Genomic DNA, 59,402 nt, shown 5'->3' with positions numbered 1-59,402 from the left:
TTATTCATCCATCAAGAGATTTTGAAATAACTAATGGCTCAAATGACAACTATAATAACAATAAGAGCTGGCGGTAGGACAGCAATGCTCGACTATACTTAGTGCTTGATAGTGAAAGAGCCTTGATAATGTAAAATTTTCTGAGTTAAAAAAGGGCAAATTTTTTCTTCTGGGTATTCATTTACCCATTTTTGAGTAAATGTCGGTATTACTTGAAAAAGTTTTTCAAATACCCCCAATTACTCATTTTTGGGTAATTGAACTTCATTTACTGAGTAAATGTCGGTTATAGGTCTTGAAGAGAGTCCTATTATGCTCTCAAAGAAGAGTATAAAATTTCACCTTGTTTCATATCCAGATGTCAATAGTATATGAAAACATCTGAGGTGGTATGCAAACCTTAATGTAAATTCTAAGTTAAAAAGGGGCATTATTCTGTCAAAATGCTTCATAGAGTTACCTCCTCCTGTCTACAGGTTAGGGTCATGTTGTGGAAAAAGTGTGCAAAGTTTCAAAGCCATATGTCCATGGACTTTGAAAATATTTGAGGTATTACAAAACTTTAACAAAAATTTTAAATCGAAAAAGGGGCATAATTCTGTAAAAATGCTTGATACAGTTACTTCCTCCTGTCTACATGTTGGGTTTATGATGGTGAACAAGTATTACAAAAACTTTAACATAAATTCTATGTCGAAAAAGGGGCATAATTCTGTCAAAATGCTTGATACAGTTACCTCCTCCTGTCTACAGGTTGAGGTCATGTTGTGGAAAAAGTGTGCAAAGTTTCAAAGCCATAATTATGTCCATGGACTTTGAAAATATTTGAGTCATTACAAAAACTTAAATACGTAAATTCTAAGTCGAAAAAGGGACATAGTTCTGTCAAAATGCTTGATGCAGTTACCTCCTTCTGTCTACAGGTTGGGGTCATGATGGTGAACAAGTTTGCAAAGTTTCAAAGCCATATGTCAATGGAGTTTGAAAATATTTGAGGTATTACAAAAACTTTAACATAAGTGGTTACGCTGACACTGAAGCTCGGGCGACTACAATAGCTCTACTTATTCTTATCGAATATTCAAGCTAAAAAGATGGCTAATGCCCAGCACACATGCCAGTGCCTCCAAGGTCAAGGTTACATTTACAGGCCAAAGTTTAACATGGTCAGTTGAAAGTCCTCACAGTTTGTGTCCGGTTCACAACTTACAATTCAACAAAGAATTTTGAAATAAGTTTGTTCAGATATTCACCTTATTAAGACAAATGTGTCATGTCACATGCTACCACTAAGATCAAGGTCAGACTTGAGAGGTGAAAGCTTAACATGGTCTGTTATTATATTTTTCTAGTTTAGAAAATTACTACAATTGATGAAAGTATTGGAGAGATTCTGTTGAAAGGGGGTGCAATGCAAAAGAACCATAATTCTGACTTAAATAATTTTTAAATCATCTTTCTTAATGTAATTATTTTCAGTGATAAAAATTACTCTGTGTTTTTATTAATATAATTATGTACACACAGTTACCATATTTGATGAATCTATTGCTGCAAATATATCACAGGATATTTTTGCAGATTTCATAACTTTTATTTAAAGGGTCACATCACCCTTGATCATTGTCAAAGTAGTTTCAGATAGAAATTGTGGAAGATTGGACTATGCAAGTTAACAAGTAACCCTGTGATCAGCTGAACTGAAAAGTTAGTAAAACTTCACAGTTAACAAGAATCACATGCAGAGAAAACCCAAATGCATAGACATATACCAAACAAAGAAAAACAATAGCTGTAAGTTGGACAAAAAGTTGCACTTAAAATTTTAGCCTAAAGGTTACCCAGACACCTGAGTGAGTAGGATAGCCCCAATATTCTTCTAAATAGTCAAGCTTATAATAGTTACCAATAGAAACAGGCTTCTAAAATTTCAGAATATAATTGTATTGGTTAAAGAGACAGAATATTTAACTGAACATTTCTAATGAGCTTTCCAATAAGCAACTGATAAATTTTCAATTACTGGTGTAATTTATAGAGACACACTTTAAATGAAGGTTAATGCAGGGTGATGTGCATGTTTTTGCGTAAATCTAGTATATTTCTCAGTTATCTGATGTATAACTATGTAATTTTCTCGACAGGTTTTTCAATCTTGATATATAACTACAATTACTATTGCAAAAATTTTGTCTACGACACATTTCCATGTAAACTTTTACATTATACAAGAGCTGCCAGTAGGACAGTATGCTCAACTTTTCTCAGTGCTTGATTATACAAGAGCTGTCCGTAAGACAGCGCGCTCGACTTTTTTATTGCTTGCCAATAAAAAAAGTTTTTGCAGTAAAAGGCAATACAAGAATCTCTGTATTTTTAAAGTGAACAATGGCCATGAGCATTAAGATATTTAGTGAAGAATTATTTTACTGAATTGTGTGATACCCTTGAACACTGCAGCAAAGTTTGAAATGTTTAAGTCAAAAGAGGGCTGGTAAGAAAGAAAAAAAAACTGAGTTGAGCCTTAAATAAATTTAATAGTATTAAACCCACTTTGAGAGAATAAGGTATTTTTACGTCACTCAGAACACCTTGGTAAATGACATAATAACATAATTTTTCAAGAAATCTATGCCAAGGAAGCAGTATATTTTTGTACTTGTATTTTTGATACCCTTGAATATTACAGCAATGTTTATATGACATAATTTATGGTAAAGTGAACAAGTGGATAGGAATGAATTTTTTTAGATTTTTTAAGTTTTTTAGTGCTTGCCTATAATACAAAACATTGACAGTTAAGGGCCATAATTCAAATAAAATCTTTGACAGAATTACCTTCTCCTGGACATGTTTGGGAATCATGATTGTAAACAAGTATTCCAACTTTCAAATTAATATCTCAAACAGTTCAGTCAAAAAGTGGACTGGTACTAAAAACTTAACCAAGATTCTAAGTCGATAAAAGGCCTTAATTTTTAAAAACAAATCCTTGACAGAGTTACCTTCTCTTGCGTACAGATGGGGTAATGATGTGAAATAGCATTAAAAGTTTCAAAGCAATATCTCAAAGGGTTAAGGCAATAAGTGGATTTTACCCATATTCAATGTATTTTCTAAGTCAAAAAGGGGCATAATTCTGTCAAAAACCTTGACAGAGTTATGTCCTCTTGTCTGTTGATGAAGGTCGTGATGGTAAACAAGTATGGTCAGTTTCAAAGCAATACCTCCAATGGTTTTGAAATAAAGTGAGGTGGTACAAAAAACTTAACCAAGCTCAATACACTTTCTAAGTCAAAAAAGGGCCATAATTCTGTCAAAAACCTTGACAGAGTTATGTACTCTTGTCTGTAGATGGAGGTTATGATGGTGAACAAGTATGGTAAGTTTCAAAGCCATACTTGTAATACTTCTGAAATAAAGTGGGGTGGTACGAAAAACTTAACCAAGGTGTGACGCCAACGCCGACGCCGACGCCGGGGCGAGTAGGATAGCTCCCCTTTTCATAGAAAAGTCGAGCTAAAAACCAGAGTTTGGATAATGTAGAACTTTTCAAAATTCTAAAAAGGCCATAATTCTGTCAAAATCAATGTTAGAGTTATGAGCCTTCAACAGTGACAAGTAAGTGTGTGAAGTTTAAACTACCTCTAGTAGTTGGAGATACCAACTTGCAAGCAAAAACTTCCCCAAAGTGTGATGACCACACCAGAGTGAGTCTATTCTTCAACAAGAGGGCCATGATGGCCCTGAGGTCGCTCACCTGTATATACCCCCCCCCCCCCGGGCCCAATTTTTACCCAAGGGCTTTTATTTGTTTATTTGAACAGACTTGGTAGACACCCATAAGAAGATGTTTCATGCAAAACATCTAAGTTCTAGCTCATTAGGTTTTTTAAAAGGAGATTTTTTAAGTTTTTACTATACACATATAGTTAAAAACAATGACACCCCTCGGGCAGGGCCAGTTTTGACCCCTGGGCTTTTATTTGAACAAACTTTGTAGATATTTACTTAAAGATGTTTCATGCTTAATATCTAAACTCTAGCTATTTGGGTTTTTTCAAAGAAGATTTTTAAGTTTTTGCTATACACATATAAGGAAAATCAATGACCCCCGGGGCGGGGCCAGTTTTGACCCCAGGGCTTTTATTTGAACATACTTGGTAGACACCCATTAGAACATGTCTCATGGTAAATATCTTAGCTCTAGCTCTTTGGGTTCTTTAAAAGAAATTTTTTAAGTTTTTACTATATGCATATAGGGAAAATCAATGACCCCCTGGGGCGGGGCCAATTTTGACCCCAGGGCTTTTATTTGAACAAACTTAGTAGACATTCACTAGAAGATGTTTCATGCCAAATATCTAAGCTCTAGCTCTTACGGTTCTTTAAAAGAAGATTTTTTAAGTTTTTACTATATGCATATAGGGCAAATCAATGACCCCCCGGGGCCGGGCCAATTTAGACCCCAGGGCTTTTATTTGAACAAACTTGGTAGACACTCACTAGAAGATGTTTCATGCCAAATATCTTAGCTCTAGCGCTTTCGGTTCTTTAAAAGAAGATTTTTTAAGTTTTTACTATATACATATAGGGAAAATAAATGACCCCCTGGGGCGGGGCCAATTTGGACCCCAGGGCTTTTATTTGAACAAACTTGGTAGACATTCACTAGAAGATGTTTCATGCCAAATATCTAAGCTCTAGCTCTTACAGTTCTTTAAAAGAAGATTTTTTAAGTTTTTACTATATGCATATAGGAAAAATCAATGACCCCCTGGGGCGGGGCCAATTTTGACCCCAGGGCTTTTATTTGAACAAACTTGGTAGACATTCACTAGAAGATGTTTTATGCCAAATATCTAAGCTCTAGCTGTGACGGTTCTTTAAAAGAATTTTTTTAAGTTTTTACTATATGCATATAGGGAAAATCAATGACCCCCCCAGGGCGGGGCCAATTTTGACCCCAGGGCTTTTATTTGAACAAACTTGGTAGACATTCACTAGAAGATGTTTTATGCCAAATATCTTAGCTGTAGCTCTTTGGGATCTTTAAAAGAAGATTTTTTAAGTTTTTACTATATGCATATAGGGAAAATCAATGACCCCCTGGGGCGGGGCCAATTTTGACCCCTGGGCTTTTATTTGAACAAACTTGGTAGACATTCACTAGAAGATGTTTCATGCCAAATATCTAAGCTCTAGCTCTTACAGTTCATTAAAAGAAGTTTTATAAGTTTTTACTATATGCATATAGGGAAAATCAATGACCCCCTGGGGCGGGGCCAATTTTGACCCCAGGGCTTTTATTTGAACAAACTTGGTAGACACTCACTAGAAGATGTTCCATGCCAAATATCTTAGCTCTAGCTCTTACGGTTCTTTAAAAGAAGATTTTTTAAGTTTTTACTATATGCATATAGGGAAAATCAATGACCCCCTGGGGCGGGGCCAATTTTGACCCCAGGGCTTTTATTTGAACAAACTTGGTAGACACTCATTAGAAGATGTTTCATGCCAAATATCTAAGCTCTAGCTCTTAGGGTTGTTTAAAAGAAGATATTTAAAGATTTTTCTTTCGGTTGCCATGGCAACCAGAGTTCTGCATGGAATTAAATTCTTTGAACAATTTTTAAAGGTGACCACCAAAGGAACATTCCTGTAAAGTTTGGATGAAATTGGCTCAGTGGTTTATGAGGAGATGTCATTTAAAGCAAAAGTTTATGGACGGACGGACGGACACCGGACGAAAAGCGATCACAAAAGCTCACCCTGTCACTTTGTGACAGGTGAGCTAAAAAGAGGAGCTTAAATTGTAAAGTAACAAAGGTTGTCCATTATAATTTTTGGAGATGGTCAACTGAAGTTGGTCAACTGTAAAAAACCTGTAGGCTGACCTTCCTGTAGACTGGTGGCATAGTTATAAAGGTCAAACAAAACAATGAAAGAACTCATAAAGGGATAAAGAGAAGTAATTAAATTATTGAAAAAAAAGACAGTTTCTAATTCAGCAGTGATTTATTTCCGTACACATAACAAAATATACAATGATAAAACATTGTGACAAAAAACAAACATTTATATTGATATCAGATCCTCCTTTATAAAAACAAACTACTGTCATTATTATTAAAAGCAGCCTTTAGTAAAATTAGAATATAAAATTAATAGAAGTTTGAAAATAAGCTTGAAAATGTGACATCTCGTAGGGAAAAAAATGTTTTAAAGAAAGAATGATGTGTAGTTTAAGATTTTTGTGACTAAAAAAAAAGCACATATAATAATTGTGAACTTGAAATGAAAAGACTTATATGAACTTAAATAAAAATTAAATTTTGTAAAGCAAACATTTTCAATTTATAAGATCTTTTTTCTTTTCCGCACATTTAAAACAAAAACACATACATAATGAATACATATAATATATACATAATGTAAATATATGACAAAATAACAGAAAAAACTCATGTTGGAATATGAATAGCTTTAGCAAAAATAAAATTTTATATGATTTCTTGGGTGCAATTACAATATAACATGTTAAAATAACAGGTTTGTATAACAGATAAATGTGGGGACAAAAGTCCCACTCTACCTGTAAAACTTATTTTCAAACAACCTTTAAAACTTAATTAAAACAACCATGTAATGAATTCAATATCATTTAATTTCCTTATTTCCATGTCCATTTATATATTCCTCCTAAAAAAATGAAAAAGTTTGAAACCACTTTTATTGAAAATCTCATATTGGTCTATTATTATAAACTTTAAACGTTTTTTATTAAACATAATATTATATAAATGTGATTACATGTATGTGATATTTTATTCTTTATATAAAAAGAAGAAATTAATGAAAGGTAGACAGAGACTCTATATGTCTTGAGAACCTGTATTTTATTCATCTTTTCACCTGCTGAATTTGTATAATAGACTTGTATTTTAACCAGTCCATTCAAAGATTTAGAGATAATAATATTAAACTACTAAAAAGAGCGAGATGGGCAGACTGCATGAATGTGCAAACAGGCCTGGCCTAACTCTACATGTATATGAAAGCCGACCTAGTGTGACCATCTATATAGTCTATCCATATGACTGGCTACTCAAATTTCAAATCCCCAATAGTAACGGGAAACGGTATCAAACATGTCGGGTCAAATCTTTTTTTAAAATTCAGCCAGAAAAATGTCATTTTAACAACATGCAAGTTCTCAAAACACATAAATGGAGATATTCTTCTATAATAATATGTTTATACCAAGAAGAAACAAACTTCTTTTTATATGGAATGTTAAATATAAAATAAAATGCAGAGTCCTCTTTCACTAAAAATATATCTACTTCATAAAAATAATAATTTAAGTATAAGTATAGTAAAAATAATCTTGGAATGTACATGTACTCAATTTTTTTTTATACAAAACTCAGTTTTTATCTTTCCTAAATTTAGGATAGAAAAATTCACATTGTTTATCCATGTATATTGACATTCAAAAACCTTCCTTTTACTGAAAATATACAAACTACATAAAAAATAAATAAAACCTTAAAATATCTTTGTTTCCCCTCCTTTGCCTCCTGTAACCCGTGCCAATTAGGGCTGGGTAGGGAGGTATTATTTTTATATAAATTGTACATTTATATATGAATTATATCGGAATTTGAAAACAGGAAATAGTGAATGTGCTTGCCATCAGTATTATCAACAATGCAAAAACATGGAACAGATATAAGAAATTTGATTCTTATTGACTGAATCTACTTCCCATTACATTTTAATAAAAATTCTTTTTTTTTCTATTTTAGGACGGAGAAGAAACAAATAATATTTTATTTTAAGACGGAGAAGAAACAATAATATTTATGTTAAGACGGAGAAGAAACAATAATATTTTATTTTAAGACGGAGAAAAAACAATAATATTTTATTTAAGATGGAGAAGAAACAATAATATTTTATTTTAAGACGGAGAAGAAACAATAATATTTTATTTTAAGACAGAGAAGAAACAAAAATATTTTATTTTAAGACGGAGAAGAAACTATAATATTTTATTTTAGGATGGAGAAGAAACAAACAATATTAAATAATTTCAGTATAGGCCTGAAGTTCTTTTTAAATTTTGAAAACAATTGGATGAAAAATACAATACTGGAATATTATATATATATATAGTTCTATTTTACAAAATTCATTTTTTGTAAACTTTCCAAAAAATAAAAACATACACTAAATATAATACTTGTGAAAAATGTTACTTTGTACAGCAGCACATACCAATTATCGAGATTCACACAAATTTTTCACAAACATTTCAAAAATACTTCTAATAAATTTTGTAATCATATTGTCAAGTGTACATAATCTAGCTAATGCACTTACTCTCCAGAAATTACCCATACATGCAATATGTAAGTAAAAATAATGCAGAAATAGACATTTTTCATTATAACTAGGGTGGAAATATGGTGATTGAAATAGAAATCTTGTCACATTTTTGCACAACACATGAATATCTGTTTATTTCTTAGGCTAGTTATATATTTTACAAAAGATTTTTGGGGAATTGAAAATTTGGTGACTCATCTGAAAGCATGCTGCTTTGAAGAACAAACACCATTTATTATTGTTCAAAATATTTTCCATCAATTCTCCAGAAAAGTCAAGGTTTAAAATAAGATGTTTTTCAGGTTTCATAGACAAAGGTTGTGTCCGTTCAAGCCTACTCTTTTTAGCTCAAGGAGGCCAACTTCAAAGTGACTAATAAAAGTTGCATGCATTTGTTAAACAATCAAGTTTATACAAAAAAAAAACATGAATGCATCAGTCTGGCATATTCTGACACTTGTTAGACAAAATAAACTTCAACATAAAATTTGCCCCTTAATAATTATCATCTGTTCAATATTATGCTTTGGCAGACACAACAATAAACAACCATAATTTTATACATACAAAAATAGAAGGAATATTTTCAAACATCAAGAAATAGAATAAAAGGAAGTATGCTTTCTACAATAGGGTAAAAACAGATGGTGGGAATTTCAAAAAAAAAAAAAATAAATAAATTTTATGGTGCAAATTTCACACCATTATACAATAATGGATGGAATATATAGAAATAATATAATATGTATTAAACAGGGACGGACGGACTATCTTGATAAATACATGACAAAGGACGGTATTTGAATATATAATTATGTAAAAAAATAATTAACACATATCATATATACATAATTTAAACACACCTGTTCACTACATTATTTTGATTTTCACTTTGAGCACTTAATGTTTAGCAAATTTAACAAAGTTTTTACTATCATTTATAAATATTCATGACATTTTTTATCTAATCATCCATTAAAATACTGATAAGCATCTAGATGACTCAGAGTATTTTTTTACATATCATGGTGTAACAGGTGCTTATTACATTTTATCAACAGATGTTTAACAGTGTTGACAAAAAGCTTTCTATGATCAATATCCCATTTTAAAAAACTGCCAAATTTGTTATTGGAATATAATTCAGGGGTTTTTGTGTTGGTTTTTTTTTTTGTTTTTTTTTCTTTTCTTCATTAAAATTTTGAACTACTATTTGATCCATTCACAGGATCTGTGTTTTTATTAACACAACTCCAGAGCAAAAAAAACCAACAAAATATATAAAATATTAACTTATCATTTAAATAAGTAACAAACAAAAAATATCATTAAAATATTAACTTATCATTTAAGGTAGTACAACCCTAATGGGCACTATAAGGAATTGTAAATTTGACAACATAGGACAGTTATATGCCTTAAATGTCACCTGTATGCAAAATTTAAACAAAATTTACCGTGTGGTTTATGAGTTATGGACATTTTTATGAACTAAAACTTTGCCATTAGAAGGGATTTTTTTCAGAAATGAGGAAACTCTAAATAATCTATAATATCATCATTATGAAAAATGTTTTCCTTTTGCTCATTGTTAAGAAATAAATAATGACATTTAGGTAACAAATTAAACAAGCAAAATGATTGTTTTTAAACGAAATGTTTTTAATATGTATAAAAATGTAACCCTACCCCACCCACTTTTAACACTAATTTGACCATTTCCCTATGTAAAAAGCCTTATTTAAAATATCCCTAAAATTTTTCCAAAATGAGGGGCTATGTTCAAAGTTTGCCTAAATTTTCTTTAATGTATATTGGTTGGTCTTGAAAAATATAAAATACTTTTACCGTTTAGTTTTTATTTTATTAAACTTTGAAAATATCTGGTATCATATTTGCTATTAAATTTGGCATTATTTAGTAAATAAATACCTACAATAATTATATAATTAAAATAAAACACTTTTTTCTTCCATAGGGGGTCTGAGAGATTAATAATAAAAAATGTTAAAAAGAAAAAAAAGAAAGAAAAAAAATTGCCCCCTCTGGGGTTTGAACCCACGCCCCCTCAGTTTCAATACACTTTACAGTGATTTTAGCCTATTTGAATACTCTTCAAAGTGGAGACAGTGCATTAGGGGTGTACTACCTTAAGTAAGTATAAAAAAATTAATAATTAAAAATAACATGGACAAATGTTTCATTAGATGCAAACACATGTTTATAAAGCAATCATAAACATCTAAAAATTAAAACCTAGCAAACTATAACAAAAACTTTAAATTAAAGCCTGCAAGCCGTCTATAAAGGAAAGCAAAATCCTAAGTTTCTAGAAACACTAAATTAAGTGAATCTTACAACTGAAAATAAATATGTATCTTAAAACTATTAACATACATGTAACAGTAAATTGTTCTTTATCATTAACATACACAATGAAGTCATTAAAAATTGATTGTTTTCTAAAATACTTAGTGCCATTGTGATTTCAATTTCAACTTCAAAAACAATTTAAACTACAATGCTGAAATGTCATGTGCACTTTGTGGGGGAGGGGGGGTTGTTGGGGTAAAACATGTATAAAGTTAACTCTTTTCGCCTTTTATGAGGCATAATGTAAAACACTTTCAAAATCAATGATAACCTTTGATTTTCCCATGATGCCCGAAGATGCCAAATTAATAAATCATACTATCAACCAGTGTCGAAGTTAAAATAAAAGAAATTTAAATATCAATTATTAGCCTTTGATATTTTGTTTTAATGATACTTCAGAATATTTTAAGATTCCAAGATTAATATGGCAATTCTTTGGTATTTCCGTGATAATTTTTCAACTTTTGAAATTTCATTTTCATTATATTTTCATAACATCAAAACAGGTAGTTTAATAAATATAATAACCAACCTAGTGTTTTTGATGTCTTGTTCCCCCCCCCCCCCCATAAAACTTTTAAATTTGTATTACTTTCATAACAGAGGGAGATTTATGATAATATTTCCCCGGTCTGTGGCAAACCCAGAAAATGGTGTATTCCTTTTATAAATAAAACAACCTTGAGCGTGCAGCTTATATGAAGCTGATATGACTAACCAAGTCAGACTGTTTTGTGACCATTTTCTTTAGTGTAAAGTGAGACTTTTCCAGACATTTCAATATTGTTTAGCACTTAATTCCATGACATTATGAATGTTACCAGTTTACAGAAAACGGCCGCTCTATTAGAAAAATTGATTCTTTTTCACTGACTAGGCACTGGAAATAATTCTGCCCGGGTGCTTTATGCTGCTATTGTTTCATTATAAGAACAGTAAATTTATAAGATAAAGAGGGGATTGTTTATCGGCTTGACTTGAAAATAATTGGTCTAGACAGATCAATTGTAGACTTGGCAATATTGAAAGTTACTATCAAATGAATGAAATCATTTCTTAAATTTTATGACACTCGTAGAGCTTTAGTTATTACAAAAAATAAATGTTTAATTGTAATTTTGTCTGAGAATGTTATATAACATATATATATATATATATCACAATACAGTCAAACCTTTCAGTAAACACCTTACATACTTTGGCCGCAAGTAGAGTTTTTATACATTTTAAATACATTTTTCAAATAGGAAAAATAAAAAAAAACTGGTTTAATTAGATAGCTTTCTATGTCTGTAAGTTTTATGGGGATTTCTCTTTAGTTTATAAACAGATATTTTGTCAGAACATTCATTGAATTAAAGATATACATCAAACTTAGTATAAATTCAAGATATACACAATGAAATATTTGGGTTTCACCTTTAAATAGCAATATACAATACTCTGTCTTTCTATAAATGAAATTCTTTATATTTTCTATCATAAAAGCTATATTAAAGTCTTGGCTAGACAACATTCTTTATATAGTTCCTTAACAAAGAAAACAACAGTAAGTTCACTTTTTGTCTGTAATGTCATATTGACTGGTTTTCAAGTTTTTTGCATATTTTGTAGATCACAATAAATATATATATAACTCTGTTCTTTGGATGTCCATTGGATCTGTTACTCTGATATACTTGGTCAGGCTCAGATCTTTTACTCTGAGATACTTGGTCGGGCTCGGAACATGTCCTGATAAGACGGTGGTGGAGCCGAGGCGATCGGGAACTGCAAAAAAACAAACAAAAACATGAATATAAATTGATACATAAGTTGGTTCTTATTATAATCCTATTTTCATAAAAATTGTCTTATATAATAAACTGTGGTCAGAGGAAATGCCCTATAAAGTGATCAACTTTTAATATTTTACAATTTTTATAACACTATACTTTAATTATAGAATGATGTTAATAAGAAACTGAAGCAATTTTTTCATCTTAAAAAAAAAGCAAGATCAGAATTCATATCCTCCAACAAATTATTTTTCTTTTCCTGAAATGATCATACATTATTAAAAAAAATAATTGTCGCATATTATGAATACCGGTATATAAGTTTATACATTAATCCCATAATTGCAAAAAATGAGAAAAATTAAATTTTTTCTATAACATCTGACAATCTTAATGGCTTTTAGAGACAAAATTAATACTGTATTTTTTTTTCTTCAATATCAAAACATTCTACTACACTAAGTATATTATATCTAAGAGTCACTACTTCATTTTTTTTATCATTTTTCTTCATTGTATGAATAAAAAGAATTTTATGTTTTCTACCATTACAAAAGAGAAATATTTATCAATAACAAAGAAATGGTAAAAAAGTAATATTACATGAGTAAGTCACCACATGAACATATAGATGTCCAAACTAACGTGTGTAGACAAGTAATCTGTTCATAGATATGGCGACCATATCAAGTGAGCTTTCAAAAAAAAACAAAAAACAATTGACAAGTTCTTTCTAGGAAATGTAATCCCTCAACTAATAAAAAAAGCTAAATCTTAGTCCAGACAAGAGATTGACCTTAGACATGGTCATACTTTTTTCTTGTTAAGTAAGCAAAAAATAGTTTCCTATTTCACATGTACCATCATAATAAATAACTCGCATCTGATGCCCAAGAATGACGCCATTATTTTCCCTGACATTTCTGATAAAGCAATGTCCAGGGGACAATTTTTTTCTTTCCAAACTCAGACATAATGATCTCCTTGGGAATGGAATTGGTCAGTCCAGACGCGTAAATTATATTCTACGGGAAATTGTCATTATTATTGACATCAGCAGACAGTAAAATTACCACTATCAAGTTAGTATGTTAGTATATCTACGAAAACTGGTTATAAACAACACTCCTTGTAGACGCGATAATGACCGTTAACTTAACTTAACAAACAGCAGTTTTTCACCCATTAATGTCTCTATTTAAGTGTGTGAGACATAACTATTTTGATTTACGCATTTGCAAATTATATATATATATATATTATATATATATATATAATATATATATAATATATATATATATATAATATATATATATAATCTAGCAATTTAAGGTATTCAGTCCAAGAAAAGCTTCTGTAATGTCAGTCAATTTTATCACTTTTTGTAATGTCAGTCAATTTTATCACTTTTTGTAATGTCAGTCAACAATTGTCACTTCTTGTAATGTCAGCCAACTTTATTACTTTTTGCAATGTCTGCCAACAATTGTCACTTCCTGTAATGTCAACCAACTTTGTTACTTTTTGTAATGTCAGCCAACAGTTGTCATTTCTTGTAATGTCAGCCAACTTTGTCACTTTGAATTGTCAACCAACTTTGTTACTTTTTGTAATGTCAGCCAACAATTGTCATTTCTTGTAATGTCAGCCAACTTTGTCACTTTGAATTGTCAACCAACTTTGTTACTTTTTGTAATGTCAGTCAACTGTGTCACTTTCTGTGATGTCAGCAAACTTTGTCACTTTTTGTAATGTCAGCAAACTTTGTTACTTCTTGTAATGTCAGCCAACTTTGTCACTTTTTGTGATGTCAGCCAACTTTGTTACTTTTTGTGATGTCAGCCAACTTTGTCACTTTGTAATGTCAGTCAACTTTCTTACTTTTTGTAATGTCAGCCAAGTTTGTCACTTTTTGTGATGTCAGCCAACTTTATCACTTTTTGTGATGTCAGCCAACTTTGTCACTTTTTGTAATGTCAGCCAACTTTGTCACTTTTTGTAATATCAGCCGACTTTGTCACTTTTTGTAATATCAGTCGACTTTGTCACATTCTGTGATATCAGTCAACTTTGTCACTTTTTGTTATGTCAGAAAACTATGTCACTTTGTAATGTCAGACAACTATGTCACTTTGTAATGTCAGCCAACTTTGTCACTTTGTAATGTCAGCCAACTTTGTCACTTTGTAATGTCAGACAACTTTATCACTTTGTAATGTCAGCCAACTTTGTCACTTTGTAATGTCAGCCAACTTTATCACTTTGTAATGTCAGCCAACTTTGTCACTTTGTAATGTCAGCCAACTTTGTCACTTTGCTATGTCAGCCAACAATGTCACTTTCTGTGATGTCAGCCAACTTTGTCACTTTGAGCAGGTTTCTAGGTCAAAGGGCAAAGTCTTACTTAGAAGTCATTGAAAAACACTTGTCCAAAGCAAAACTTCTACATGCATAGAGGAATTTCAATATAACTTGGTACAAATGTTAACCATTTTGAGGAGTATCGCATGCAAAATTTAGGTCCCTGTTGCCATAGTCAAGGTAACAAACAGGGGTCAAAGTTCAGATAAAAATATGAAAATATGTATTCGGACCATTTATTGAGGGAATGAAACACAAATTTTCATGATCATGACTACCATTGTGAAGCTCAGTATTGCACACAAAATCCAGGTCCCTGGTACCAAAGTCAAGGTCACAATGACAGGTCAAAGTTTGTGAACGGGTACAATTTAGTCATCACTGATGGATTGTAATACAAATTATAACTATTATGACTACAACTGTGACACATGTAATTTAGGTTAATATTTGCAAGGTCAAGGTCACTAGAGATGATAAAATATCCAGATATTGTCCTGATATTGCCCATAATGCCCACATCTCTGACAAAAATTGACATTGTTGCCCTTGTTTGAATATTCATTTTGAGATAAATTATAAGAAATATTAAAGCAGACAAGATTTTAACAGCAGCATGCAAAAGATTTAGGACTTAAAACATAGATATTTAATTGTGTTATATACAGAAATCACCCCCATTATCCTTAAGACATGTGAGATGAATAAACAAGAGGGCCATGATGGCCCTGGGGTCGCTCACCTGAACATAGGCCCCCAGGGCCGGGCCAGTTTAAACCAAAGGGCTTTTATTTGAACAAACTTGGAAATCACCCATTAAAAGATATTTCATGATGTTAAGTTTTTACTATACACAAATAATGAATAACAATGACTTTTGCCCCCTCCCCCTTCTCCCTGGCAGGGCCAATTTTGACCCAAGGGCTTTTATTTGAACAAACTTGGTAAACATCCATTAGAACATGTTTCATGCTAAATATCTTAGCTCTAGCTCTTTTGGTTCTTTAATAGAAGATTTTTAACTTTTTACTCTATGTATATAGGGAATATCAATAACCCCTGGGACAGGGCCAATTTTGACCCCAGGGCTTTTATTTGAACAAATTTGGTAGACACCCATTAGAATATGTTTCATGCTAAATATCTTAGCTCTAGCTCTTTGGGTTCTTTAAAAGAAATTTTTTAAAGTTTTTACTATATGCAAATAGGGAAAATCAATGACCCCCTGGGGCGGGGCCAATTTTGACCCCAGGGCTTTTATTTGAACAAACTTGGTAGACACCCATTAGAACATGTTTCATGCTTAATATCTTAGCTCTAGCTCTTTGGGTTCTTTAAGAGAAGATTTTTTTGAGTTTTTCTTACTATATGCACATAGGGAAAATCAATGACCCCCTGGGGCTGGGCCAATTTTGACCCCAGGGCTTTTATTTGAACAATCTTGGTAGACATCCATTAGAATATGTTTTATGCCAAATATCTAAGCTTTAGCTCTTTGGGTTTTTTTAGAAGAAGACTTTTTAAAGTTTTTACTATATGCATATAGGGAAAATCAATGACCCCCTGGGGCGGGGCCAATTTTGACCCAAGGGCTTTTATTTGAACAATCTTGGTAGACACTGATTAGAAGATGTTTCATGCTTAATATCTTAGTCTAGCTCTTTGGGTTCTTTAAAAGAAGATTTTTTTAAGTTTTTACTATATGCATATAGGAAAAATCAATGACCCCCTGGGGCGGGGCCAATTTTGACCCCAAGGGCTTTTATTTGAACAATCTTGGTAGACACTTATTAGAACATGTTTCATGCTTAATATCTTAGGTCTAGCTCTTTTGGTTCTTTAAAAGAAGATTTTTTTAAGTTTTTACTATATGCATATAGGGAAAATCAATGACCCCCTTGGGCAGGCCAATTTTGACCCCAGGGCTTTTATTTGAACAAACTTGGTAGACATCCATTAGAACATACTTCATGCCAAATATCTAAGCTCTAGCTCTTTGGGTTTTTTAGAAGAAGATTTTTTTAAGTTTTTACTATATGCATATAAGGAAAATCAATGACCCCCTGGGGCAGGGCCAATTTTGACCCAAGGGCTTTTATTTGAACAAACTTGGTAGACACTCATTAGAAGATGTTTCATGCTTAATATCTTAGGTCTAGCTCTTTGGGTTCTTTAAAAGAAGATTTTTTTAAGTTTTTACTATATGCATATAGGGAAAATCAATGACCCCCTGAGGCGGGGCCAATTTTGACCCCAGGGCTTTTATTTGAACAATCTTGGTAGACACCGATTAGAAGATGTCTCATGCTAAATATCTTAGTTCTAGCTCTTTGGGTTCTTTAAAAGAAATTTTTTTAAGTTTTTAGTATATGCATATAGGGAAAATCAATGACCCCAAGGGGCGGGGCCAATTTTGACCCCAGGGCTTTTATTTGAACAAACTTGGTAGACATCCATTAGAACATGTTTCATGCCAAATATCTAAGCTCTAGCTCTTTCGGTTTTTTAGAAGAAGATTTTTTAAGTTTTTACTATATGCATATAGGGAAAATCAATGACCCCCTGGGGCGGGGCCAATTTTGACCCAAGGGCTTTTATTTGAATAATCTTGGTAGACACTCATTAGAAGATGTTTCATGCTTAATATCTTAGCTCTAGCTCTTTGAGTTCTTTAAAAGAAGATTTTTTTAAGTTTTTACTATATGCATATAGGGAAAATCAATGACCCCCTGGGGCGGGGCCAATTTTGACCCCAGGGCTTTTATTTGAACAAACTTGGTAGACATCCATTAGAACATATTAAATGCCAAATATCTAAGCTCTAGCTCTTTGTTGTTTTTTTAGAAGAAGATTTTTTAAGTTTTTTACTATATGCATATAAGGAAAATCAATGACCCCCTGGGGCGGGGCCAATTTTGACCCAGGGCTTTTATTTGAACAATCTTGGTAGACACTCATTAGAAGATGTTTCATGCTTAATATCTTAGGTCTAGCTCTTTGGGTTCTTTAAAAGAAGATTTTTTTAAGTTTTACTATATGCATATAGGGAAAATCAATGACCCCCTGAGGCGGGGCCAATTTTGACCCCAGGCTTTTATTTGAACAATCTTGGTAGACACCGATTAGAAGATGTCTCATGCTAAATATCTTAGTTCTAGCTCTTTGGGTTCTTTAAAAGAAATTTTTTTAAGTTTTTAGTATATGCATATAGGGAAAATCAATGACCCCCAGGGGCAGGGCCAATTTTGACCCCAGGGCTTTTATTTGAACAAACTTGGTAGACATCCATTAGAACATGTTTCATGCCAAATATCTAAGCTCTAGCTCTTTCGGTTTTTTAGAAGAAGATTTTTTAAGTTTTTACTATATGCATATAGGGAAAATCAATGACCCCCTGGGGCGGGGCCAATTTTGACCCCAGGGCTTTTATTTGAATAATCTTGGTAGACACTCATTAGAAGATGTTTCATGCTTAATATCTTAGCTCTAGCTCTTTGAGTTCTTTAAAAGAAGATTTTTTTAAGTTTTTACTATATGCATATAGGGAAAATCAATGACCCCCTGGGGCGGGGCCAATTTTGACCCCAGGGATTTTATTTGAACAATCTTGGTAGACACTCACTAGAAGATGTTTCATGCCAAATATCTAAGCTCTAGCTCTTTGGGTTTTCTAGAAGAAGATGTTTAAAGTTTTTTCTTTTGGTTGCCATGGCAACCAGAGTTCTGCATGGAATGGAATTCTTTGAACAACTTTGTTAAGGCTTCACACAAGGAACATCCCTGTGAAGTTTCATTATGATCTGCCTTATGGTTTCAGAGGAGATGTCGTTTGAAAAGTGTGAACGGACAACGTACGATGTACGACGGACGACGGACGACGGACGAAGAGTGATCCTAATAGCTCACCCTGAGCATATGCTCAGGTGAGCTAAAAAGTAAAAAGTAAAATCTGTTCATTTGTTTTAATGATTGCAATGTTGCAAGGGGTTGCAATGTTAATTTGACATCATTTCGTTTCTTTTTCCTCCAATTTTTAGTTGTTAAATTGTTCTGGCAGTTGCTTATTTTGCCATATTGAGCAAATTTTATAGTGCAATTCTCATAGAATATTATTACAAGTTAATGCAATTTATGTGTCAGAATGACTTACCCTAAGGGCATTTTGGCGAGGGAAAAATATTTTATTAAAAAATTATTCTCCCCTTAATTGGTTGAACACTGGGATGTGAATTATTTCAAATACTTGTGACTGTGTCTAGACACACTTGATTAAAAAATTGTAATCAAGGAAAATATGTAGACATCATAAGATAAATCAAGCAAAGAAATGAAAGAGTGTTTGATTGTTATTCCACAAAAAGTGTGAAGTCATCAGGCATTTTTATAACTTCCATTAGAAGAGACATTTTCTCCAACAATGGCTTGGAATTGCTTTGATTATAAAAGATGAATCAGACAGAGAACATGTTCCTGATTTTAACAATGAGATGACCCAAAACTGCAATGTCATCATCAAGTCTAGAAGGAAACAACTGATTCTCAAGTTTTCACCCTACCCAGGCATATCAGAAGGATAAATTTGCATATATAGGGACCCAGTCTAGACATTTATATTACCATTCTGTTATTTCAAGAAAATTTAAAGATATAAAAATAAATCAAGCAGAAATAAAAATATTCTTGCTTTTGATAGCGTAATGTCATGAAAATTGCTATGTCATTTCACAGTAAATGATATAAAGTATATAGTATTATAGTATTAAATAAAGAGAACAACTTTAAAACTAGAGATGAAATGGCACAAAAAGTGCTAAGTCATCAATTTTAAACAATTTTTCTTCTATTGGTTGACAATAAGAAAGAAAAGTTAGTATGATGTTAGGTTTTCTGGAAATTGATCGGCCGTAATTGTACTTACATTGGGAGAATGTGCTGGTCATTTTGACATCATCTATAAGGATATTTCTGATCCTTAAGGATCATTCATCATGACATTAATATATCATTGTTGTGTTTGTGCTTTTTTTAGATTTAAATATTTGGCATTTTCTAGTCTGGTGGTTCCAATATTCCTACTTGAATAATGGTTAATCACCCCTGTTTTTTAACTTTGTCTTTTGACATCTTATCTGTGATTATGCAGGCTTCCTAACCTCTGATCCCCTTTTAAAATTCCATTTTGTTTAGTTCTGCCCATTGTTTACTTGTTTAGGGTACACGCTTTCTATTACTTGGGGACCATACGCTGCTTTTCATGGAATGGCTTAAGCCGGTGCTAGGGGGCGTGGCCGGTAGTTTGCACTTGACAGCTCCGTCCATGAACAGGCTAAACCAAACCCAGCCTGCAACATTTTCAAATTTGCCCTGTTGGGTTTTCTTTAGGGATTCTTATTTTTTCTATTAGATATCCATGGGGCATAATATTATGGTAACAAGTTTTTTTTTTCTCAATGGGGTACTTATATATTAACAGTTTTAAAGTTCTTTGACCAGTTTTATGACACAACATTAACAGTTTAAAGCTGATATAGAAAAATTATGTACATAAAATACTGCACGTTTGTAACATCATTTTTCATTGGATAATCATGACATTTATATAAATCATATACACAGCCAGCAATTTATAAAGAAATTTCCTTTAAAGCAAGTTTGCTGTATTACAAATTTATAATAAAATTCTTTACTGGTTTATATGGTCTTATATAAACGGTTGTTTGCAATATAATTCTTGCCTAGCGGCTCTAGTTAAATATATTTTTTAACTTGAACAATTCTTACGATAACAGGAAGTAGACATGTTTATATACTGTGAAAATTGTACATTGATGCCATACATTGCCATGTGGAGTATAATGAATTCTTTCATCTATAGAATAAGTGCATGATCTAGATGTATCAGTGTAACCAATAAGGGTGTAACAGTTCACCGGTATACTTATATATTACAATATGAAAAAATAAATTTTGTATCAAGGTACGATTTTCGGAAACCAGTATTTTATAAAAATCATAATTTTCAATAAATTGCCTTCTGATTTCGTACAAATTTCGCATAAAATCTTTAATTGGCAAATTTTATTGGTGCCAACGTAAGATAAAAATATCCGACAACTAGCAAACTTAAAAGTCATTAATTAAGTGGCTGCATAATTTACATAAGCTGCACAGATGTGAATGGTCACGCGAATAGTTTTGTTTATCAAATTGTGTGACACTTAACTTTCTATTTAATCCTTACATTTTTATTAAGTTTCTACAAAGAATATATACATATAATAATAATATATAATGTTACCCCATCTTTACATCAAAACATATACACGACAATATGTATTGCATTATATTGCAAAACGTTTCGGCAAAATGGCAATATATTGCAATACGGGTTTTGCCGTATTGTTTCACCCCTACTAACCAAGGGTTGTAAGGTTGACACTAAAATCAATAAAGGTCATTCAGATGTGACTTTAAAACCAAGGTGGCAATTTATTTGTGAATCATTTCTATAGACATTTAAAGAACCAATCAACTGTTGTTTAACTTCTGGTGTGGAAATGATAGACCTCTTTAGGACTTAAGGAATAATGCCACAAACTAGGTATTTTAAATAATGTTTGGACAAGTCTGATCAGCAAATGAAAAAATACTCTTACTTAACTGCTTTTTAGATGTTTATGACATAAAAGGGGTTGCTGGGGTGATGCAATATGAAGGAATCATCTTCTCTTGTCATAACTTCAATTATTATATCAAAGTAGTAGTAATTTTTATATATTAAGTTTTCCAAGAATAGATGAATGATGAGTCTGTTTAAAGATGATCTTCATTGGTCAATTTGAAAATCATAGTTCAAACTTAGCCAATCACATCATTGTTCTATAAATAGACTGGGTATACAGCAATGTTCATGTATTAGCCAATCACATCATTGTTCTATAAATAGACTGGGTATACAGCAATGTTCATGTATTAGCCAATCACATCATTGTTCTATAAATAGACTGGGTATACAGCAATGTTCATATATTAGCCAATCACATCATTGTTCTATAAATAGACTGGGTATACAGCAATGTTCATGTATTAGGTTTGTTATCATTTGTATAAATATTTCAATGGCTGAAAAAAATTTATGATAAAGCAGTGATTTTCTAAAAATATTTTTATATCATATTTATAATGGAAAGTAAAACATGTTGTTAATAGATATTCTATGTCATAGAACTAAGTCATTAAACCTTGAACTATCCATATAGGCCAAGGGAGATAAAATTATATATATGTATGTTATTATGGTATAATTTTAAGAGAAATTTTATTAAAATTCTGATTTTTGGAATATAAATGTCACGAGCGAATGCAATATAAAGTTAATACTCATAAAATAATCATTTCAAGTCTATAAAATCAGATATAACAAAACAAAAACTAAGTCAGTCTTTGTAATCTAATATTCCATTTTATAATGATGACAATATAATAAGGTTGGTGGACGAAAACAAATTAAATAGATGACAACCTTGTAAGATTCCCTGAATTTCATAATAAAGTTCGCCCTTGACATTTTCTCTTTACTTTTACACCCCTACAGATCTATAACGGTCATCCTCTGTTTAAAATGTGTGCCTTTCAATTTAATTTAAAGTGGGTGTCCATATCAAAATGCTTAATTTAGGCAATGGATGGTATAGGGCATGGTTAGACTGACCTGGTCCGATACAAAAAATTAATGACGATAACTGAGTTCATAAGATGCCGACCATTTTTTATGTGTCATATATAATCATTTCAACTATGGTACAAATGGGTACAAAAGCCAATTATGTTAAGTAAGTTCTAATAAATGTAAAAGTCATAGTTCCTGACATTTTAAATTTACTGGTGACCTTGACCATTTGGAAAAAAATGTTTACATTGACCTTTTGAAATTATAATAAGGTGCCATGCTTTTTGTGTTTTTTTTCACCATCAATATTCTTTTAAATCAAAAGTTGTTGCACTCAGTAACAAAGATTCATTTAACTAACAAACAGATGGACAAACAAACAAAACTGTTTGAAACACACATGGCAAAAGAAAATCTCTCAAAAACTCCTGCTCACTTTCAGAGAGCATCTGACTTGTAATTGGCAAAACTTTATTATTTCCTTGTATGTAATAAGAGAAATTATATAGCTGCTGGTAACATTTTTTTATCCATTGCTTACACCAAAATTCTAAATGAGTCAAATAAATCCTGTAATTCAAGAATTGTTGGTGGGGAAATTACCACCCGCATTCTGCTATTTTCTTCCATGTTTTAAACCTGGCTGCAACAAAAAGAATTTTTTTTTAATTATCTGGAAAGGTAATGATCATGTTTGTCAGTTCAAGCAAAAACTTGGCACACTGAATGGTTAATTACATTGTTCTGTTAGGATTAGACTGATACCATGGTATTTAAGAATTGCATGGATGATATGTGTTTAGAGTGATGAAAACACACTATGATGGTAAAATATGGCAGGGACAAGTGACATAGTGTGGTGTGGGCGGTAACACACGTAGCACTCCTTACTTGGTCAACCTCGTCAACATCCTCAGCGTTACCAATCAGGTGGGCGGAGCTATTCATACGGTTACGGGGGAGAGAAGGCTTTACTACTTTGGGCTGTTGACAATGAGATTAAAAATAAAAATGCCAAAAATAAGAATGCTCAGCCATTACAGTTTATGGCTTTTACAACAATACAAGAAATGTTTTTAGAATGTCCGCACTCAGACTCCAGTAGGTCTATAACTGTAAGCCAATAAAATCCAAATTGAAACCCAACCCTAAGACTTATGTTAGTAACTACTGAGATTTTACCTTAATGTTAAGAGAGAACAATCTAAAGTCTAGCCCAACATGAAAATGAAGGAGAATTCACTCAGGTTCCTATATTGTTCCAACAAAATAAGATACCAAAGCTAACTAAGATCATGCTTAAAGAGCAGTATATTAATTTTGCTGTCTGCATACTTGTAAATTCTGTAGAAATTGCCCAAAATGTTTATAACTTAATTTCACTGGTATATCTGTTTAATTTAAACAAACATTCTAGAATTATTAACTTGACAACAACATTGCATAAAAATTTATTATTTCTTAATGCAAGGGAGATTGTTTCAGCTTTTTATTTCTACTGGGACATAAATCATCTCTGGGACGGCTTCGGGACAGTCACCTGATTTCCGGGTCAGTCCCGGATGTCAATGATGTAATGGTACATAATTATAGAACTTTAAACAAAAAGGCCATAATTAATGGCCCTGGATCACTCACCTGAGATACAGTGCCAGAAAAGGTCCCAATTTTTATTTCTCAATTTCATAGTCGGTAATGAGATCACATTTGGTTTGACATTTTTACCCTCGCTGAATAATTTTTGAAATATTTGTAGATGTGTGTTACAAAAGCTTAATGACAATTATATAAATTCTTGGCATGGTTCTTTAAATAAAGAAGACTTAAATGTATTGTCTATATAAACTAAGTGAAGCTAAAAGAGGTGGCAATTTTGATCCCAGCGGCATGATCAATATAAAATTTGTACAGTACCACAAGGTGATGCTGCATGCCAAATATCTTAGCTCTGGACACTGTAGTTTCTGAGAAGAAGATTTTTAAAGATTTCACTTTTTATAGTCAATTTTTAGCTCCTGTGACCTACATATGCTTCAGACTGGAACCAATTACACATCTTAGAGGACCACCTTAGGATCATTCCTGTGAAGTTTGGTAAAATTCCATCAAGTGGTTTAGGAAGAGATGTTGTTCAAAGAAATTGTGGATAACAACAACAGACACACTGCAATCACTAAAACTCACCTCTGAGCACTTTTTGCTCAGGTGAGCTACAAATCAACAATTGACAGAAAAGAGAGAGGTTATTATGATCTATGACTACATGTATGTGCTAAATGATCTCTAAAAAAAATTATAAGTCTATAAATATTTTTTTTAAAAATACCAAAACTTTATTTAGTCTAGGTTGTGTTAAAAATTGTACTCCTATTTGTAAAAAGTACAACATTGTCACATTCCACTATATTTATATGCACTATTACACTATTGTCACATATTTATATGTACTTTACATAAGTTGTTCTATATTATAAGTAGAAGGACAACTATTTAGGAAACTACAGATAATTATTTTTTTCTTTATTATCTCATTTAATAAATGAAAAAAATCCTATAAAACATACTATATCTTGCCACAAAATTTAGATATACATGTATCTAATGTATAGTATACTATTCCTGAAAATATCTACAATAGTCCCCCAAAATAAATAATAATGAAATAAATGGCCAATAAACCTGCAAGCTCACTAGCATGTACTTCAAAATGGTACATATTAACCACCATTATCCTTTAGGCTGTACTACAAAACAGTTCACATAAACTTGGGTTATCACATAGGCTGTACTACAAAACAGATCACATAAACTGCATTATCACATAGGCTATACTACAAAACAGTTCACATAAACTTGGTTATCACAATTAGGCTACACTATAAAACAGTTCACATAAACTGCATTATCACATAGGCTGTACTACAAAACAGTTCACATAAACTTGGTTATCACAATTAGGCTACACTATAAAACAGTTCACATAAACTTGGTTATCACATAGGCTGTACTACAAAACAGTTCACATAAACTTGGTTATCACATAGCCTGTACTATAAAACAGTTCACATAAACTGCATTATCACATAGGCTGTACTACAAAACAGTTCACATAAACTTGGTTATCACATAGGCTGTACCACAAAACAGTTCACATAAACTTGGTGATCACATAAGCTGTACTACAAACAGTTCACATTAACTGCATTATAACATAGGTTGTACTACAAAACAGTTCACATAAACTTGGGTTATCACATAGGCTTTACTACAAAACAGTTCACATAAACTTGGGCTATCACATAGGCTGTACTACAAAACAGTTCACATAAACTGCATTATCACATAGGCTGTACTACAAAACAGTTCATATAAACTGCATTATCACATAGGCTGTACTACAAAACAGTTCACATAAACTGCATTATCACATAGGCTGTACTACAAAACAGTTCATATAAACTGCATTATCACATAGGCTGTACTACAAAACAGTTCACATCACATAGGCTGTACTACAAAACAGTTCACATAAACTGCATTATCACATAGGCTGTACTACAAAAAAGTTCACATCACATTGGCTGTACTTTTTAAAAACTTTGAACTCATAAATACATTATTACCATATATTAAAATAATGCTTTCATAACTTCTGTGGATTTAAAGCAAGGCATAAAATATATAAGATAGATGAGGCCATTCTTCTAAATATTATGATTATGTACAAAAATCATGCCATAATCTATTTCCAGCAAATTATACCATTAAATATAAATTATAGTATAAGTACAGTAAGGCAGTTCATATAACTGGTATTCATGTCATATGAGTGTTCTACATAATTACAATGGAATAAAAATAGTTCTTATGTTACTTCATAACCTAGTCTCACACATTCAGGGGACATTCATTGACATTTACTTGTACTTTATTTTCCTACTTTATGGTGGGAGTTTGACATTACAGAAAAGTACACAGTATGGGAAGAAAAAGATCATTACTTATTCAAGCTCACTACTTTTTCCAGTTAACTCCTTTTTCTAGTTTTTATTATTATTATTATCATTATTATTATAAACTAAGTTCACTATTTATCCCAGTTTACTATTTTACCCCTGTTCACAACTTATCCTAGTTCACTATATTCCCCATTTCACTACTAGTCCTAGTACACTACTTATCCAAGTTAATTCTTCTTATCCCAGTTCACTACTTATTCAAGCTCACTGCTTATCCCAGTTCACTACTCATCCTATTTCATGACTTTCCCAGTTCACAGCTTATCCTAATTCCCTATTCATCTAACTTCACTACTTATCCCAGTTTACTGCTTATTCAAGATCCCTACTTATCCAATTACACTTTTTTATCCCAGTGCCCTTCTCATCCAACTTAAGTACTTATCCTTGTTCACCCTTTTTTCAGTTCACTACTTATCCTAATTCACTACTTTTGCAGTTCACTGCTTATTCTAGTTCACTACTTTTGAAGTTCACTACTTATCCTAGTGCACTACTTTTGCAGTTCACTACTTATCCTAGTTCACTGCTTATTCCAGGTCACTTCTTATTCCAGTTCACTACATATGCCAGTTCACTACTTTTCCCAGTTAACTACTAGGGAAAGGAGATAATAAAAGTCTAGTTCTATACTCTACTCAAAAAAGATATTAGTTCAACTGCAATCAATCTATTGGTCATTGGTGCGTACGGCTTTAATTGTCATACCCATTAACCCATAACCTACTGGCCTGGCTCTAAACTGGTGGCAAAAGCAAATCATTTTCATTTCAAGCTGATTAAAGGCAAAAAAACAAACAAAACAAGTGTTTGCTTTTGATTTTAGGTAAGAAATTGTAGCGTACTCAAAGGTGGGTGGGAGAAATAAAACATTAACAACCCTTAAAGGTACATGCATGATTATAAATTGGAAGCATTGGTTCTTCAATGTATCCCATCATTATTGCTCTATTATTGTGTGATTCTTCTTTCATTCAGTCAATAATCGCCCATTTATCCCAACCACAGCTATACAAACTGTTCTTACAATCAAATAAAATTGATCCTGAATTAATTTGCATATTCATGAGATGTGTACCTTTCATCTATAATTCCCAATCTAGATATTGTTGGGTGCCCTAGATTCAACCCGCCCTTGTTTCAACACTATCTATGTCCCTAAGAAACATAGGTTTGAACATGTAGGAATTTAAAATATTAAATTGACACTGTCTAAACTGCTAGTGGTTGAGAGTGTAAAGGGTATGAACACTTAACCTGCTTGAACTGAAAGTGCCTAGCTTTTGTCGACAGTATAGATCCAGGCCAGCCTGCATGTTCTTTTAGTCTGACCAGGCTCTATACTATTGGTATCTCAATTTCATTTTGATAGTGAAATCCCTTAAACTTTAATGGACTGTTCCAAATTCAAAGCTGGACAAATCCATTTCATGAATTCAACAGGTAAAGGGTTGTAACCAACTTGAACCAGTGATAGATTTGCAGTTGTAGAATGATTTTGTTAGAGGAGATTATTATATATACACATACAACATTGATGGTACTCCAAGTATCCTGTTTAAATATCAAATGAGCCGCGTCACAACAAAACCAACGTAATGCGTTTGCGACCAGCATGGATCCAGACCAGCCTGCGCATCCACATAGTCTGATCAGGATCCATGATGCGCGCTTACAAACCCTATTACAAGTAGAGAAACTGTTAGCGAACAGCATGGATCCTGATCAGACTGCGCGGAGGCACAGGCTGGTCTGGATCCATGCTGGTCGCAAACGCACTATGTTGGTTTTGTCGTGACGCGGCTCAAATCATTTATACTGTACCCATCTATCAGACTGGGATTAAAAAAACAAACAAATTAAATGAATATGAATTTAAAATTTACAAAATTTGTGTCACTATTAAATATATCTTTCTCTGTAAAGAATAAATATTTTGCTGTTAACGATGTTTGTAAACCTAAGTAGTGAACATATTCTTGAAACAAGTTCTTCTATTAAGAGTGCAAATTATTTCTACATTTTGAATAAAAGCAATAGTGCCTAAGCCACTAAAAATCAAATAATTTGATCATTAAGTTGAAGCGTTGTCCCTTTAGCCAGAAAATCAAGCCTATAAGCAAAAGCAAAACTGAGCAACAATACATAAACAGAAATACTTCATAAATATTTTACCGAATTATATTCCGGAGGCAAGTCGGTTCCGTTACTGTTGTTGTTGTAGCTCAGTGACGTCTCCGACTCCCTCTCCTTGTCTGACTTGGTTTGTGACGTCACAAACAGGCTGGTCAGATCCGGTCCACTGCTCGATCCCTGCATCGGATTACTGACCGCATACGCATGACCTCCATAAGAAGTGTCGTTGGCATCTGGAGCACCTGAGCCCATCTGATGAGGCACGTTCTGTAAGATTCCAATCTGCAACACAGAGAAAAACATGCCATTTAAATAGACAAACCAATTACCATGCAGATAGTTACATGTATGTGAGAGTACCATATATTAGACTCATGATATAGGAGTTGAATAAAATCCTTTCGGAACATTGACTGGCGTCAACTAGCAGGCAGAAAATTCATTATGATTTTTTTCACCAGTGCTGAGAAAGCTGTCATGTATGGTTGGTTTTAGTTGGTGGCCACTCACCACTGTGGGTTCAAACCCCGTGCTGGGGACAAAAAATTCTTTCACAGTAAGAACCTTGCACAGGAGTGTCATCCTATAAATTAAATAAAATATAATATAAATCATCAATGTCGAGTTTAAGGATCTTAAAGATCCATAAATAAAATTGTTTCATGGAAATTAAACACACAACTTCTCTGAATTAGAAGAAAAAAAAAAAAAAAAAAAAAAAAAAAAAAAAAAAAAAAAAAAAAAAAAAAAAAAAAAAAAAAAAAAAAAAAAAAAAAAAAAAAAAAAAAAAAAAAAAAAAAAAAAAAAAAAAAAAAAAAAAAAAAAAAAAAAAAAAAAAAAAAAAAAAAAAAAAAAAAAAAAAAAAAAAATTAAATCATAAATTGGTTTGGGGTCTAAAAATAAAAAAAAATTTTAAGAAATAAACCCAAATTTCCTGAATTGAAGAAGAGAGTCAGGGTGACATAACCTCAAATATCAAAATGGCAAGTTACAAGAATATTATTGATGTCTCTCAAGACTTTAATTTTAATGAACAATAATTGTAAATTTTCTGACTCTTGAATTACTTTTATGAAACCAAGATAGCAGATCTTATTAAGGAATTTGTTAGTTAAAAAACAAATCAGGTTATTTTTTTCTTCTTCTAAAATCCTGTCTGATCAATTAACACTGTATGATATTTGTAAATGTTATCAAAATGAACCATTAATCTTTAATATGCAGAGCTGTTGCAAGTAACCTAAAGAAAAATTTGTCTCTTGTAAGAAAATTAAACTTCATATTAAAATCATTTGATATTTTAACTATTCGCACTTAACTAGTCAGTTGTGTAGTCAGTGCAGAAAGGTAACTTACTCTACCTAAACCTGCTATAATAGTTTTGCCAGCTTGAAATTTAGAGCAGTCCATTCTAATTAACAGGGTTTTCACTATCAAAATACAAACAGTACAGAACAAGGTCAGACTGCCAGACTTTTGATTTCTGCATAATATTTAGAAAAGTAAATTGGTAAAAGACAGTGGTAAAAGCACTGCAAATCTTTAATTCAAAGGAGTGAAATTGGTGCATTCTTGTGAGTTTTGGGTCTGTGTTTCTACCTCTTTCAATCAGTTGCAGTTTGCACTTGTTGTTCTCCCTAACTGTTCCAGAGCCTGGTAGGGCATCAGGAGCCCAAGCACACAGAAAGACCATTATTTTTTAATTTATAGATGCTTAAATTATGCATTTTCATGACAATTTAAGGTCACACAATTTTTTTTGGTCTGAAATCAAGGAATTTTAGGGTGAGGGGCATCTGCTTCCCCACTTTTTCAGCTGACAAGATAATATATATGTAAGTTGGAGAAACATACCTGAGTGGTCCTCACATGATATGGGAAGTTTTTGTTGGCTGCAGATGGTCGGGTTAAAACCTGTAAAAACAAATAGTTACATGTTTTAAAGTCTATGACGAAAATGAAAAGACTTAATGTCAATCAGTGTACAGTCAGACCAGCTAACAAAACTGTATACCGACGACTGTTCAAATCAAATTAGCATATAAATAAACAATATATTTATAAAGCAGTTTTAAAGCTGACAGATTTACATTATTACTTTAATTAAAAAAATTATATATGTGAGCCGTGTCACGACAAAACCAACATAATGGGTTTGCGACCAGCATGGATCCAGACCAGCCTGCGCATCCGCGCAGTCTGATCAGGATCCATACTGTTCGCTTACAAACTCTATAACAAGTATAGAAACCAATAGCGAACAGCATGGATCCTGATCAGATGCTGGTCGCAAACCCATTATGTTGGTTTTGTAATGACACGGCTCATATGAAACTGACAAAAAAAAATTGATATCTATGTATTACCATGTTACATTTTTAATTGATACTAATAATATAATAATAATTTATCTATAAAAATAACATAAATTTAATTTCATTCATTAAACGTTAACATGAAATACATCACTTTATGAAAGAATATATATGTCATATTTTGAGTACAGTCTATAAATTAGCACAATCTATAAACGAATAGTCTTATAAAAGTGGGAGGGAAAAAACACTAAACGTACAATAATCTATGTTTAATTATAAAGTAAGAATTAGTTAGACAGTTATAACAGGAAAGAGTCAGTTTTAAGTTTTATGAATTACAAATTTTCCAGTCATTAAAAAAATTATCTAAATCAGATGATAATGTGAAAAATAAGAAAGAAAAGAAAAATGTTTGCAAGCAAAAATTCAAACTCGGAAGTAATCACTGTGTTGAAATATTAACAACTTTCAAAATCAAAATTATACACTGCAAATCTGGGTTATTATCAGAAGGTGTGGGTGGGGTAATGATTCAATATACCAAAAAGAAGAAATGCCCAAGAACTGCAATGCCAGCCTCTAGTCCATGAACCGTTTTCTCACGCATGTACTCAGGTAGCGCGAAAGCTGCCACAAGGATAGCAACAGGACTGGCCCAGAACCTTCGACAAGCAGAGTTTTACATATAAACATGGGCGATTCAGCATGTAATCTATGGTTAAAGACTAGCCATTAACACTTACAGACCAGTCATAAAATAACAATTATATACAGCAATGAACTTTAAGTTAGAAGTCAGAAGTAAAGAAAATCGTAACATCAAGGAAAAAAATAGCAAAAATCAGAGTTAGATCAGAAAAATCGAAGTCAAAAAATTCTCAAAATTTCATATTTCAGTTTTATTCCAGAAGCAATGGAATCTTGGAGATAATTTTGTATTATCATATGTTTACAGTTCTAAAAGTAATGTTCATAGTAACAGAGCCATGATAGAAAAGGAACATCATGGCAGGTCATTGAATGTAATGGCAGGTCAAGGAACATCATGGCAGGTCATGGAAGGTAAAGGAACATCATGGCAAGTCAAGGAAAATCATGGAAGGTCAAGGAATATCATGGAAGTAAGGAACATCATGGCAGGTCAAGGAACATCATGACAAGTCAAGAAACATCATTACAGGTCAAGGAACATCATGGCAGGTCAAGGTAATTCATGGCAGGTCAAGGAACATCATGGTAAGTCAATGAATGTCACTGCACATCCATGAATGTCATGACAGTTCAAGGAATGACATTGCAGGTCAATGACAGGTCAAGGAATATCATGGAAGGTCAAGGAACATCGTGGCAGGTCAAGGAATGTCATGGCAGGTAAAGGAACATCATGGTAAGTAAAGGAATATCATGGCAGGTAAAGGAATATCATGGCAGGTAAAGGAACATCATGGTAAGTCAATGAATATCATTGCAGTCTATGAATGTCATGGCAGGTCAATGATTTTCATGGCAGGTCAATGAATGTCATGGCAGGTCAAGGAATGACATTGTAGGTCAAGGAACATCATAGGAACATCATAGCAGGTCAAGGAACATCATGGCAAGTCGATGAATGTCATTGCAAGTCAATGGATGTCATTGCAGGTCAAGGAATGTCATGGCAGGTCAATGAACATCATATCTGGACAATGAATGTCATGGCATGTCAAGGAACATCATGGCTGGTCAAGGAACATCAAGGCAGGTCAAGGAATGTCATGCCAGATCAAGGAACATTATGGCTGGTCAAGGAACATCATGGCTGATCAAGGAATGTCATGACAGGTTCAGGGAACATCATGGCAGGTCAAGGAACAACATAACAGGTCATGAAACATCATTACAGGTCAAGGAACATCATGGCAGGTCAAGGAACATCATGGCTGGTCAAGAAATGTCATGACAGGTCAGGGATCATCATGGTAGGTCTAGGAACAATATAACAGGTCAAGAAACATTATAACAGGTCAAGGAACATCATGGCAGGTCAAGGAACATCATGTTGGGTCAAGGCACATCATGTCAGGTCAAGGAAAATCATGGCAGGTCAAGGAATATCATGACAGGTCAAGGAACATCATGGCAGGTCAAGGAAAATCATGGCAGGTCAAGGCACATCATGGCAGGTCAAAGAAAATCATGGCAGGTCAAGGAATATCATGACAGGTCAAGGAACATCACAGCTGGTCAAGAAATGTCATGACAGGTCAGGGATCATTGTGGCAGGTCCATCTTGTCAGGTCAAGGCACATCATGGCAGGTCAAGGAATATCATGACAGGTCTTAAGGTCAGTATTATTTTCTAGCAACATCAAATAAGCGGTGTGCATTCCCTCATCTATTTCTAATATTACCATTTATATAGAAATGTTATCTAAAGTAAAGGAAATACATGTCAGGAGAAATATGACATGTATATTACAGAAACTCATAGCATATCATGGTCATCAAGGACAATACACTTCTCAAAGTTGAATACAGTTTGGTCAAAAACTGATAATATTTAAATTCTCAGGTCATAGCTGACCAGATTAATGCTTTAATTTTTAACCTTAGTGGAACCTAAAAAATGGAAGCTGGACAAGTCCATTTAGATCATCAACAGGGATTAATTAAACATGGTAATTATATTAACTATTTACGCTTTTAATTCCAGCTGGGTTAAAGACCTTGCCATGGCACCAGTCTAGAACCATGCCAGCTTACACAACCATGCAGTCTGGTCATGCTCTTTTCTGTTGATTGCTCTGTTTTAAAGTTTTGTATATTAAAAATCCCTTATAAGAATAATGGACCGTTCTAAATTTAAATCAGGTGAAGTCTATAATACAAGGCTGAGGGGTGAAGTTTGTAAAATCCGACATCAAAAACATGCCTCACCCAAAGCAGGTGTTCATGATGGTCTAAAAATAGACCTGAAATGCCACCACCCAAATGTGCATATGGGCTGTCTGCAAATTTTTAGATTTTTTTGATCTTTTTGCACATTAGGTGCAACTTAAGTCTACTTTAATCTTTGAGAAGGGACATAATTGATACAAGTTTTAACTTAACAGACCTCGAAATAATAATAAAAGCTACAAAGACAGATAACTTTCCAAAAGATTTGAAGATCTTGACAGTTAAGCAATGTGCAAATTTTATACATTTGTTTAGTATAATATAATACACTTACAGTGTTCCATACAATATTCAAAAAACTTTTAATATTATGTAACAAAATAAAATAACAGGAAATTTGAGATCAATTTCATTTATTGAAAATATGAAAGTTATTTTATTAAAAAATTACTGAAATTAATAAACACAAATAAAACTATATTTCTTAAACTTTTGGAAAATTATCTGTGGTTTTATATACATTACATGTACATGCAAAGCTGTCTACATGTTTATATGCAACTACAGGAGACTGCACATATGTTACACACAAAAACGATGACAAAGACGTGCTATCTAATTAACGTCTGCACATGCACACTTGTTCAATATGTACATACATTTGTGTAATTCATTTTTTATTACATGCATACTGTTCGTGAAATGATGAATTACATAAAACATTGTTGACAACAAAATGTTGCTGACAACACCTGTGTTATATAACATTCAAATCATGCATGTAAATGGCTAAAAAAACTGTCTACATCTCAATCTCATTTAATATAACCTGTCTAAAGAAATTAACAAGGAATATAACCTTTTATCTTATATCTTAGCCTTGTTGGTGCAACAGATTCTACCTATGTGACCAGTGCAAACTCTGCAGACAGCAAATGGTCTGCACTGTTCCCTCGTAAGTCAGTATATATTTTGAAATTTTACCCTAGAAATGATGAATGGTTTGTCCAGATTAAAAGATAAGCAAGTATAATAAAATAAGATATTTAGCTTGGTAAGGGTTAATATTGTAAACAATGTTTGTAAAAGATAGAGAAATACCACTACTGCTGGTATGTTACATGTATATTACTTGGAAGCTAATACTACCAACAAAAACCACAGACTATCACAAGAAAGATTTTGATCTTGGGTTAGTAAAAAGATGAAAATCAAAACTAAAATATCAAAATTCAAATACATTCTACCCACTACATCTTTTTTCTTACCAAAAAGAAAACATGCCCACAAAAAGCAACAAAATTTTCAACCCCTGTGACAGTTTTTTCTCTGGTCCACAGAGCAATGGAAGTCATGGCTACAACTATGACAATGGGACCAGCCCAAAACCTGCAAATCCGATATAATGGTATTTATTTAAATCTAAACAATATCACAGTCTAAAACTCTTAATGCATAGACTGTGTCCTATCACTTCTATCTCCTGATTGGCTGATTTTGAATTCAAAATTTGAAAATCAACCAATGGTTATATCTTGTCTTAAACTTATTATAAGAACCCAAGAGGATTTCATACTTGTACATGTATATGATTTAACATGGCAAGCTATTGTTTATATGTACAACTAAAAGTTTCAAAGCTTATTCAAAAATCTAATAAAAATTATAATTTTTTGCAATCACACAAAGTTGCCATTGTGTGAAGTAAATGGTAACTATGAGGAAATGACTGTAATAACATAACAGGAAGTGAGGTTGTAAATTAAGTCATACATGTACATGTATAAAGAATCCATTTACTTTTTGTAATGACACAAATTTGTGGTAGGGTATAAAAAATATATAAATGCCTAAATCACAGAAATAAAATATATATATATTTTTTTAAATGGTCCTTATCTCTAATATTTCTTAATAACTGATAATAAAATAACACAGTCTTTGACTAACTTAAACTAAAGAAATTTAAATTTCATTTGATTTGTTTTATTTCAGTTTGCAAAGACTTTTGTTCTTTAAATTACATAATCCTTTAAAAGTAAAGAGAAAAAAAACCAGAAAATTTTATCAATTAACTTTTTTTGTCGTATTCATTTCCTGCTTATATTTCTGCACATACCAAGATTATAAAACTTCACAGTCTAAAGTTTTAAACTTTTTATTAGTGAAATATTAAAGTTTATATCGCCCACTGTTTTATTGCATTTTAAAATCGTGATAATTAACCTTGAGATATATGCACCTTAAGATCGGAAATGACTCAAACGTCTGGTATGTTAAAACTTTTAAACAACGAAAAATGCATGCGAAAAATGCATGCTATGAACACCGGTTTTCAGACTGTGTTACTAGCAGAGGACAGTCTGCCCTCTTGAATTTATTTGTTGTACAAATATTTATACAAAAGATAAGATATCTTGTAGACATTAAAGTGCTCTAAGTACATTTGTCTGCACTATATGAACTTTTCAGGGGGATAAAAAAGGGATAAAAAGGTCAGGGGCAGAAAAAAATGGCGGAAAGTAGAAAATGAAATGCGGTAAGCCATAAGAAGAAGAAAAATGGCAGCAATTTTGACAATACTGTCAGTTTGCCTTGACAATCTGACAAAAAACATTCATACTACTTGGCTAGTTATTTCTTAAAAATAAATATTTATTGCCAAATAAGCTATTTTTTTTTTTCCTTTTTAACGTTCTTTTTTCCCCTATTTCAATCATTAAAATTGCTAAATGAAGAAAATTATGAAAAATAATTATTATAAATTAAAATGAAATATTATAACAATTAAAATTTCAATAAAATGAACACAAAGTAATATAATGATAATAAACAATGAAAGAAAAAATGAACAACTAAAGAAAAATAACACCAAAGAGTGGCAAAGAGCGGTGTTGGGTGCTCGTAACTGTGAGCCTAAAATTTAGAGATCTCACTCTTGCAACCCATTAAAAAAAGGTTTTCTCTACATAATATAATTTAATGTTCAAGGTATCACACAATGTCCCTTTTGTATTTTGTCCTTATAACATAAATGAGCTAGGTTGTAAGGCAAAGCTTCATAAAAAAAAATTTGATAAAAGAACCGTGGACCATCCCTTGTGTCATAACATTTTTAGAAAAACGAGATATTCAACTGTGTGAGATAAGTTTGCATCAGTTCAGACTGATTTGAATAATTACTATAAATTTACATGGCAAAAACTTGATAAATTGAATAAAATGACAAATTTATCTTATTGAAAGTCTAGACAAAATGCAGTCGACATTTATAGGTTTAATTTAGACATATAAAATTTCCCTAAGTTTATGTAATATGCCCAATAAAATGCTGTAAATAAAATATGTTTTAATCTGTCTTAAAACATCCGATTCATAGACTGTCTGCTTTTTATGAAAAACAGAAATATAATCTGCTATTATAAAAAATATGCCTCTTTTCATTTTCTTTTTAATATAAAGATTCAGGAAAAAATTGTTCTTTTAGTAGAAGTACTTCATTTAATGTCCTTAGATGTGGTAATATTGCTTCTGGACTTTAACAAACTATTCTTCATATATCTTTAAAGAAATATTTAATGATGTCAAAAACTTGGTATAAAAAGCATTTATTATGCAAATGTTGACAAGATGGCATCAAAACTTCAAAATTGTGGCTGTAAATTTGAACCCTGAAAGTATCTTTTTATCTGAAACTGGAGTTAAATTATCAATTACTTCTCATTGATTGATATTACCTGATATTTCACTGAGGAGCACAATTTTTTTTGAATAATTTGAATTGCTTTTATCTGATTTTGAAAAAAAATCTAAATTTTGATGAAAAAGATAAATTATGATTATCTGGTTAATCACGTTTTTATTTTTTTTCTATTCCAGCTCACCCATATTTTTGTATTAGACTATTCTGCAGTGTTCTCAAGACTTGACCACTCCCCTTGTAGGGGGGACTTACATTGAATTTCAACAACATGTCTTGTTGGGGAATAAAAAGCTTTTTTTGCATGAAAAAATAAAGTTCAGGAATTTGTTTTTCACAAAAATTGATTCTTATAAGAATTTGGAGTGTAATTTCAAAACAAGCAAGGCTATGGTCTGATATCTAGCACAACACATAACTTGCAGAGACATGCATATATATAAATATGGGGGTAAGCAGTGAATATAATATTTCCGCCCTCTGCCAAAACTCACCATAAAATAAATATGGCCGCAAAGAGCTACAAAATTTTCAACTCCTACAACAGTTTTTTCACGAGACCATAATGCAATAGCGTATGTTGCAATTACAATCATGAGCGGGCCAGCCCAAAACCTGAAAATTATATTTATTATATGAACTATGAAAATAAGTCAGAAATTCATTATTAATGCCCAAGTATTTCAAAAAAAAAAAATTTACGTTAAAAATTACAATGAGCATTTTAACAATCAATGTGGGAGATCAAATTGTCCCCCCCACCCTTTCCGTAAATATACCAGGATATAAAAGAAAAAATTCTTTCAGCATTCCTAATTGAAAATATTCTCTATTTTATGTGCACTCCTCATATTTGATATAACATTTTTTGCAGCGTTCGATTACACTTTATCTATTGTGATAAATCTTTTATCTTCAATCAATGAGCGCTCCATTTTTATATTTATGGGAACTTAAACTGTATTTAAACAATAAAAGCCGTATCTTAACTCTTCATCATGCCTGCATTTAATCCGGTTCATCGGCATTATGTAAACACTCGAAAAGAATTTTCGGTATTCTTTTCAAGGTCGTAAAAATTACTACATTCCAAACAATGAATGGCAGAATAATGGCTGTATGCACACACACACACACCTTTTATTCATTTAAAAAATAAAGAACTTCAAATATATAGAGCAAAAAAAATAAAATCTTCAATTTCCACATGTTGATGATAAACCTATTTTTGTGAACATTAATAAAAGTACATTTTTATTTCATAACTTAAGAGAGAAACGCTCAATGTAAACTCATCTTCATGAAAGTAAAAATCTGCAAAATATCTACAAAAATGAGATTAAAGGCAAATTTGGGAAAGAAATGAATTATAAAAGTTCAGTTTCATTCTTGTTTTAAATCAGAATTACACAAAATAAGTGGGGTTTATCACCACAATTTTATAAATTTTTGACTTCCTGTGGCACACATGCTCTGCCTATGCCAGGCTCCACTTCTGCACAGTCTGATCAGATTCTTTCTCTTCTATTTAATAGCTCAAACCTTTCTTTTATATAAGAAGTTTATTTAAAACAAATTTTAATTGATGGAAAAAATATTGATAATTTGTATAGCTTGCCATTCACTGAAGGAACAGTTAAAGGGAGGTAACTTATAAAATATCTGGAAATCATAAAGTATTGCAGTTTACAATTACCTGCTAAACAAACAAAGTAGTTGCATTTCAAATTGTATCTCAACAAAATATGTATTATGTATTTATCATAAAATTTATCGTCCACCTAATTAATCAAGGTAAGTTTAAGTTTATTTTTCAAATTCCATTTGGCCACATGGCCCGTGAGGATATATCGAAAGTACAAATTGACTCAAAGATATGACAAAATTTGAACTTACCATAAAGTATAAAACACAAAGAGAGGATAGTAGAATGAGCCTTTCTCTGGGTAGTGTTTCAATGTAAAGAATATAGCATAGCAAAACCAAACAAAACCAATTATACGCATAGCAATGAGGGCGTATCCTGGTGGACTCTCGTATAGGTACAATACCAGACCGGGGTCAAATATCTGAAATATAAAATAATGGTGTTGTTGTTGTTGTTACTGTTATATTATTATTACTATAATATACATGTACTTTAATATTACATTGTAGTTTATCAAAATCATATTATTTTGATATTACATGACATCATAGCATAGCATATCATAATGAAATATATCAATATTATATAATTAAATATCATTTCGATATAACATTACATTACATTACATCAAGCATATCATAGCAAGCTTAGCATCATATCATACTATTATATCAATCAATCATGTCATATCACATCATTTCTTTATGTCATATCATAATATATCAAAATGTATCATATCATAACACTTCATCAGACTTAATATTGTTATTTCTCATTTTGTAAAGTTTTTAGGAATTCTTAAGACTGAACTTGAAATGTTGATTGGATACTGGCCTATATTCTGACTCCATTTTATGCAACAAAAGCGTTGGCAGGTAAATTTCTATCATCAATTAAGCTTCACATTAAAGCAATACTATCCAAGTTATTTATTAAATATAATACAGATTTAAAATCTATCTTTTGAATAATTTTCATATTTGCAATACAGAGAAAATACTATACAATCTTTAAATGTTTCAATAAAGGGAGTGTTATACAGTCCAAGGGAGACAACTACAATAAAGAATATAAAAGCCATACAGACTGCAAATTAATCTAAATCTTCTTTCTAATAGTACTTAATTACTTCAAATAAGTTAATTGCCAATTCTTCTTTGTTAAAATTCTTAGAGAGTTTACATAAAAATAGTGATGTTATACTATTGCCATTTCCTTTGCCACTATTGAATCAAAATTGTATCATTAACTTTGCAATTATGGATATGAGCTTAGCAAAATCTTACGTAACTTCACCAAAATGTAACAGATTTTTTATCTATGCTACAGATGCTACATAAGCTAAAATTGTATAATGGACTAATCTTCCTTTGCACTTGGAACAGTCCATTTAATTATTGTGAGGGGTTTTGATATTTTTGCTAAATTCTAGCATCTTGATACCAAACCCCATATGTACACAAGAGCCATGTTAACCCATTACCCGATATACACACCTTTTAATGCCTTTTTCACCCCCCCCCCTTTTTTGTTGTCTCAAATGGTGAAAAAATGCCTTATTTAGGCCCCCAACACTTGTTTTTGTTTGAGAAATGTTGTTTAAAAAAGTGACCACTTTTTCGGCACGGCCCCCCAAACAAAAGATACATCAGGGGGTTGCCAGAAGGGGGATGTGCCCCCTTTTGTTTGGGGGGTTTGAAGGGGGGCTATAGTCCCCCTCATTGCCACGAACATTTTGGACTTATGAGAGGCTAAAAATGACCCAAAGTCGATAATAAGGTAATGTGTAACCAACGCTGAAAAGCATTTGACTCTATCTCAATCCATTGACAAGTTGCAGCATTTTGAAATCAATTTTGATGGGAAAAATCAATGCAAAATAGTGATTTTTGGCAATTTTGAGATGTCCCCTCGTTGCCATGGTAACAGGAAATTTAAGCCTGGGCATGTTGTTACAAAGGCAATGGTCCAGTGAACATTTGTGCCAAGTTTGATTAGTATTGAAGCAGTTTTAATAGTTTTATAGCAATTTGAACTTGTAACAGGAGAACTTTCAATGAAAACAGCCATTTTTCACCAAATGCTCATGAAGTAATGGGTTAACATGGCCATCCCTCCTGAATGTGTTTGCTCATTGGAAGAATGTATATGTAGTAGAGCAGAATAATTCAATTTTAAGAGGTCTTTTGGTAATGAAAACTGATGGCTGAAGTGATTACAGATTTGAAACCTATGTGAATACTGATGGCTGAAAATAACAAAGGGCAACAACTGAAAAATAATGCAGGGTAGGTTATCATTCTTATGTGTTGCACTCCTCCTCAATGAGATCTATCCACCTATGACGTTTCAAGTTGATATCTCGTAAGCTTTTTGAGTTATGCTCTGGACAAAAATTAAGTTTGAAAAATAACAAAGGGCAATAACTGAAAAATTATGCAGGGATGAGTTATCATTCTTGTGCACTGCACTCCTCCTCAATATGATCTATCCACCTATGAAGTTTCAAGTTGATACCTCAAATACTTTTTGAGATATGCTCCGGACAAAAATGTCAGACGGAAGGTCGGACGGACAGAGCCTATTTCTATATCCCCCGCCGCCTTTTGGCGAGGGATAACAATGGACAGTTCAAAACAGATTCAAAACAAGACAAAGGTAAGGAGCAAATTTACAAATTGAGATTCCCTACAGAGTTTTGTCCCACTCAACTGAGTTTTATAAAACAAGTACAAGAAACACCATAGAAGCCACAGAATATTTTACATGCATGTACTTACTATAGCTTCCCATACAAATATGATGACATAAACAATGGCATATAAGGTCATGAAGACAGAAATCTTTACTGTTGATGCCATACTCAGCTTGCCCCTGGTGATCGTATAACCCTTACCAATCAAAATCAACATCAGCAAAAATATCATAATACTGATTGACTCAAATGCTCGAGCTGAAAAAAAAACAAAAAAAAACATATTCATTAAACAACATGTATTTCCTTAGGTTCAAAGCCCATTTTATCATTTTCCTCAGGTTCAAAGTTCAAAAATCTATTTCCTTAGGTTCAATGTTCATTAACTATTTCCTTAGTTCAAAGTTCATTAACAATTTCCTTAGGTTCAAAGTTCATTAACTAGTTCCTTATGTTCAATGTTCATAAATATATTTCCTTAAGTTTGAAGTTTAGTTATCTATTTCCTTAGGTTCAAAGTTCATCAAAATGTTTCCTTAGGTTCAAAATCATTTATATTCATATATTCCTTTAGGTTTGAGGTTCATTTATCTATTTCCTTAGGTTGAATGTTCATTCATCTATTTCTTTGGGTTCAAAGTTCATTAATCTACTTCCTTAGGTTCAAAGTTCATTAATCTATTTCCTTAGGTTCAAAATTCATTAATCTATTTCCTTAGGTTCAAAGTTCATTAACCTATTGCCTGTGGTTCAAAGTTAATTTTATCTATTTTCTTAGGTTCAATGTTCATAAATCTATTTCCTAAGGTTCAAAGTTCATTAATCTATTTCCTTAGGTTCAATGTGCATTAACCTATTTCCTTAGATTCATTGTTTATTAACCTATTTCCTTAGGTTCAAAGTTCATTTATCTATTTCCTTAGGTTCAAAGTTCAATAACCTATTTCCTTGAGTTCAAAGTTCATTAATCTATTTCTTTGGGTTCAAAAGTCATTTATATATTTCTTTAGGTTTGATGTTCATTAGTCTATTTACTTGGGTTTGAAGTTCATTTATCTATTTCCTTGGGTTAAAAGTTCATAAATCAATTTCTTTGGTATGGGAATGAACTTGTTCTTCTTAGAACAGTCAATTAGTAATTACAGTGATTCAATATAAGAATAAAGAAACTGATCAGTCAACAATAACAATTATTTGTTCAGTTGGTTTCAGTACTGTCAAGGTTTAAAGTTAGTGACATTAAAATATGCAATTAAGAACTGCACAGAAAACATTCATGTTTTTTATTCTATAAAAATTTCAAATCCCCCCTCTCCCCAGTCCCCTCTACCCCAAAGAATTTTGTTTCATGTGTAATGTAACAAGTATTTCATAATGAGAAATGTATACAATGTCAGTATAGTCCAATAACTAACAGTAGAGTATATTTATATAAATGAAGTTACCTCCCTTTGACTGTACCAAATACATTTTACAGAGGATTAAAACTTTAAACTAGAGATATACAATTCGATGAAATAGTAATCAAAATACACATCAATAATAAAATGGTCAAAAGAATTTCTATGTTAATATAACTTATAACATCATAACAAAAACAGATGGACCCTCATTAGTTAAGCATAGAATACATAAATAACAGTCAAATTTAATAGATTTATCAATTCAATATCAATAATTTAACATTTAATTTTTAAATTTGAGTTTCTCAAATCCAAAACGCTTTTCATATTCATTAATGAAAAAATGTCATATTTCATATGACAATGTGACCTTTATAAGATTTTATTTGTTCTGTTAGAGTTATGACAAACACTGTTATCCTGGCTAAATGTAATGCAAATGTAATACCTTAAGTGGTGTTTGTTTGTTCTCATAACAGAGACAACTACACTAAATATCTCAAATGAAGATATTTCAATCTGGACAAAACCATTCATCACAGAAGTGCTGTACTGACTAATTAGCAAACATTGTAGACAATGACTAGATGGTGGCACAGATGTGCTGGCTGATCATGGTCTGCACTGGTTGCATGGGTAGTATCTATTGCTGCCAGCAGGCTAAGCGTGAAACACACTAAACACTTGCGCATCTTTACCTTACAGTTTGTAATGTGTAAATTATTGGTTATAATGACTATTAACAGGATATATGTCCCAGTATAAACAGTCACAAGGTTATATAACCCAAACCATCAGATTGGGGTTATATTGCAAACAACCATTTACAATTGGCCATATAACCTGTAAAATTCCTAACAAATGTATACGACAGCATAATTCCTTCATTATTAAGAAAACTTGAAGTTACTTCATAAATTAACAGCCTCAGCATATATATACATTATATAAATGTCATGAATATCCCATGAACTTTGACATCACATATATACTACCCTATTACCTGCATATTTTGTAGACCGAAGTTTCCATTCTAGGCCATCATTACCATATATACCATAACCCACAGACATCAGGAAGAGGTAAAATGTCCACAAAAATACTGAGACCATGTACATTTTATACGTTGTATGCCATAGTTGACGATTTCTCAAAAACACTGAAATTTCAATGACATATGTAATAATTTTATGAACTATCAAATCTACTTGATTTTAATAATGGGATATTAATGGGTCCAAAAAAATAATAGACCATAGGAAAGAAACATTTTTAGTAGAATTTATTGAAAATAGAATTTTTTTTAAACTTTGCTATATATACATATACATGTACATACATATATATATATATACATGTACATGTTAAAACGTGATCAATGTTCCTTTTGCAGTGTTATACAGGCTCAATCAAACCGAGCCTGCAACATTTTCAATTTTGCTGTTTTGGACTTTCTTTACTGGGGATTATATTTCTCTCTATTTGAAAAACAAACAAACAACAAAGTCCATAATTTCTTTAATTTTGGTAGCGCAAGCATTGAAAGCACTACCAAAATTATTGAAATTATTGAGTTTGTTGTTAATTCTTAAATATTGGGTTTTTACATGTACAATGTATATATAAATGTTTCAGATACTTTGATATTCATAAATGGGTTTCAAGTGCACAGTATACGCTACAAGTATGCCACAATCAAAATCGCCAGCCTGTACTTCATAATCATGCAGGCCCACTTGTACACATTTTTTTTTAAATAATATAATACACATGCATATTACTGAGCTTCAGTCCTTGTTTTTATTTTATTTTTGGTTTAAAACATTTTGTTCAAACAGTTAGCTTATCAGTTAACAAGAAGCATATATCAACAACATGTATTTGTTGCACAGTGGAAAATAAGACAATATCTATTTGACATTACAAACATAACATCACAAAAAATTACACATATGACATCATTTATGACATCATCAAAACTAGACATACTGAATATGTGAAAAGAGAGATGTCATAGATTGGTTGAAGAGAAATTGGTACATGGAAGTTGAGTACATTTGACTTACCTGCACAAATGATAGAAAGAATGCACAGCACTACATATGCTATCAAAAATGCTATGTCAATTGGAAGGATATCTGAAATGTAGAAACAAATAAGGTTGCAGTACTAATAATTAAACAATTCACTGCTACTTAAATCACAGAGTTGCACTAGTTTTGTACTTCACAAGAGTTGATAGTATACTTTTCATACCGACATCATCAAATCATAATGATGATAAAAATGCTTCATGCAACAAATAATTTATATACATTAATGACCAATAATTGTTTTATCTTTTTAATTTCAGTATTTGTATCTTAGTCACACTGAAACAGACAGAATTCATAGAGTGGCTTTCATACGTTTTTATTAGTAGCAGAAAATAAAAATATGCCCTCTTATAATTGCGGCATACATGGTTATTAAGGCAAAAACATAAGTCAATCATAGACAAGTTGGAAATAGCTTCCTCACATGTAGAATTAATAAATCCACGGATAAGATTGAGCATATATAAGTGATTATGGTGGCTGATTTGGAACGCTTTTTTGCGTTGTGTTGGCGCTAGCGCTTACAGGACAAAGCACCAAACGGCGCATTATCGGACGTTCGTCTTGTCGTGCGGCGTGTTGTCGCGATGTCACATTGTTACTCAGTTTAAATTGAAGGATTGGCTTATAAGCCAAGTGACAGGGTGACATTGTGACAACGCGCGTTTTGGCGTGCTTCGCTAGTGACAGGACGACAAGACTACAGCGCGACAATGCGCCGTTTGGGGCTTTGTCATGTTGTTGCTAGCGACAAGATAAAAAGGCCATAACGATAAAGGTTGCGCTGTTGCCACGACAAAGCAACGCGCAATGTACCAAATCAGCCACCGTAAGTGATGGAAAAGAAATTCAGTAACCCTAATCACTTGTTGACAGAAGCCAAATTTACATTGTAGTCCTGCCAAATTTCTTAAATGGACTTCCATTTTGGAAGTGTCTATAACCAATTTTTAGGGTATGTCAATATGAAATTGTTAAGCCAACAGTTATATAGCCTGGCCTGTATGGACTTTGTAGTTTTATGGCAATACTAAAGGTTAAAGAGTATTTATAATTTTTTAGGGGGTTGGGTTATACGTCACACCAACACAGAAGTAGTCATATGGCGCTTTCCAGTTTGACTGGTGGAGGAAGACCTCAGGTGCCCTTCCATGCATAAATACAGACATTTGCAGGCACAAGAATAGATCCACCAACCTTTCGTAACCTAACTGGATAGCTTCCTCACATAAGAGAAACAAAAGTCTGTGGTAGGATTGGAACCTACTGTGGTGAGGGGATTATTATTTAAAGGAGGGTACATACAGAACTCGTCAGCTGAATATTCCCGGTGTAGATAGTCATCTTCGGCACCGTTTGTCATGTGTATTTTATACTTTAAGTTGATACCAATAGGCTGTAATATAATAAAATCATATATCTTATATAATTATATCACTTACAAATTTCATACATTAAGAATAATACTTTAATCATATTACTGCAAATACTGCATGTTTGCAATTTTGATTGTTTATATAATTTAAATATATTTATTTTAGCTCAATTACAAAACAAGTTTTTTGCAACACATTGGACACATGTGAACATTATCTATTGACACGTCTGCTGTAAATTAATGAACTACCTTTGCAATTGCAGTGTTATAAAAATTTATTACAAAGACTTTTGTCCTATTATCAGGTCGTGATAATACACCATATAAAAAACTTTTTGGCAATTAAATCTGGCAGCTTCAAACCTGTTGCAGCTAAGGTTATACATGAATACAAATATTTATATGACCCCAAATAACATGACCAATATCATTCATTGAAAATATTACTATTATTTCATAAATATGCAAACTTTATCAAATTTCCTTGGACTCTAAAAGAAAACTTATAACTTATCTAAAAATTAATTAAATATGCTGATTCAGCAAAATGTATTGTTTAATATCCATGATTATTTAACAAAAGTTTACAAAACAGATCATGTATACTATATGGTAAATCACATTTATTTTTAAATAACTTATAAATTCAGTTAAAATACATGAATATAAGCTTGAGAAAAATGTAGAAATTTTCTAGAATAATTATGTTTAATTAAATATTATTATTATTGCATAAAGTTATGAAGTGTAAGAATTAATACTAAATAAGATTATGTGGAGTGCAGTTGTTAATATACAACACACATCAAAAGCAAACATATAAAATATACATGTAGTTTAGACAAATGTTTATAAAATATACATGTAAATTAGGACAAATATTCTTCACAAACAACTGTTCTGTAAATCTACAAACTAAAGATAAAAGTCAGTTAAATAAATATCACAAATAATTTCACTTTTTTATATGTGAAATATAAAATACAAGTACCGGTATGTTGGTTTGATTTGATAGTATTTTGTTTGTCAGTTGGATTTTATTTGTGACCTTTGTTGGTGGGATTTGGTTGTTTGGCCTATTTTGGTTGGATTTGGCTGGCCTGGTTAGGTTGGTTGGATTAAGATGGTTCACTTTAACTGGTTTAATTAAGTTGGGATGTGGTTGATTGAATTTAATTGGTTGATTTGTGTTAAATTGGATTCAGACAGTTAGATATTGTTTGTCAAATTAAATTCACAGTCTGTATATGACAATACTAGAATCAAACAGTTTCCAGATTTCATACCAGTTTTATTTCGTTTTGCTCCACAAGCAAATGCCAACTTCATCACATCATTAACTTCATACACAAGTCATGTAAACAGTGATGGATAGATATTGATTTTAACCAAATCGTCACCAAGTAAAAGGACAGTACTGAATTCTTAGCACGACTAGCAAACTTTACAAATTCATCAAGGTTAGAATTAATACTTTAAATTACTTCCCTTTAATCAAGCATTTAAATAACTTCACCCTAGATAACAAAATCAATGTCAGATAGCGTAGCTTTTTCCATTTGACCTGTCTCAACAAGAAAATTATAACTAAACAATGGACAAAGAAAAGAGTCGTGTAATATGATCACATGTATCATATCTCATCACTGTAGAAAAAGTATTTTTGTATTCATGTACATATATAGATGATAGTTATTGGTATTTTGTAACATATACTGTGAATGCACTTAATTTTGTGGTCATTAAATTTCGTATTTTTTGTCACAAAGAACATTTTCGTGGGTACTTAAATTTGGGGACTGTTTATTTTTGCCAAAAGGTGAAATGTAAATAATATGATGCAAAATAATCTTACATCAGACGAAAATGAAATTTTGTTGGGTCTTAAATTCATGAATTAGCCTATCCCAAAAAAAGCATGAAAATTAGTGCCCCACGAATAATAATGATTTTGCATTACTAATCATACCGAAAATGTAATTATTCCAGCAAAAAAATGTACAAATCAATCTTAACCATGCTAAATGCCTTGATGAGCTTGTCCATCTTTCAATCTAGACAAAACCATTAATCTTTTTTTTTTTAAGTTTCTAAAATATGTACTGACTGATTAATGGACAGTGCAGATGACCGTGTCTTGGTCCGCACTGGTCACATGGTAAGAATCTGTTGCCCCCAGTAGGCTAAAGGTTTACAAATCAATTAAACATGTAAAAACTGCTAATTTCCAATCAACTCAGTGTTGTGAACATAATCTCTATATTATCAATCTAATTTGCATAAATTTCCTTAATTTACATAAATTATGGTAATTTGATCTATTCTAGTGTACAACATGAAATGAAGTTTAAAAATTTCATTAAAGCATCCAGGAGTAACCACTCCCACTAACTTAAAGATTTCACAAGTAGAAACAAGCAAAAAGCATGCATCTTACATATTTGAACTTGTAAAATCGTTAAAGCATAATGATCCCTATGTCATAGCTCATTGTAAAGGAAATTTACAAGTTTTGGCAGTTTTGTGCACACACCTTCACCAAACGAGGCATTGACAATCCTATACCAGTGAATTTTAAGGCCAACCCTACTGTTGCCAGGGATGGGATAGTAGGGGGCTTGAGTAGGGCTGTTACCTTCACTGCCAATAATTCAATGTGAATAAGTTTAGATAAGTTTAATTCTGGCACCAAAAATAACTGGGGGGGGGGGGGGGGTATGTCCAGCACACACTTTTGAGACATTAAGGTAGAATTTTATCCATCAGCCTTAAAGAGGCTCAACATTTACCAGGTATTTGGTTTTCCAAAAGTCAAAGACATTGCTATGTGGAAAAGGAGCCTCGGTTACTACTAAATAGTGCAAATTTTGATGTTTTAATTTAAAAACATGAAATGGAGGACTTTTTTACATTTTTTTTGGTCAAAATTGTTAAAGGGCCTGGGCCTGTTCATTTTGTGAAAAAAAAGCCTAGTATGTAATAAAATTGTGAAAATATGACATAATAATGTATGACATTTTGCAAAATTTTGAAACCAGAAATGCATTAAAAATGATTTACACACAACTTCCTGGAAAAATTGGGTAAGGTAAAGGTCACACAAGTTATAGATCAAAGAATACATTTATCTCCCCAAAAAATATTTCCAGTCCTGTCATGTCAAGAAAAACCTCAGTGGGGTTCCTTTCAATTTTCTTACATTTGACAAATTTAAAACTTTAGGTAATGAAGTTTTGTACTATGTGTGTAATAACTGTTCATAACATTGAATAATTCAAAAATAAATAAGTTTGATCATTGATGACAAAATTTTATACCAAGTATAAGAATGTGTACAATGAAAGTTTATCTAACTATCAAAATACAGTACAATAAGTAGGAAATAACTTTACTATAATAGCTAAGATAACAAAAGTAAGCTATAAAAGTATAATATACAATTCAATATTCCGGCTACATGCAGTTATATATCGATAAGCAAGAATGTTATGTTAACAAACATATCTACTATGCACACATATTATATAAAGCAATAAGCAACATAGAGATTTAATACATGTATACATATGCATGTAAAAAAAATTATCACATAAAATTTCTTTGGTTTTTACTGACCCCATCTTAAATTTTCAAAATATTTTTCATAGCACCCAAAATTATATTAAACAAAATTGAACTGAAATTTCACAAAGAAATAATTTTTTTCTTTTTCTTTTTAATTGTTGGGGGGTTGTCAGGGAAACCAAAAACATGTATCAAAGCTCTTGGAGAATAACATGCAGTTAGCAGAAATTTTTACAAGCCGAAAAAAATCTAAGCAATCAAAATCAAATTCAATCACATGTCAACTATATATAAATACTTATATGAGAAACATAGCCTTTAAAACCAAATCCGACATTCATGGCTTATTAAACTTATTTACAACTATCGGTAAGTTTCAATTTACTTAAAATATATATTCTTCAAAATATACATTACACAGAGTTAAATGCTATTATTTATTTAATACGCACAATGCTGAAAATAAAACTACAAAGTCTATGCCATTGGTTTAGAGCTCAGGCAGTCCCGCACATCTGGGCAGTTTGACCAGGCCTTATGTCTGTTTGTTGTTCAACATTCACCTTTGTAATTCCACTAAAAATATAGCTCTGTTTATAAAAGGTTTCTTAAAAATTCTCTTAATGGAAAAAAAAGCATTACATTTGAGTAAAACCATCACATCTAAATAACATCAAATTTGAAGGGGAAAAAATCGTAAAAAGGAATGAAATATAAATAAATTAACATAAAAACAGCTCCAAGTATAAGAACATTTTAAAAATGGTATAAAAAAACAATTAACAACATGCATAACACTGCAGGAAAAAAAAAACAACAGCAAAAACAAACACTAAATTCTAACACTTTCAAAAAACATGCAAATACCATAGAAGACAAGAATATAAAATGATTTAGATTGAATTCTGATTATAAACAAAGAAAGCACATCTGAATATAGTGTGCAAGCATTAAAACAAGTACACAAACACCCTGCACAATTCATATCTGCAACTTTATGTCAACTTTTGAAGAAACTTACTGGAGTTATTATTATTATTATTTCCGACTAACTTGTTTAAAACAAACACCATATCTAATAAAAGCATTATAAAAGACTGGAAATTTATTTTATTGATATATGTTAATTAATTTTCTGTCAAGTTGATTATTTAAGAATGTTAGTGACAGAAATTGGTCTTGTTAAATAAGAGTTACTCAGAAAATATTTTTTTAAATGCTGCTAATTTTTCCATTTTCAAATTACAGAAATAAAAACTTTTAATCCAATAACTATTGCAATAAAACTTTTCAGTTTATCCAAAAATGAACTTTTTCTGCTGAAGTGAAGGTATTTTGGCTTTGCAGCCCGTAAAGTGTGAAACTTGCATGTAGAGCAATGCAGTCTGACCAGGCTCAACAGTGCTGGCAGCTCAATTTTTGTTTTCTGATAATAAACTTTGAATGTACAATTCCAAATTAAAAGCAGTCCAAAGTTTAAATCATTTATTTGACATTAAAGACCAAGAATAGGTTAACTGAGGTTGAACAAAACAATTCTTGTAAATTCATAGAAAAAATTATACAAGGAAATAATGTACTATAATTTTCACTATTTTCCTCAATAATAATTGCATAAAATTGCAGACATGAAACACTCAAAAAAAGCGAAGAAACAATTTCCAAGCAGATGATACATATGCCTTTATCCCTTGGTGATTACATAGCAGCAAATAAGCAAAATATTCATGGGTGCATTTTATTATTTTTGTCTCCTTGACAACTTACAGTTAATGGTCGGCAATGAGCAGCCGCTATATACCACCAACGTTCTCGCGCAGCGATGAATCTTCTTTCGTCCGTGCAGTTATACTTCTGCATGCCGTCTATAGTTTGAATTTTACATTGATTCGTATCGAGGGTTATTATCTGATTATTAGCTGGATTCATGACTGCCATACGTTGTGAACAATTCTGTTGTTTGAAAGAAACAGTGAACAGAGATTATGAGATAAGAGTGGAACACAATATCAATATTTATCCACAATGACGCGAGACTTACAGGGGAATTTGTCGGGTCACATCGACTGACAGCAATAAACCACCATCGTTCTCGAGCCATTCTAAATGTTCTACCGCCCTCACAGACATACTTGTCAACGCCATCTATAGTCTTAATTTGGCAGCCAGACAGGCTGTATTGGGTTGTTAGGTAAATAACCTGGTTGTTTAGGGGGTCAAGGACAGACACTTTCCCTGCACAAGTCTGTGAGAATTTAATAAAATATCTATTAAATATAAATGTATTAATCTTTATTTCCTATCTACTAAAGAAAAACAATCCATTATTGTGGAAAAACATGCTTTCGAAGATCTTTCCATGCTGAAATCTGAAATTGAAGAAAAAGAGTAACCATATTATGACAACAAAAGAGCATTTCCTTTTTTCTCACTTTCACTTTCAACCTTCTTATAAGTATTCCTCAAAAGTACACTCTCAGTGAAAGATTCTTCTTCAAGATGTATATGAAAGCTCGGAAAAAATTATTTTCAGTAAATGACCTTCCAAGTAAATGAAATTCAACACATACAATAAAATATCTACAGTATCTTAATTTAGTAAAACGTAACCATTTTTGTGAACATATATTATGTAATATCAAATAAACAGATTTTTTACTACATTTGAATTTTTTACAATAACCATAACTCTTTCCCTTTTAAACTTTCTTTTAAAACTTTGTTATTTATATGTGTATATACTATATTTCGTTACCGGAAAGGTCATTTTGTAAGTCTGAATGAAGAAAACATGTTCTAGGGTGATTATGGAAGGGGAGCTAACCTATGTCTACAAGGTCAGAATTTCTAGAATCGGGTCAAGGTCATGTCTTACATCGCTAGAACTGTTGTCACATCTGCTAACAGCAACGTACCACCAGCGCTCGCGGGCAGACCTAAATGTTCTTCCGCCCTGGCAATAATATTTCCATCTATCCCCTATTTTTTTGGTCACACAACCAGACAGAACATTTGCTGTAGTTATCTCAATCCTTTGACTGTTGGAAAGAGGCTTCAACTTCCCTGTACATGACTAAGGAAATAAGTTGACAAAAGGTTAAAGTATTCAAATAATAATTCTTAAAATTATGATTCCATGAACAAACAAAACAGACTACATTGTACTTCTTGAGAAAACATCGCTTCTAGTGACTGAAAAATAATGAAAATAAAATCTGTTAATGTTGTGAAATATGGGGATTTTTGTGAAATTTGTTAGGCAGTAAATAAGAACACCATATCAGTGCAGTTTAACATAATCTGCCTTGTAAATTCAAATGAAGTGAAGGTAAATAACTCTTTATGGCTTATATTTTCAAATTATCTCCCCTGAACAGAAAAAAATACAGAATTACAACAGCTTAAAGTCATTAAAGTAAGATAAAGGGCTTTCTACAAATAGTTTTTAATCTGTAACATTACTTTCATTTTGACAACTGAGCATGTTTTACTTTAAAAGAATTCAATTGTAAAAATGATTACAATGTATTTATTTTTCTTTGTCAAGTCATTGCCAAACTTTTATCAAAAGACCAAAATAACTTTTTTATTTTCTGGGCAATTTTGTCATTGTATTCCTTTGAGATAAGATAAAATTTATAACATTTTGTAAATGTTAAAGTAAAAAAAAAATGAAAATGCAAAAATACAATAAAAAAATGCATAGTACATGTAATTAACAGGCAGTTAGGCATTGCATTGATTCAGTCAGTAGAGATAATTTGAACTTTTACCAATAATGTTATAAAGCAATCACATCCACGCAAACGCTGTTAGAACGAGACATATAGCACTTATTGACCCTTACATCGGAGGGGTCTCGGTCACAGTGGCTGACGGCAATAAACCACCAGCGTTCACGTGACGACCGAAATATACGGCCACCAATACAATTATACATGCCGGCATTGTTAATGGTACATCCGGATAGACCATACGATGTTGTCAGATTTATAATCTGATTATTGTTTACATCCAGAACAGCCAATTTCTGTCTGCACGTCTGTAGAGAATAATAATATTATAACAATACATTTTATATCATCTATAACGTTTCACTTAAAGTGGTCTTCAGCCTTTATTTTCTGTTTGATAAACAATGAATGGAGTTGTTTCAGTAATTTTTTATATTGGAAAAGTGCATCATATTACTGTAAAGCATTCTTCAAACCGGCGTCCCGTGAGCTATATATAACGTGTCTGTGACTGGCATTTCTAAAAACAGAAGGCTGAGAAACGAATATTTCGCTATACTAATTTTATATTTATAGAGCAGTATCAATGGATTTCCTGATTGTTTATGCATCCTATCATTGGCAAATTTCATTTTTCCATTTTTTGATTTGACAATAATATGCAACGATTAATCTAAATATAATATATTTAATCTTTAGTAAAGCTGAAGGCACTTTAAAAAATGACTCCATCATTTTGTTAACAAAGTTGATTATACTCTTTGTAAAGAAAAGTTATTGTACCATATCATCTAAATACATGTTTTATTTTTTTTTAAAACCATCAAAAGCTCAAAAACAACTTAAGGATCTTGCATGTTGCATAACTATCTGAGTTTAAATAAGGACGTTTCTGGGAGTTTTCATATGGAAATATAAGCAAATAAATACTGTTTAATAGAATTTCTTTTAACTTGGCATATTGTTACAATATGATAACAGAAACATTTTAAGCGAACATTTTTTTAAAGAAATTTTAATAAACAGTTTTCATTTTGCCTTTTCGTCTATATGAAAACTACCGAAAACGTCCTTAAAATATATTTGCTTAATCATTTTTACGTCTTTCTTTGGCACATTTATTAAAATAGTTATTTGATAACTAAATTTAATAACTCTATAATAATTGACAATTCACGTGTTATGCTACGTTTTAAACCTCATTTAACCTGTCATTAATATTATAACACTATAAATGCCCTTACATAAAACCATGAAGTGTATCTCATTTTTGTTACTAAATATAAACTACAGCTCTCTTACATAAAGTACAATAAGTTCTTATTGATCTTTCAATCGTTTAAAAATTCATTATAATATTTTCTTTACACCATTTCCAATAGACTTACACTGTGTAAGGGCAGTACGCCAATACAGGACAAAAGGTGAAAAACTGGCAATAATATTGGTCAATTGACATTTTTATGTTTCTGTTTAAAGGTAGCAATTATGAAATAAAAATCTGAAAAAAAAGGACGATCCCACAAAAATAATGGCAACAATAGTAAATATGTAAAATTTCCATACTCGGTTTGATCTGTTCATGAGAGTTTAATATAAATGGAAAATGTAACGTCTCTCATGCCCTCTGGCACTAGTTCAAGCATTATTTTATCCTCAACACTTAGAGTATTGGAACTTAGGGGCTCATCTGATATAATTTGAAATAATGTATAATTAAATTCAGTTTTTAGAAATGTCTCTTTAAATCAATATCTATTAATAGATTATTATATAATGATTCAGTAAACTTTGGTTTTTTTCCTGTTTAAAGAATATTTTGGCAAACAGCCATGTAGCATACTAGTATACATTCTTGCTAAATGTTGTATCTTCTCAATAATTTATTCAAATACAATACTTGAAGAATTGTATTTGAATTAATTAAAAATATTGTTTAAAAAAAGTCACTCACTAATTGATCCATATAAAAATACTAATAGTAATACAAGAGTCCTGAACTTTTAAAAAGGACCACTGAGTATCTGTCCTCAATTTTAGTCTTCCGATACCAGGAGATTAAATTCAAAAATACATGTACTTAAATTTAATTAGATCATAATATAAAACATATGAAAATTAATTTTACCTAGAAATGTAAGAAAGTTACGCACATAAACATGTAAATTATTGCTTGAATCATGCATTTCTTAAAATCTTAGTATATTTTTCTTAAGTTTGATTTTCTTGAAATATTTCAGCTCATCTGGAGGCATTCAGCTTAAACATTGAAAAGATATGGATAAAAGTTGTTGTTTTTATACCTTGTCTGACTTGTAAACAGCATCCCACTGGTCCGGCGTGTCATAGTACAGTAATATATGTTGTGGACCATATGTCTGAAATTTAATTATATCATATAATACAATCATGTAGATATTTAATTTTATTTTTTGGTTACTTTCAGTGCCCCTGAAATGTACATTATTTCAGATACAAAAGAACACACAAGCAATGAAGAACCAACAAACTTCCCTTGTGACTTACAGAAAAGCTCTCTTAGTTAAAACATAATTTACTGGTAATGATTTCATTTACATATTAAAGTATGTAAAATAAATTTTACGGATTGAGTAAGAAGCTTAAACAGCTTTTTTGAAAACTCTCTCCGTAATAGCTCTTTTACATGAAAGAGTCCCTGGGTGGGGTTCATACCCTCAGCACTAAGTGACAAAGAAGCCAAAGTCAGCTATCTTAACCACTTGGCTACAAAGACCTTAAAATTAAGTATTAATATGCAGTTGTGACCACCACTGGTTAACTCTTTACTTGCTGATTTTTTAAAATGGACTTCCAGTTTCCTTTTTTGGAACAGGTCATTATCAATTTTGGGGATATCAAGATTATTTAGTTCATCAACCAACAGTATAGAACCTGGTCAGACTGCACAGAGGTGTATCTAGGCTGGCCTGGTTCTATACTGGTGGCAAAGGCAAAGTCATATTTTGGTTCCAGCAGACCAGCAGGGTAAAGGTTGTGTAAATGCTATATTACGTTATGTTGTTGTTTTTTTTAACCGTCTAATAAGCAAGTCAAACCAAAATATTTTTGGTAAACTAACACAAATAATACAATATGACCCTAAATGAGTTCAAACCAAACGTGGACAGAGACAAGTAATTTAAGGCTAGTTAAATGAACTAGATCAGTCTGTTATTAAGATCAATTTCAAAATTAAATACTAGGGTTAAATTGTTGTCGTGTAATAAGGTAACATAATTTAAAATGTAATTTGTAAGGATTTAGTGTTCATGTAACACAAAGAAGTGAGTTAATCTTGTCGCAGATTAATCCGTTATAATTTTTCGCACATGGCTGTCTTGTTAAATAAAGCCATGTTGTACATTATTTTAGTTTGACCAATGCTTGCCAAATTGTAATTCAACAATTTGAATAATATAGGTTCAAAACCTATAAAACTATTTAGTGGTGATATTGGGCCAATATATCATAATCAATGAGGGCCAATAAATCGCAATCAATGTATTGAGATATTAACTTCCAACAAAATGACCCCCCCCCACCCTCTCCCCCCCCCCCCATAAAAAGGTAACTTAATTTGGCATAAGTATGATAAAGTATTTATTTTAACAAGGACAGCATGGTAAAAAATGTTTTTGAGAGAAACTTTTGAGATAAATGCAAACAAGACCTTCCTGTGCAAATATCAAATAGAAAGAATTATGTTGATTTTTTCGATAACAAAGTGCCATTTAATAATGTCACATGATATTTGCCAACATTTCAGATTTACATCTGTTTGAAACTTTTAACTTCTTTCTTTAAAATTACAACCAACAAATCTTAAATAGCTTTATATAAACCCATGGGCATCCATAAGCGGAAGTTTGGGAGTCATTCTCTCCTGATTTTTTCTTGTGTCTTCCAAAATAAAATGCTTTTCTTTCTTTACCTATATAACGTGACTACCAATGATAATTTCACCTCAGTTTCTGACTTCCAAATTTTGGAACTTAATTGAAGCCCTGTAAACCTACAGATGAATGCATTTACACACACTCATTTGCAGTTTCCCCAAACACTGCTAAATTTGTTTAACCCTCACCAAGCTTAATATCTTATTATATAAATAGACTTGTTCATCTTTTAATCATGACAAACTGTCTTATTTAAGGAAATTTTTTATGTAATGGCTGAATAGTGAACATTACAGACAATGATCAGACATCATGAATGTGCCGGCTGTTCTGCGTCTGCACTGATCACATGTGTAGAGAATCAGTTACCCCTAGTAGGCGTAAGGTTTGGCTTGCGGTACTTTGAATTTTAAATAGTTTAAAAATATTAATTTTGGTTCCATTGTTATGAAAGCATGAAACTTATTCGAACAACTGCTGTGTCTACTTCCTGGAACTGAAATGGTATCATATGAAGAAACAATTGGTCGTGACCCCAGTAGAACTTGAACCTATAATCCATGGGTTGAGAGGCAAACACCTTAACCTCTAGGTCACTGCTTTGAACAAGTAGTTTGAGAGTAACCAACAGGTTAGAGCCTGGTCAAATGGAACGATTTACAGGTTTGCCTGGCGCTAAACTGTGGGCATACTTGGTCTGTAATAATTTTGCTGCATGCCGTCAAAGAGTTAACCTTTATCTTGCTGAATTTATTTAATGGACCAGTCCAGCTTCTATTTTCGGAACTGACCATTATCAACAAGGTTAGTCAGCCAACAACCACTTAAATTAAAAATTTTGAGAGAAGAACATCTCATTCTCTGAAATTTTGCAAATTAGAAACTGAATACTAAAATGGAATAAAAATTGTTTCACATGTATATTGTCTATTTTTACAACAACTAATTAAGAATGAAGCTCTATTTGCCTAAAGTATTTCTGGTTAAATAAATAATGACAAATAAATCAAATAACAGATTAGTGTGGTCATGTATTTATACAAAGAGATCAATACAAACAAGCTTTACAACGATCATATTTTGATTATTTCTCATTTTCCTGGTATTTCTCATTTTCCTATTATTTCTTATTTTTCTATTATTTTTCATTTTCCTATTATTTTCCCATTATTTTTCACTTTGCTATTATTATTATTATTATCATTATTATCATTATTATTATTCTCAATTTTCCATTTTCCTATTATTTCTCATTTTCCTACTATTTCTCAAGTTAGATCTGTAAGTTAAACATTTTGAATGGCCGAGGTGGTAAAAGACATGCAGCCTATGCCATATT

The 59,402-nt window shown here is 31.8% G+C and overlaps 1 protein-coding gene across 2 annotated transcripts; it reads right to left on the bottom strand.

Annotated features, from left to right (window-relative positions):
• Positions 1 to 10,578: 10,578 nt before the first annotated feature.
• LOC132753033 (transmembrane protein 145-like) lies at positions 10,579 to 56,515 on the bottom strand (the record flags this gene model as incomplete). Of its 2 annotated transcripts, XM_060743446.1 has the most annotated exon segments (12): positions 10,579 to 12,444; positions 12,478 to 12,540; positions 28,773 to 29,015; positions 30,588 to 30,647; positions 35,197 to 35,317; positions 39,525 to 39,697; positions 42,057 to 42,229; positions 44,378 to 44,533; positions 45,441 to 45,512; positions 46,776 to 46,866; positions 52,180 to 52,365; positions 56,450 to 56,515. In XM_060743446.1, coding segments are annotated over 12 exon segments (1,413 nt in total), but the record flags the coding sequence as incomplete, so codon positions are not given.
• Positions 56,516 to 59,402: the final 2,887 nt, after the last annotated feature.

Source organism: Ruditapes philippinarum, unplaced genomic scaffold (assembly GCF_026571515.1).
Source record: "Ruditapes philippinarum isolate M1 unplaced genomic scaffold, ASM2657151v2 ctg566_1_1_1_1, whole genome shotgun sequence".
Lineage (NCBI taxonomy): Eukaryota > Metazoa > Mollusca > Bivalvia > Venerida > Veneridae > Ruditapes > Ruditapes philippinarum.
The sequence above is the reverse complement of the archived record's forward strand: the minus strand, read 5'-3'. Positions and strand labels throughout refer to the sequence as shown.